At 32.9% G+C, this 69,047-nt stretch overlaps 2 protein-coding genes across 2 annotated transcripts; both read right to left on the bottom strand.

Moving 5' to 3' along the window:
* Positions 1 to 8,946: 8,946 nt before the first annotated feature.
* Positions 8,947 to 54,487, bottom strand: LOC131853168 (cholecystokinin receptor-like). The gene is made up of 10 exons (XM_059203992.1): positions 54,242 to 54,487; positions 51,174 to 51,288; positions 41,949 to 42,149; positions 40,893 to 41,075; positions 37,854 to 37,966; positions 29,014 to 29,139; positions 28,375 to 28,446; positions 27,650 to 27,822; positions 11,270 to 11,373; positions 8,947 to 8,981 (listed from the first exon to the last, which is right to left on the bottom strand). The coding sequence occupies exons 1-10, from the start codon at positions 54,485 to 54,487 to the stop codon at positions 8,947 to 8,949; spliced, it is 1,368 nt and encodes a 455-aa protein (XP_059059975.1).
* A 9,980-nt stretch (positions 54,488 to 64,467) lies between these two features.
* LOC131853339 (uncharacterized) lies at positions 64,468 to 65,394 on the bottom strand. Its single transcript, XM_059204206.1, has one exon. The coding sequence runs from the start codon at positions 65,392 to 65,394 to the stop codon at positions 64,468 to 64,470; it is 927 nt and encodes a 308-aa protein (XP_059060189.1).
* Between the last annotated feature and the right edge of the window lie 3,653 nt (positions 65,395 to 69,047).

Below are 69,047 nucleotides of genomic sequence, written 5' to 3'. Positions count from 1 at the left end.
TTAATAAATATATATAAGTTTTACCCAAAACTAAAAAAAAATCTTGATTGACATAAACTGACTGAAGGAAAAAAATCAAATTGTCATAGAATATTAAATATTAATAACATCCCTGGAGAATTCAAACAGCGCCATCTAGTCTCAAGCTAAGCAGAGCTTGTAATCAGTACTAGAAAACTGATATAAACTCAAGACATATTGATACGACAATTTTCTGATAGTAAAATATAAATAAATAACCCCTGGACAATTAATATGCGACCATCTAGTCCCACAGTAAGCAAAGCTTATGTTATGGGTATTAGACAACTGATATAAATACTTAGTAATTTTTTTGTAAATGCATACGTAATATCACAGATAACATAATAGGTAATATATATAGAAATAGCAAAAGAGCTTAGCAGGACAAAAGAAAATTAAGCATAACGTTTTTATGATAGGCATTATTGAATAGACCGGATGCATAAACGGAATTGAACCTATAAAAGCCACTGACAGAATGTACATAAAATTAATAAAGAACAAATAACCAACTTTTAACATTTAATGGAATATACAATAAAACGTACAACATTTCGTTTTTAAATGGTTGACTTTCGCATTTTTATGAATAAGTAGGCTCGTAGCTTCACTCAATAACATGGCTTTCCTGCGTATCAGCCTGATATTGTGTATTTTCCTGTATGAAATTACGAGGTTAATGCTATAGAAATTGATATTATTATTCGAATCACTTCAATTGATTGGTCATTGAACTGTTCCTAATGTATTTACACCAATTTTACATATTTATTTGGTCGTCTTTTATTTATAATGTACACACATTATACACTTTGTTGCTGAGTCTAAATTTCTCTCATTGTAGTTCTCAATTCCATGAAATATCTGATTATCACGAGCTGAATCCATATTCGGCTCATGGGTATTACCTGTCATGGGAGCGGAATACTGTAACAAAGGTTTTTCTAGAACAGTTTCCCTTCCATTCTCATATATATTATTATATTTATAAGATTTTCACAATGTTCTGTAAATATTAATAGAATGGAATAAATAAATTTTTACTATTATTATTATTATTATATTCTGTAACATATTATCATGTCTATATATTCCATAATTCTCATGTGACAGGTTTAAACTATTTAAAATTAAATTAATAAAAAAAAAAAAAAAAAATTACGTATTATATAAAACATATAGGTAATTAAGCAGAATGTGTTATGTTTTTCACCCATTTATATTGGATAAATTAAAAAAAAACATTAATTATTACACTGATTTAAAAATGGAACAAGAAAAAGAGCGCCTTTTTCATGAACAATGACACATTCGTTCATAAATGGTTATTAGTTTTCCATTTCTGTGTTTAGAATTTTATAAATCAATAATGCAGATTATAAACAGAAATCAAAATCGAAATAACAATAATTTATTCATATAGGACACTGAAGCCACAAATGAACGTCAAGTTTTTGTATTAATATTATTTTCCTATACATCCAATTCAATGTACAGATTTAATTTAGAAGAAGTGTAAATTTCTTTTTTTTGGAAATTGAATGGAATGGAAAATGAAATGGAATTTACATTGTATTTTCACGTTTGTCATTTAGTTAATAATAGTCTTTAATAAATAAGATTTAACAGAGTTTTAAATTAATACCAGTAGGTATGTCCATTGGTATCGTATTTTAAAATTTTATACCATTCCCATAAAAGAACTCATAAAAAAATTCCCATTAACTCATTCTAAATAATACTTAGGATTGTTGAAATTAAATATGTACATATAAATTGATAATAGAGATATAAATATCTCTATTGTCAATTTATTTTAATCATAAACAATATTTCTGTGTTCAATTTCTATCTATTTATATAAAACGCTACAAACCCTTGTGTCTTCTGAATGTTTGCACTGAGATGGTTGCATTTTTGTTTACTCAATATTTACATGTATGTTCACGCCGAATTTGAGCAATTCTTTATGAATGCAATTTAATGTTTGTTTTATGTGTTCATCTGTGGTATCGTAGGTCACAGACTAACGTATTGATCGATTTCAGTTTGGTTCATCTTTTTAATGGTAATTTCTGGGGCACTGCTCAATATTACTGAGGACATTCGACTAGCCATGGATGAGTCTAAGCTTACTGCTATTATTTTACTGGACTTTACTAGTGCCTTCAATTCTGTTGATTTTGACATTATGCTTAGTGCTCTGCGTGCAGTCAATGTGTCTATTCCTGTTATTGAATGGTTTTCTTCTTATCTTCTCGGTCGTCAGCAGTGCGTGAAAGTAAACGATGCCTCGTCAGTTTGGTCTACCCTCACTGCTGGCCTGCCGCAAGGCGGTGTGCTTTCTCCTTTACTCTTCTCGATATTTATTAACAACATATTATTTCGTCTCCCTACCATCTGTATGCTGATGACCTGCAATTATACCGGAACTTTTCACTGTCAGAATTACCACAAGCTATCGGAGCATTAAATAAAGATTTATCTGCCATTCAGTTGTGGGCTAATTCATTTGGCCTCGTTGTTAATCCTGCAAAATCATAAGCTATGATTGTAGGTAGCAGTAGGTTGCGCTCTAGATTAGACTGGACTGAAGTACCACCCATATTCTATAACGGTGGTACTGTGACTTACATCGATAAGTCAACAAATTTAGGTCTCGTAATGGACGGTACACTGTCTTCAGTTTTCAAATTTGTTGACTTATCGATGTAAGTCACAGTAACACCGTTATAGAATATTAATGTGAGGCGACCAAGAGGTCGCCTCACATTAATGAAATTATTAGACGTATGCACTTTTCATTTCATTCGCTCAAACGTCTCCAATACTTTCTCCCATTCAATACCAAAATTATGCTCGTGCAATCTATTCTCCTCCCCATTCTCGACTATGCCGACGTTTGTTTCATTGATGTGACTGAAGAGCTTCTAAACAAACTCGAACGTCTTCAAAACCTAGCCATCAGATTCATCTTTGGTCTGCGAAAATTCGATCATGTTCATGTCCCTGTTCATCTTCGGCGTGATATGCATGTCCTTTCCACTCTGTATAATATACTCTATGATCCCAATTCTCCATCGTATCTCCGTTCCCGGTTTCAATTACTCCCTCATCCCACTCGTCCAAAACGAGCATGTTCAGTCTAGAATGTTGAAGCTTCCTACATGTAGAACCCATTTTATGGGAAATTCATTCTCTTTTAGAGCTGCTTTTTTGTGGAATAATCTGCCAATTCACATTCAGGAAAGTCCTTCCATCACCACATTTAAAAAAAGATTAAAATCTCATTTCTCATCCATCCATTATATGTAATAGTTGCTTATATATGTATGCATTTGTTTAGGTATTTATATATGATTATTTTATTATATTTATAATATAATATTTATTTATTAAATGTATTGTATTAATCTTTTCTATTATTATTAATAGTAATAATAAAAAAAAAGACACACACACTTACTAAATATATAAAATACAATAATAGTATTGTATTTTATATATTTAGTAAGTGTGTGTATGTCTTTTTTTTTAAGTATACATTGGAATATCTATGGTTATGTATTACAAAAACTCAAACACTATCGTTGCCCGGTAACTACCACCTCTGTCACAGCGTTAGGTTGGCTGGAAGAGATCTCTTGCAGAAATAAGCCCGCCCTTGCTCACAATTTTGTATAACTGTCTCTATCTCTTAACGTAATAAGTGCAATAAAAAAAAGTATATATATTATTTATTCATTTAAGCTTTGCATTCCATAATTTTACAGTAAGCAGTTGGTAGGTATATTTCAAAGTAGATCAATTATGAACCCTGATGAGCACAGCATGCGGAGGAGAAGAGACGAGGATGAGTTAAATTTTATATAAGTAATTATAAAACTATATATATAATAAACTAATTCCCGTAATTTTTTATTAATTAAATTGTACAATATTTAATTCCGTATGTCATTTTTATATTCTGAAATAGCATAATAACGTTGTCGATGTGTCTGAAATAATTTATTATTGATAATCTTAATATCATTTTTCATTATATCCTACAGCAATATTAGTTTACTTGTATTTATTGTCTTGTTTTTATTTGAACACTTACAAACAACGAAACATATTATTAGCATAGCATAGCATAAACAAATATAAAAGTATATTTCAATTATTAATAATAAACAATTATTCTACAAACTTCAGAAAGAAATCGGTCGCCTTACAGAAAGTTTTATACAAAAATTACCTTTCTCATCATTATAAGTTTTTCTTCAGAGTACATTTGCATACCAAAATCCATACTAATATTGTGAACGAGAAAGTGTATCCGTCGGTCTGTTTACGTCCTTTACATGACTAAATAATAATATCTCAGGATATTCCACACAGCGCCATCTAGTCCCAAGCTAATCAGTGCTTATGTTATGGGTACTACACAACTGATATGAATACGTAGATACATACATAATATACATAGTAATATACTCATAAATACAAATGTTTGTATCCAGTATTTACAATGTAAATTGTTCCCTGGTAAAACTAAGTAGTAATTAAATAGGAACTTGATATTAGGTACCAGTTTCCTTCTCTTACAATTCACAATGATTGGAATTACAATTTATAAAAACCTATTAATTTAAGCTTATCATTATTTACTTGCAGTATGTGTGTGTGAGTGAAAAAATCGAATTCAAGGAATCGAACCTTGATGGTCATCAACGGAAGTAAGGGGATGTGCTAAAACATTAGACTGCCGAGGTTCAACGGATGTTGATAAGGTTAAATATAAGATAGTTACTACTACAAGATTCTTTTTTGACATGAAACATAACCCATGTCTGTATTATAGGTTATCTTTTATTAAAAAAAAACTGTTATGGGTAAAGTAGGAGATGAAAGTTTGTGTATATATATATGTTTTTTTTGTGTATATATATATAAATATATATATATACACAAAAAAAACTGTTACGGGTAAAGTAGGAGATGAAAGTTTGTGTATATTAAGTTAAATGCAACAATTACTATAAGTATATAGAAAATAACCCAGAACATAATTTATACATACTAGCTATTACCTCTGTGTTCCTACGACAACTTACACTGAAAAATACATTAACATGAAAGTGATGTAATCACGAGAAGGGAATCACTTTATATAAAAACTTGAATTGCTCTATCTATTGCTAAAAACTGCATTAAAATCCGCGTAGTTCAAATCTAAGCGAACAGACACCGGAATTACTTTCTTCTATACTTTGTTGATAGAGAAAAAAGTTAAGAAACCATTTTATGGTAATCGAATCAGCAGTTCAACAATAAAAGTACCAAAAGAACAAACTCATTTCGTATGTACAATAGTAGGATTATTATTAGAGTTATATTTATAAGTAACTAATTATGTAGGCCTTATCCGATATTTCTATTAGTAAATATTATTGTAACATTTTTTTTATAATAATATAGTAACCCTGGCAAACAACACACAACGCCGTCTAGTCCCAAGCTAAGCAGAGCTTGTATTATGGGTACTAGACAACTGATATAAATACATGGATACATTATTTTTTTTGTAAATAAATACATATTATGCAGACCGATACAAACAATCATACTCATGAATACAAATGTTTGTACCGTGCGAGGAATCAAAACCCACGACCATCGGATAATAAAGCGGTGTGCTAAACCACTAGACCACCGAGGCTGTCAGTATGTCCAGTGAATATAAATAATATATTCTTTTGATCTATATACCGTGGTTTTTTCGGAAAATAGTATAAGACCTAAATGAAAGGGACGAATAAAAAAATATTGCTGAATAAATGTAGTAAAACCTTACTGGTATTGTTTTGTTTGATGTCGTTGAATAATATTTTTACAAATTTACAATGTTTTTCGATTCCTTGAAACTATTAGGTTCTATAATATTCCTTTGTTTTACTATTTTCATTTCATTTGAATTTATTTAAATAGAAAGCGGTAGTGATTGGTTTAAATTTAGAGTGTTATTTATTTAAAATTCGAACGGTTTTAAATTTCCCGCCAAATTGATACTCTGAATAACTGGTGTTAATATTTACGGGACAATAGATACACATACTGAAATAGTATAATATTTTTTTTTATAATATATACCTACCTGCTTTTACCCGCTAGTCCCCGTGAGACATACTAACAACCCGCTCTATTCAGAGTAGCCAGTTATATATGTATGTATACATAAGATAGTTACTACTACAAGATTCTTTTTTTGACATTAAACATAACCCATGTCTGTATTATAGGTTATCTTTTATTAAAAAAAACTGTTATGGGTAAAGTAGGAGATGAAAGTTTGTGTATATATATAATATATGATAATGGAGTGGTACACCTACCTGCATTATGTGTTTACGCTGGCAGGGCAACAGCGGAGCATGAGGTCAGGCCAGTTATGATAGTTTCCAGGGGAAACCACATGGATGTCAACCTGACAGGGTACATTGCTGTATATATACCTATATATACGTGTGTTAAAGTTATATAAATAGATAAATTTAGTTTTTAGTATTGCTATGCTTTTTTTATTTATCTAGACCAATCCTGCGACATCTATCACTTTCTATTTTCTCTCCTATACCCAAACGTTGTCTGGAAGTGATTGTTTATGCGATAAGACTGTCTTTTGTGCCTTTTTACTTATTATGTATTTATGTTTTTGGTGCAATAAAGAGTATATAAATAATAAATAAATCTATATTGGCAACATTGTATTCCCCAAAAACAAAACCGAATCATATAATGTTTGATGAAATTTAGACCATAAACTATGGAAAACAACGGTTGATTTGCTGTGACAATTTAGATGGACCATATTTTTTGACAGCGCGTACGAAATTTAATTAAGTCATATTTTACAATATACAGGCTGATGTTATACAGTCCGGCAGGGCCGCACCGCCCGTGTGTGCGAAGTATGCGGCGCACACAGGGGCCCCGAGGCGATAGAGGCGCCGCGCCGCGCGCCGCCATCCTATTTTTTGTTTTAGTTGAAGTCAACAAAGGTAGCAAAAACTATTTCAGACCATATGCCATCTATTAAAGATATTTATAAAATTATTATTTTCTATTTTTAATTAATTAAACTCAATAGCATAAACTATAGCAAATAGCAACACCAACTTTTAGTATACGTTTCGCACACAGGCGATGTATCGGGTCGGCGCGCCCCTGCAGTCAGGTGATATTCGTTCAGTAATAATACATTAATTTAAAGGCTGGCCGTTTTATAAAACGGCCAGCCGTTAAATTACTGTTTCAAATTTCATGTATCCCTCGTAATACTAACAGGTTCATATTTAGCGTTCCGAATTCAGAAAAGTAAGTATTTGTGGCATTTTATATATCATCTAGGTGAAGGCACAGATCAACGAGGAATATATTTTTTTATACAAACGAATCTTATTACTCTGTGTACTTAGTACTCTTACAGAACAGTAACGATGATGATTGATGATGCTTGATTGATTGATTGATGCGACTTTATCTATGTGCCCGTTCATCTGTCACAGCTTTACGTATCGGAACTATTTGAAATATTTTTCATATTCTATCATAATAAAAATATAAACACATTAATTATTTTTAAACTGATAATTTCTATAAATGATATTATAATAAAATTTTAACAGATTTTATGTAAAACAGGCAGTAAAAATTATCATTATTAAATTATGCATATATTAGGTTCTTTACCTAATATATGCATAATTTAATAATGATAATTTCTTTGAAGGTGAGAATAATTTTATTGCTTGTAGGAACTGGTCTGCTCTAATCATTTTGACTGATTCACTCTTATATAATTCTCAACCAGTCGGTTGTATATTTAATATTTTCTCTATTTGAGTATTTAATCTAATTGAGTAGTAGTTGGTAGTTTGTATTCACACACTTCAACTTAAAAATGTAACAACAAAATGATTTAAAAGAGCAACACACAAGTTTCTTGCTCATTCTTCGTGTGATGAGATAAAATTTTCCGCATGAGCGGTAGATAAAAAAAAATGTGATGACTATTCAAAAGTGCTTCAATGTAAATTTGTTTGATGAATGATTTTCTATTCTATTCTTTCTCTTGTAATAAATTCGTTCAGTTTTTCCTTAAAATAGGCAGTAGAATAAGAACCTAATTTTTATAATGTTACATTTATCTTAGTAGTAAAAAAAGGTGTTAAGGTTTACAGCTTCGAATATAAGAGATTGGTATGCCTTTTCGGTATTTACGATTTTAGTAAATAAGGTCTTATTTTCATAGGAATCAATGTAAAGAACAGGATATTGGTATGAACGCTGTTAATTAATTTTCGGGTATGAAACCTCAAATAGGTACTGTATTTTTTCAGTCTTCTTCCTTTTGCTCCAATCATTACTGTTCAAATATTATGTAATTTTGACAAATAAAACTCTATAAATATAAGATTTTTTTCACTGATTTAAAACATTTTTGCGGATATAATACAAAATATAAATAACTTTCGAAATAAAATATAATGTCAAATATATAAAAATAAAACGATTACAGAACGGCATGTAAAAATGCAAAGCACAAAATGAATTATTCTAAATACAATAGTCAATCATACAAACACACACACAGTAGATAATAAACACAATAATAAAAACAGTTAATTTAAGTTTTTTTTTATATAACTTTTGTGAGTTACTTTGGTATAAGTAATTGTACATTTGGATCACCAAACCGTCACACATAAATAAATAAATTTGTATAAAAATAACAATTCATTTATCATCCTAAATTATAAAAAAAGGAGATTACAACAACACAATAATAGACTGACCTGCGTGACAGGCCGTACAACGACAGGGGCGGGTAGCGCTGGGTGAACGCCGCTTCCGAGAGCGGTGCTTTGAGAGCCGCTGCTAAACACAATCCTCTCCCTCCAGGCCATCTAGCTCTAACAACAAAGTACCTTTCTTTAATCTCGGTAGTATATGGGTTAAAATAACGCCTCGGTTCCAATGATAGCAGGTTCAAATTCGCACGATAAAATATTTGTATTCATAAGTTTGATTGTTTGTATCGGTCTGGATGTTTATTATGTAGATTAGGTGTGTATTTATAAAAAAAAATCCTAAATATCTATATCACTATATCTGCTTAGCTTGTAAGTAGATGGCAGTATGTGAATTAACCAGGGGTTAATTCGCACACTTCTTATTGTTCTTGTTATTCTACTGTCGCTTGTCTAGTACCCATAACATAAGTTGTTCTTAGCTTGTGACTAGATAGCGCTATGTGCTGTGTAAACAATATAATTGTAAATGGACGGTAATTGTAAACAAAATAAGTTCACGTGAAAATAACAGATTCTTAGTCCCCTGGAATGATGAGGCATGAGTGATATCGCAGATGTTTTATAATATCTTGATATCCGAAGCTGTTTATGTATAAAGATGATGGTTACCTAAAAATAATATTCAACACGCATTTATACATAAAGTTCAATCATCTTATTAGAGATTCTAACTGGCTAAAGCATCTGAGATGCAGAAGGTGGGTAAAATAGTAAAAAAAACTATAAACACATGTGTGAGTGTTGCGATTTCAAGACGATAATTTGGGAGAAAGTAAATGTTGTTGTTTTGTTGTGAAAAGTACATAAAACAAATGAACAGAAAAGAACGTTTTATTTTTTGTAAATGCTCTCTCGCCGAAGCGAGAGAGCATTTACAAAAAAGGTTGTGTGGAAGAGATTGCATTAGTGATAAGACTGCCTTTTGTACGAAATTTTATTTTCAACCTTTTAATTTTGTTCGTGTCTATACACAGTGTTTACTTTAAATTTGTAATATTTATAATTATGTATATATGTAGTAAATAAGGGTATATTAAGGTTTCTTAAGGGTCGGCAACGCGCACGTGACACCCCTGATGTTTCAGACGTCCATAGGCTACGGTAACCATCTACCATCATATGGGCCGTATGCCTATTTGCCACCATAGTAGTATAAAAAAAATAAAAAAAACCACGTATTTTTAACATTTGTATGTTAAAATATAACCCTGAAGACTAAGCCTTCGTTCCCAGCAGGATATACGGCCTTAAACGAATATTGGTTCCGACTTGATTTAGATCATAAAGCGAGGCATGCATGACACGTATTTTGCTTATAAGCTATACATAGTCAGGGATATCATTCAAAGGATTGCCGCAGTATGTGCGTTCACTTAATAATAGTCTTAAATTAATCAGAAGGAAGGTTTATACAGCCTTCACAAGACGTTATGAGACTTCCCTACCAGTTAATTTGGGTTTACGCATGTACTATAGGAATATACAAAAGTGTATTTAAAAAAAAAGAGCTTATTAATGTTTTGTAATTATGTTGTATAGCCGGTACTTCAATATCTTATTGTTGTAATTCTACCTACGTTTATAATAAATAAATAGTCTCGCATTACATTGTACTTTATTAAAACCTGCTCCCGTTGTATTTATATATAAGCTAATTAATAAACGATCTTTTTTATTTTAAGGCATTAGCAAGTCATTTAACGGCCCGCCTGTTAGGTGCAGGTAGGTGGCAACCTTCGTTTATACTGTTTACCAACACGTTAAGAAATAATAACATTGGACAATTAATACAGCGCCATCTAGTCCCAAGCTATGCGGAACTTATGTTATAGGTACTAGACAACTTACAGAAATATATGTAGGTATATAACTGTGTATTTTGTAGTAAATACAACTAGATCAATACAAAAAATCATGAATACAAATGTTTGCATTGTGTCGGATTGCCGGCGAACCCTCGACTATTCGAAGCTAAGCCAAGCCAGGTTTAAAACCAAGTATATCAAACATTGGTAATCATGTTATACTCATTTTCATAAGTTGCCGTTCCTGAGAATAAGGTGTCATGTCTTCATATCCTGTAATTTAACTACTATATTTCATCTTTCAATCGAAACTCCGATTACAAAGGAAGCATCTTGATAGCCGAAATGGATATGCAGACAACTACATACAAAATTTATGGTAAAACTATGGTATTAAGGAACAAGGCTCACTTGATGGTAAGTGATTACCGTCGTCAATGAGCATCCGCAATACCTGGGGAATTGTATGTCCACTGCCAGCGTCTTAAGAAGGACCTAACCTCTTTTCTTAAAGGTTTCAATATCGCATCGGTTCGGATCCAATCAAAGATCAGATCAAAATATTGTCAACGCTAGACTAACCTGTGCGTCCGGTCTGACTGCCTCTCACAATACAAGCTGTAACCTCCTGACTTGAAGGCGGCGGAGTGGCCGGCTTATCGTTGGACTTCTCATTGAAACAACCCCTGAAATATTGTATATATTTATTACATTTTATTGATACTTAGTTCTCCGAAATAACAGTGCATGAAGATAACATTCGATATATATATACATATAACATTCGATACATATTGTTAATTTGTTTTTTAGTAAGAAAGAGTGTGATATAAATCAAACTTGTGACCTGTTCCCATGAAGCGTTTATTGCACCATTGTATTTTAAAATTACATAGGAGTACATACATCCACCCTTTTGTTTGGTGATAAAATTTGTCGCGTGATGACCGGCGCTTCTTAGTGGTCGATAGTGCGATGTTGTCTACGCAATGTTTGGTCAACCAGTGGTTGTTGAGGATGGCGCCTATGGTATAGAGCTTTATATTACTCACAGCAGATTTGCTACTATTGTTTTAATTATATTTTCAAATATATATACATTTATAGGGTATGTATATATTTATAGGGTAGTCAGAGCAATTTGAATGGTGAATACAACAAGAGCGTGAGAGCGTTGTGGTATGAAACCCGTCTTAGATGCCAACGTCCGAAATTAAAATTAACATACTATAGTCTTTAGAATAATTTTGTTAGTATTTTGTTTATAATGTATCTTTTAATATAACAAAAGAGTTGTGTATAAATAAAGTAGTACAGCAAACATGGAAATTAATATCCGGGGCTATCCGAAATAAAAAAAATACTCTTATCAAACCTAAATAATACAGACAGATGGCGGTAGGTCAACAATTTCTATTTTTGTACTCTTAACAATTTATCGTTGACATTTTGTCAGTTATTTCTTATTAAAAAAGACAAATCTGTCTATATCTTCTAAGATATAAAAGTATCCTGAAAAGGAAATACCCGTCGTAAAATATTCAAATCTTGAATGAATTTACAAAATAATTCTACCTTAGTCGAACCTTGTCAAGACATTTATTTATAGATGGCAATTTATTTTACAGATTTTCTGTACTCAGGAGGTTTTTAGGTGTAAATAAATTTATATTGTTCCGTATTCCGAACCTCCTTAGTCTAAGCAGGTTGTATCACCGGCTTGCTTACTGAAGCAAAGGGCGCTCGGTAATACTGGCCACATATAAAAACATGTGGCCACTTAAATTTCGAAAAAAAGAATAATAAAACAATTGAAAATAAGAACTGGAACAAAAAGGACGCTCCGTATTTTTATCTATATAAAACAAGATAATTAAGGAATTATTTAACACAATATAATTGTTTTTGATGAAAATATACACTGTAGAGTGCGTGGCCACTAAACAGTACTACACATCGGGACGTTCCTGAGCAAAGGTGAGTAAGTTTGGTGTTACATTGCTTACTTTGGGGTGTTCGGAGTGTGGAAGACGTTCTTCTAGGTCGAAATCGTATTTTTACTTCCTTTTCCATTAATTATTTTCTTTTCAATAAATACAGTCCACTCTCTCTTTTATATATTAATTTATAAGGATTCGTAATCCAACATATATTAAGTTGAAAGAATAAATATTATCTCTTTAATGTATAGGTAACTATTACCATTTGACCCGTTAAACTACGTACAATACATTTTGTAACAATTTTTGACCAGTGAATAGCGAAGATATTGTATTTATCATCCAAGTAAAGCTTTGAATACAATTAATTTCAAATAACTCCGCATGCATGAACGACTGTATTATGGGGGCAAGGAGATTGGTAGTAATGTGGACTGTTGATCCTATTGTTACCAATGTGCTATATCAGGTTGACCTCCACGCGGTTCCCCTTGGAAACCATCATGATAAAATACTGGTAAATTTGTTACGATGGGCTAACTGACCTGCTTTTCATGCTCATCTTCATCATCCTCCACTGGTGCCCCACCAGCATGAACCGTTAGTGCTGGCGGATGCACAATTTCATTATCATCCATTAAATAAAACGGCTGTATCCTATACGGTTCTATTTAGTTAAGTTAATTAATCTTGTAATAGCTAAATGGGTTTTACTAGCTATTACCAGAAATGAAAACGTATTTTATATTCGTAATACTTTATTGGTACGTCTTAACAGAACTGTGGCCAAGACTAGAATGAATAATTTTCTCTAAATATCGTTTACAGATCAGTTTTGTACCCTCAATATTTTAATAAAAAATATGAAACTAACTCGGTCGATATCAATAGCATTACTTCTATTTGTAATTAAACAACTCATTATTAATCAGCACATAGGATCATGTTAATATTCCATTACTATAAATATATCTACTATACAACTCTGCATAGTTATTATCGAAACTATTATAATCTAACACTTGATCTCCATTTCGTACATAACATAACACATTTTTTTTTATCAAAGTATATTAAACCGAAGTAAAGTTTATCTACTATGTTATTAAATAATATTAGAGGTATTTAAATTGTGAGCGTCGAAATCTAATAAGTTTGCCACACAAACTTATTGACACTAATTTTTATTTGCTTGAAATTTTGTCCTACTCGTAATTTATTTTTTAACCAATATTCACTTTAATGTAAATAATATAAATGGAGCAAGAGTCTCGACACCGAATGGGACAAAATCATATTGTTCCCCTGTATTGGAACAACAGAGCTGGTGCGGCTTGCAAAGCGGCTGAAAAAGCTAAAGCATGCAAATAATATAAATAAACTAATTTAATAATATTGATTGTTACATATCACACAGTGCTATCTAGTCGCAAAATAACCTGTACTTGCATCACCAATTCAAACTAGTAAATTTTTTTGTATTAGAAGTGTATTGTTTCTCTGTAATGTTAATAAATGTACACGAGAAAAAGGTCCACCGTTTATTTTAATAGCTTTTGGCTATGGAAAATAAAAGGAAAACGTGTAAGGAGTATTCCGAACACACGAAGTACATGCAATTTAGATAATACTAGCTACCCTACCCGGCTTCCCACGGATGTAAAAGTATTATATATATAAACCTTCCTCTTGAATCACTCTATGTATTACTAAAAACTGCATTAAAATTCGTTACGTAATTTAAAAGATTTAAGCGAAAAGAGTGGATACGACATCATTTTATACCATGTAAAGATTATTTCCTAAATGTTTATTATTACATTTTTTTAATGTAATTGCAATGGCAAATAGGATTTTGACTCGCTGATGGTAACTGGCAACTGCCGCCTATATACATGAACAGCCATATGGGTCATATTATCATGTGCTTCTCCTGATACCGCTCATGCTTTATCAGTCTGGAGGACTAAAATGTTAAGATTATTATACTGTAATTTCACTGCCTTTTCTACAATCAGAAACCAGCGTACAAAACAATCTATGTGTGCTGAAATATGTGAAACTGATGTACCCACGCATATCAAACTAAATTAATTTAAAAGACGAGAGTATGTTCACTCTGCGCCACATTCAAACAACTTCAGTTAAATGCGAGCATGTCAAGTAATATTGTAGTTGCCTCTGACTCGCTTATATGGAGTTACAGTCTGGGAGTATAGTTTTGTATATATTATTTATACCTGTTCAAATGTTCAGCAATTTATTTTTTATAATAAGAGATTGCATTTTATACGAAAAATCTCTTTACAAAGTTTGGCTAAGGTTAGAATAATACAAATATTTCGCCGTTTCCAAATATTAATGTATAAATTTATATATATCAGAATTCAACGTTTAAATTTATTAGATGCGTATATAAATTCAGGAAAATATTTTCGTGTATACTATTTTTTTGAGGTATTTACATTTATTTCTGTACGGCATACTGCCACCCACCTTTTTTCTTTGTAGGTAACAACATCCAACAGTCTGTTTGTGAGATTGTTTTTATCATAAATACCTTTTGTAAAGCACATTCTTATACAATATTCTTCCTAAACTATTTACAGTGCAGAAAAAAGTTTTGTTTTTATCTTTCTGGCAAGCAATGTCTATTTCTGGATACATTAGTTACGATGTTTTATCCTATTATACAAGTTTGAGTCCCTATTATACAAGTTTATATTAGGGTGGAAGGGGATTACCATTGACATTGATAGCAATGTACTAATGCCAGGTTGACCTCCACACAACCCTCAGTTAGAAATCATTATGGTTGATTGTTAGTAATTTCATTACGATGGGCCAATTATCTGACCTCACTCTTAGCTTGTCATGCTCCACTAACCCGCCAGCGTATACCGTTAGCGCAAACGTGTGTACCATTCCATTATTATTCATTACAAAATATAGAAGTATATTAATTGAATAATATTATCAGAATAGACTTTAACAAAAAACCTCAGTTGAGTTTCTTGTCAGTTATTCAGAAATGAAACTAACCTGCGTTGGACAGTTAGGAATAAATAAAACTCAAGTCTGATTGAAGTACAGAAAACGAATAAATAAATTTTTAAATTTATTTATTATTTATTGCCCTTTAGGGCATTGGTCAAAATCTGACCCAGTTAACAAAAGTACATGAAATTGTTAAGTATTAACCAACTATTAATTGTATGTAGTATTTTTTTTTTTAACCATGAGAATAAAAATTAAAGGATGAATAATAAATCGGTATTTAGTGAGCATTTGTATATATAAAATGTTTAGATAGAACAATTTCAATGAGGCATTCTATTAAATAATCAGAACAAACGATTGCAGGGTAAGAATGCATGATAGAGTCGCATTACAAACTAAAAATCCAGTTTGTAATGCGACTCTATCATGTCTCTGAACCATACCACTTAGTTACACAGTAGTTAAATTTGGTTGAAAGAAATAGAAATAGAAGTAGAAATAATCTTTATTCAAATAAACTTAATATAAGCATTTTTATTAGTCAAGTTTTTTGATTCTACCGCTCATTCCGAATGCAGATTCATCACAAGAAGAATGAGCAAGAAACTTGTGTGTTGCTCTTTTGAATAAATATTGTTTTAATTTTATTTACATTAACAAGGATTAACAATGATCTATGTTGAATGTCGCATGCCTAATGCGACAATCAACATAGAAACCATTACACACTTAATCTCTGTTTAATCAGATAATATTGCCAGCGCTATGAATTTTAAGTTAGTTATTTTCTACAAAAACATTAGTATCATTTATAAATTCTATAATAAGCTTACTCAAACTAGAATATTACGGTATTTAAAATGAAGCTCTAAAGATGATGAAATCCTTTTTAACTAATAGAATGCAAAGTGTTGAAATAAATGGTGTTCCTGGTAAAGTTTAATGATGGTACTGGTAAAGTTTAAACCTAATGTATATTGTAAGGTTCCTTATGAGTAGTAAATAAAGATTATTATTATATTATATATATAAATTACATGTCATGTTGTTTATCCGCGATGGACTTTTAAACTACGAACAGACTGCAAATTTAATTTGCACATTGTGTGCAATTTGATCCAACTTGAAAGATAAGATAGCTTACATCTCAAATTAAGGTTGTAATATTATTTTTGTTAAGAATCTTAGCCACAGCAATGCGTGGCCGGATCTGCTAGTAAATAAATAAATATATATTATATATCTCCTTTTTTACGGGGATAATACGTTCAAGCACGCCTTAGTGAAGCGTGGCTAAGGCCTATTATTGTATTATAACATAATGTATATTATAAGGTTCCTTGTGAGTAGTAAATAAAGATTATTATTATTATTATAATCAGCTAATTTGCCATGCCACTGACATTAAAAACCTCAAAAATTATAATTTAAATGGAACTGCCGTTCTCCATTTCACTGCACCTTTCTACAATCGTATATCGACACATGGAGTAATATTGAATAGGTAGAATACTATTCAATATCATTTCATTTTATCGAACCTTGTAGCCAAGAAATCGTACTCATTTCCGGCGAATGTATTTCCAGACTCGTACGACATGGGTGGATTCAATCTGTATGTTTATTACTATTTATTTATCCTTTACTGCACTATCTATACTAATATTATAAAGGTGAAGAGTTTGTTTGTTTGAAAGCGCTAATCTCGGGAACTACTGGTTCGAATTGAAAAATTCATATAGTTCTTTTGTCGAGGAAGCTTGAAGCTATATAACATTACGCTACTAGTAGAAGTAGCGTAACGTTATGTAGCTAATAAAAGCTAATAAGTAATGTTATATATATATATATATATATAATTTATATACATGTATAGGAAAGAACAATTAATATAATCTATATATGCAACATACAAAGAAATTACTGATAAATGTTGTATATGACAACACCAAGCAGTTAACACTCATTTTATTACTTCAGAATATAATCATAAAGTCTTACATGTTGTTAGTACTTGTTTCAATGTTTTTATACGCGGCTATTAGCCGCGATATCCAATCATCAATCCAATACATCAAATCAAAATAAATAAATTTTCTAAAATTGAAGTAGCCTAAGATACTCCTTATAACATTATTTATGTGCGAGTGAAAGTCCCGCAATATCGGTCCAGCTGTTTCAGAGATTAGCAATAACAAACAGACAAACTGAGTTTTTTTTTAAACTGATTCTTTTGTTTTATATGGATTTAGTGATATGTATTTATACATATAGAAAGTTTACATTTTGAATATAAATAATGACTGTCACTATTTTTTCGAACTACTCTAATGCTGTTGGCCGCAACTGGCCTTTACTGATTAATCGAATGATAGGGGCCAAGTACAGGTAGCATTCCTAACCCGCGGCAGGACTTATAGAGTGGCTGAAGGCCAACTACTGCCTGACGTATACTTACTTAGTACGTATAATACTTCAGACTGAGGGTACTGCTACGGGTTCAAACCTCTGTTCATGTCATCGTAATTTCGATTCTCGTTTGAATTGAATGGGGAATCGATCGAAAGGGGTCTCTATTTGGATGACAATGTATGTTCGTGTATAGCAATTTAAGAGACGAATACATGAGATTAGAGAGGGTGGGTGTGGTTCGGGAGATGATGATTTTTTTATATGAAATTTTTTATTCCTGAAACTTGTTTTAATATTAAATGTCAGATTTTTTTACCGTGCATATATTACGTATGGCTTCCTTATTAGTTTATGCTTGTCCAATATTCTTAACCAAAATTTTATATACACGAACTGTGTATATAAAATTTTCCAAAATAGTTCTCAAATTCGTAATGTTAAAAGGATAGAAAAATTTACGTTGTGTATACAAATCGTTTTAATTAAATATTATTTATTCTTTGTCACCACTATTGATTCTTTATTCTTCTACATAGTTTGGAAGCCTAGTGCTATTCGGGGACCAGAGTACAACGCAAGTAATACTAAGCTTTCAAACTATATCCAAACTCTATGATGCCTCGTCTAGAGGCGAAATACGTGTCGCAATATGGATGTATATCCGATTACTGTCGGACTTTGATTACTAGTGGTAAAGGTCGTAACGTTTCCAGTAGCGGGGGTAAAGTTTTAGCATTGAATATTTGTGGTCTCACACATGCTAATAGTAGCATAATAATACTAATTCATTACATTCTGTCTATCTATTTTCTCTTGTGCAAGTGCCAAGCAGATATTTGATCAGCGCAGATAATTCAATTAAATCTTATCGGTAACAAAATGGAAATCAGACTTATTAGAATCGAATAAAATGGAAAGTACCTACAAATATTATTACATAAAGTTTTTGCTATACTTTTACAAAAATTGCGCTGAAGTAGAAGTGTGAAATTTTGCGTACTTATAGTTTACATAGAGAAGGAATGCAGAATGCGTATATTTCTTTTTAAATATCTGCAAAAATGCATTAAATTAATAAAAAAACATTGCACACACTTATGTCTTTGACACACATAGTGGCATATACACAATTGTATATTAATGAAAAAAAGGAAATGTATAATTAACAGAAGACTCACAATATTAAAAATATCGAACATTATGCAATACAAAAAAAAATACCTATACAATATTGAAATATTTCCTCAATTCGTAGCATTAGAAATCGAGACTCGACGATCAATTAGGACACGTACTTTTGTGTATTAAAAATGAATTATTGCGTATAATGTATTTATCTTGTCTAAATTATTATCAAAGGCACGAGATCAAAGACGGAATGTTAATAGCTGGTTCGTGCGAATACGGAAGAATTGGTATATTTAATCAAAGGAGTTTGAAACGACTTGAATTGTTTGTCACATATAGAATTTATACTCATATTTTGTTATTATTATACTTTAACTAGCTGTGCCCGCAGTTTCACCCGCGTTAAATTTTAATATATAAATATGATTATAAAATACAGCCTATGTGTTATTCTGATAATCTATATTATTGTAAGTTTCTTCGAATTCCGTTCAGTAGTTTTTGCGTGAAAGAGTAACAAACATTAAACTTACAAACTTTCGCGTTTATGATATTATTAAGGTTTCTTTCATAACGTTCGTGGACATGACAAGAAAATGTGTATAATATTAAAAATTGAGAATAGCTGCGATTGATGAATCTACAATAAATAAATTGACTGTGATTGATTTAATGAAATTATTCATTAAAATATTTATTCGATTAATAATCTTCACTAGTTGTGTAATACTACAAGTGAAGATTATTAATCGAATAAATATTGTTAACGCTTCGTATTGATGTTCACACAAATACATCCAGCGTGCCTACTGCACCCAACTACGGCAGTGCGTTTGAAATCGTCACACCGTCCAGTCATTATTTTTGTATATTTTTTATTAACTCAATAGCGAAATCATTTTAAGACATATAGCATTTTTATTTAAAATACAAGCAAAAGTAGCATCTAACTGCCCATTTTTGGACCTTCATCGACGGATATCATCATTAAATATCATTAATCACCGAGATCGTGCATCTGCGCATCTACGCATCAAGCATTGACCGCGTGGCGAGGCGACATTCGGAACCAGTCAAGCAGAACAAAAGAATGCATACTTTGCTTGGATTGCATAACATTAAGAAGAGGACGGTCTAGCACTCATGCGCATTCAGCAAATAAGCACAGGGATCATCATCAAAGGGATCAATATATACGTAAGAAGTGTAACAGAGTGATCAGTGAGTTCGTTCCAATATTCATAATACCCACCCGTATCCATTTTATTCTTAGTTTTTGAGAAAATTGCTTTAAATTGTTACATATCCATTAAGTTAATAATTTAAACATTTAATTAAAACATCTCAGTATATAAATAACGTAATTATTTAACCATTTTACATAAATATCATTTCGTTTCACTATAATCGTATCATTTTGCACGTAGGTGTAAATGAAAATAGTAAAATCATCATTAGTCAAACATAATTTGTAGTAATATTATTATTAAATCATTACTGGCCTAGAATTTGTCTTTAGTTACAGATTTTAGATATCATTTATCATATTTATATACATTTCTACAGAGTCATTAAAGTTTAAAGTACTTAATAGGATGCTTGTTTGTTACATAGATACCTATTAATGTTTAACTATTTTTTACTCATTGCAGTGTTGCGTCGTCGACCCGCTTATCAGTTACCTGGCGGCATTAGCCGTGACTCACGCGTCACCGCTAACTACCCTTTGGTTTTATAAATTTAAGTATTGCATTATTTTTACGTACTAACCTGTATCTTTCAACTTTCACATTCTAATCAATTACATATTGTGTCTTTATTTTTATTAACTTTAAATTACTTTATCAATAGTAAATACACCTCTAAATAGTATCCAATGGATTTAAAATCTTTAATAAAAAAGCGTGGCAGCTATAAAGCTAGACTCACGCAATTTTCCTCATACTTAAATGTCATTCAATCATGTGATTCTCTTTCTAATTTACAAATTAATGAGCTTAATTTGAGATTATCCAAAATTGAAGAACTTTATTCCGACTTTGATTGCACGCAAAATGAAATAGAAAACTTATCTGAAATTCCAGATGACCAGTACAAAGACCGCGAGACATTTGAAACACAATACTTCGGCGTGATTGCTACCGCTCGAGACCTACTCACACGTTCTGCGCCTGCGATTGCTGAGACGGGTACAGGTTCGGTTGCTGGTTCGGTATCTAGGGGTTGTTCAATGCTGAAGCTTCCCGTTATTAATATACCTACCTACACAGGACGCTACCAGGACTGGTTGGAATTCCATGACACATACACCACACTCATACATACAGACAATTCAATTCCTAAAATAAATAAGTTTCATTATTTGCGTGCTGCCTTAAAAGATAGTGCTGCATTAATCATTAGTTCACTTGATTTCTCATCTGAAAATTACGACGTTGCATGGCAACTGCTGTGTGAACGCTATAACAATAAAAGATTACTAATTAATAATCACATACAGGCTATTTTCACTATTGAATGTATACAAAAGGAGTCAGCAAAAGCATTACGTAATATTATAGATACTGTCAATAAAAATCTCAGAGCTCTTAAGACACTTAAATTACCTACTGATCATTGGGACATTTTGATCATATACATAGTCTCGAGTAAACTAGATTTTATTGCAACCCGCGAATGGGAAACGCATCGTAATAGTCTGAAGGATATTCCCTCAATTCAGGATTTCCACACATTTTTAAAAAATCGCGCCGATTTACTTGAGAGTATGGAGGAATCACAACCAAAACGTAGACATAGTGATACTACATATACACGTCAAAAATCTTTCATAGCGAACTCACACTCACCTCCCACTCATTCATATGTATGTCCATTATGCAAACAGAGCCATGCTATATATCAATGTACAAAGTTTAAATCATTATCAGTCGAGATGAGAATACAAAAGGTAAAATCATTAAAATTATGCATTAATTGTTTGCGTCACGGACATAACGAAAACATATGTAGGCTAGGTCCTTGCAGAATTTGTTCTAAACCACATAACACATTACTACATCTCAATCAATCATCACACATGCATCAGTCATCAAACATTCCGTCTACAACAAATAGCAGTGTCGTCTTGGCTACTTCACACCAAGAGGCACAAGCAGTTGACACACAGTCAGAATCTTTATGCACACAGAACAACAACATTGTTCTTTCTTCTGTGAACAACACTCAAAATATTGTTCTATTATCCACAGTCGTAATTGAAGTTGTAGATAGAAACGGTCACAAATATAAAGTACGTGCCTTACTAGATAACGGTAGCACGTCAAGCTTTATAACACAAAACTTAATCTCTAAACTCGCGTTATCAACCTATTCGACATCAACATTAGTTGAAGGGTTGAATTTACAATCATCTTATATTCTTAAACGTTGTAACGTCTTTATATTATCACGCATAAATACATATACAAGTAACATTAATTGTTTTGTTGTGCCACGCATTACACAACACTTACCACTTACACAAATTGATTACACATCATTACACATACCATCAGACATTACATTAGCTGATCCCACCTTTTACACCCCCTCTCAGATAGACATGCTGCTGGGAGCGGATGTTTTCTGGAACGTCTTATGTTCTAGAAGCATTACATTAGGCAGAAACAAACCAACACTCAGAGAAACTAAACTGGGTTGGTTAGTATCTGGCACTATACATTCATCTAATCAACAATCGCAGAATACAGTCCACTGTCATTTTAATAACACTATCGATGATGAACACTTACAACAAAAACTTACCAAGTTCTTTGAACTTGAAACTATACAGACTCACACTTCATTGTCTAAGGAAGAGCAATTGTGTGAACAAATCTTTATGGAAACGACTTCACGTCAAAAGGACGGTCGTTTTATTGTAAACATTCCATTAAAAGCAACACAAAATTCATTAGGTAATTCATACAATCTCGCTTTATCACGATTTCTGTCTTTAGAACGCAGATTTCAACGAGATTCAATATTCAAATCTTTATATACAGAATTCATGAAGGAATACATTGAATTAGGACACATGACCGAAAATACACATTCACACAAAGATACAAACGCGTACATATTACCACATCATGGGGTAATGCGCGACACAAGCCTTACTACTAAGTTACGTGTAGTTTTCAACGCGTCTGCAGTGACGACCTCTGGCTTATCCTTTAATGACATTCAGTTAGTTGGCCCAACGGTACAAGATGATCTCATAAGCATATTAATTAGATTTCGCCAACATAAATACGTTGTCACTGCGGATGTCGAGAAGATGTACCGTATGATTAATGTCACTGAAAGTCAACGTACATTGCAACAAATACTGTGGCGTTTTGAGCCAACAGATGAGTTAAAACAATATAAACTCAATACGGTAACATACGGTACAGCTTCTGCACCTTACCTGGCTACGAGATGCATTAAACAATTAGCGAACGAATGTTCAGACAAGTCTGTAGCTGGTGTCATTAATCACGACTTTTATGTCGATGACATGATCACAGGTGCAGACTCGGAAACACAACTCGTAACCAACTGTAAGGGTGTAAAACAACAGTTAGAAAAAAGTCAGTTTCACCTACGAAAATGGAATTCCAATAATCCATTAATCATTAATCAAATCGTCGGTGAAACCGGCAATGACTCATTACTTAATATAACTAAAAATGAATCCTCTAAAACTTTAGGATTACTTTGGGGTTGCAAGGATGATGTGCTTATGTTTTCATTCAATATAACACAACCTAAACAGATTACAAAACGTACTGTTCTGTCCCTAATTTCACAAATCTTCGACCCATTAGGTTTAATAAATCCTTGTGTGTTAGAAGCTAAAATAATTTTACAGAAATTATGGGCATCAAAATTATCATGGGATGAAGATATACCTGATAAAATCAAATCAAATTGGCTAGTAATCATAAATACCTTGTTCCATATAAGCAATATTAAAATTCCTAGACACGTTATCTGCCATAATCCAAAAACAATAGAAATACATGCATTCAGTGACGCATCTTTACATGCCTATAGCGCATGTATTTATGTCAGATCCATAACTCAAAATAAAGTAATTTCTGTTCATTTGTTGACAGCAAAAAGCAGAGTTTCACCCTTAAAACCGATGACTACACCCCGCTTAGAGTTGTGCGGTGCGCTTCTCTCTGCAAGGCTTGCAGAGAAGGTTAAATTATCTCTTCGGTTACATATATCTAGTTGTATATATTGGTGTGATTCTACAATTGTTTTGAGCTGGTTAAAATCCGATAAAAATCAATTGTTTAAACCATTCGTTAATAACCGAGTAAGCGAAATAACAGAAATTTCAAACCCGTGCAATTGGCATTACATCCCCACAAATTTAAACCCAGCTGACATAGGGTCACGTGGTTTAGATGCTGTACAACTGCAACGTTGCGATCTGTGGTGGTCCGGGCCCTCATTCTTACGTAATGACGAGTCCACATGGCCAACACAGCCTACACAAATACATGAACACGACTTACCTGAAACTAAGATTCAATGTCATGTCAATACATCATTATCACAGTTTTCTTCCTTTATACAACGATTTTCTGATTTCTGTAAATTACAACGTGTTACAGCATACATTTTAAGATTCATTCATAATTGCAAACATACTCATACAAAACAAATAGGTTATTTACAAATACATGAACTTAGAAACGCTCATAATGTGTTGTGTAAAATTGCACAATATGAGTCATTTAAATTTGAATACGATATCTTAAACAAAAATAAACCATTACCAAGTAAAAATAAATTATTACATTTAAATCCTTTTTTACACACAGATGGTTTGATTCGCGTGGGAGGCAGACTATTAAACTCATACTATAGTTATGACACCAAACATCCTATCATGCTACATGCATCACATCACATCACTCACCTAATATTCCGTCACTATCATAAAACCTTAATTCATGCCGGTCCACAGTTACTCACAGCAAGCACACGTCATAAATATTGGACGATAGGCGCACGTAATCTATCTAGAAAAATAGTACACAATTGTATTACATGTTGTAGGTTTTCAGGTCGTAGCATACAACCTATAATGGGGAATTTGCCTGAACAACGCTTACATGCAGACTATCCATTCATTAACACAATAGTTGACTATGCCGGTCCAGTCCTGATAGTGAATCGAAAGGGTAGAGGATGTAAATTAGTTAAATCATACATATGTATATTTGTATGCTTGGCAGTCAAAGCGGTGCACAGAGTACTAGTAACCGATCTATCTAAAGATGCATTTATTGCTGCACTGAACCGTTTCATCGGTCGCAGGGGCAAACCCGTCAATATATTTTCAGATAACGGAACGTGTTTCGTAGGTGCATGTAATGAACTAAATAAATTTCTAAAACATAATTCTAATTATATTAGTTCTCACTTTGCAAATTCTATGATAAATTTCAAATTTTCCCCAGCATACAGTCCCCACTTCAATGGGTTAGTTGAAAGTACAGTTAAGGCCGTAAAATACCATTTAAAGAGAATAGTTTCCTTTGCACATTTGTCATATGAAGAAATTAATACATTATTAATACAGATTGAAGCTATCTTAAACTCTAGGCCTCTCACTCCTATCTCCTCAGATCCCTCCGATCTCGAAGCCATCACTCCTTCTCACTTTCTTATCGGACGTACACTCACTCTGTTGCCTTCTCCACAGGTCTCGATAACTGACCCTGCTAAGATATGCACACTTTCACGTTATGTGAGAATACAAGAGCTGAAGGCTCATTTTTGGAATAGATTTTATAAAGAATATATTTCAGAACTGCAGACCAGACACAAGTGGAAGCGTGCTAACGGACGACTGAGTATAGGCGAAATGGTACTAATCAAAGATGACCGTTTGCCACCAAGTCGCTGGTTACTCGGACGAGTGACCACTCTTTATCCTGGCTCAGATGGCGTCACCCGTGTTGCTGTTGTACGTACTGCTACAGGAACTCTTCGACGAGCATTCAACAGACTGTGTCCGCTACCAATACTACCACACCCAGTGCCAACGGGCAGAACCCAAGATGTTTCTTCTTCTTTGTGTACTGATGAGCAAGAACCCTAACGTTCCTGGGGCGGAAACATGTTAACGCTTCGTATTGATGTTCACACAAATACATCCAGCGTGCCTACTGCACCCAACTACGGCAGTGCGTTTGAAATCGTCACACCGTCCAGTCATTATTTTTGTATATTTTTTATTAACTCAATAGCGAAATCATTTTAAGACATATAGCATTTTTATTTAAAATACAAGCAAAGGTAGCATCTAACTGCCCAATATTTTAATGAATAATTTCAAAATTAAATATATTTTTCTCATGATCTAAATATAAATACAAAGTAATCTCCGTTGTAGTTTTCTATCTAAAATATATGAGCAAACAGTTTAATATAAATAATAATAAATGGCAAAAAAGTGAAATGCTTGTGGACGTATAATACACCAGAACGCAGTGACAAAAGTGATGTAATAAAACAATATATAAAAAGAATACTCATGTTTTAAATATGGATAATAACGAACGATTGTTGACGAAGTGTTCACGAAGTGATTCTTATTGTAGGTCTAAAATATACCTATGAGGAATGTTAATGACATATTAAAATATAATATTATATGAATAAAGTATATCTATGTAAAAATGTATTAATACATAAAAAAATGTATACATGGCGGATTTTATACCTGATAGCATTCTCTATCAGTCAACCGTCACGTTGAAAAGAGCTCAAGTAAATTGTTAACAGATAATCTTCTTAGTATTATAAATGGGAAAGTTTGAAACTATGGATGGATAGATGAATGGATGGATGTTTGTTACTCTTTCACGCAAACACTGTCGAACGGAGCTTGATGAAACTTTACAGTAATGTAGCTTATATAGCAGAATAACTCTGTCTGTCTTTCTGTCTCGCTTTCAAGTTTTACTTAACGGATTTAAATTTAATTTGGTATACAGATAGTCTAGACTCTGAGAAAGGATATAGGCTACTTTTTATTGCGAACAAAAGGTTTGTAAGGTGTTGAAAAGGGAGATGAAGCGTTGTATGGAAGTATCGACATTATTAAATCTAGAGCCTTGAAACTTATTTTCAAGGCTGTTGATTAAATATAAGTAAACATGACATTCAAAGTTCGTAAAAATGTTACTTTAAGGGAGTAGTATAAACTAGGGGATGAAAGTTTGTTTGGAAAGTCGTAATTTTTGAATTTAGATGAAACTTTTTTCTTTGGATTTTTTGGGTTAAATTATTGAATATTTTTTTTTATTTGGTCAAGATCATCGACGAAGTCTCGGGCTCAGCTAGTAGGCTTAAAGTTTCATGCGGGTGAAACCGCAGGCAGAGCTAGTTAATATATAATAGCTAATGGTATATTGTTAAAGTAACTTACCTGAACAACCTGCAATTCTTGATTAAAGTTATAAAGGCCTGTCGGAACTTTCTATTCATGAAGCAATAAGTTATGGGATTGCAACATGATGCGCAGTACGCCAATAGTTGGAGGCACACCACCCCTTTGGACCCAATGTATTGGTACAATTCGTCTGGGTAGAACAGGTAAATCTGGTCAGGAAAAAGTAAATTTTAGTATTGAATGGAATGTCTATTATTTTATTTTAGAAATTTTATTTTTTGTCCTTCATATATGAAATATCTAAAATCTTATTTTAATATTATAAACGCGAAAGTTTGTGAGTATGGATAGATGTTTGTTACTCTTTCACACAAAAACTACTGAACGGATTTTGATGAAACTTTACAATAATATAGCTTATACATCAGACTAACACATAGACTATAAATTTCACGCGGATGAAATCGCGGGCACAGCTAGTAATATTTCATATATAAATGACAGTGTTTAAAAAATTAGAGATTATAATATATACTACTACAACACTTATAAATGTAAGAAATAAATAATATAAACAAAATTTTACAGACGTAACACGAAAATTTTATAAATATAATTATTTATTATATATAGTCGAATTGAATTCAATTTCAGCAAATCAATTGTATAATAGAATATACAAAATAAATCAAACAATATATTTAATTTAATATAATTCAGTATTTATATAAGTAAATTAAGTTTTAATTTGATTAACTTACAGTATTTATAACATGGAGTGGTGTCCAACAGACGAAAAACTCCATTATTATAACGAACAGCATTCGTATTACCTGAAAATTATGCTTTAATAATTAAAAAGGTTCAGAGTAAAGTGCAAAATTAACAAGAATATCTATCAACATATTTGTGAAGCCTGTAAAGTGCGAGTTTTTTTAATGGATCATAATGGAATGCTGAACACACTTGCACTAATTGTGTACGCTGACACGGGCACCAGTGAAGGATGATAATATGAGTCAGAGATCAGTCATAGTGACATAATACGGATTAACCATTATGGTTTACAGACGAAACCGCGTGGAGGTCGATCTGACACGGTAAAATATCAGCGGTCATTAGTTGGGGACTACTACTACTAATTTTACTACTACTACTAATTACAAAACAAACAATCCTTTCGTTTAGAGTTCTTATGGATAATAATGAAATGCTGCACCCGTCTGCGCTTACGGTTTCCGCTGGTGGGGCACTAGTAGAGGGTGATAGAATGAGCATGAGGTCAGTTAGCCCACCGTGGTAAATTCACCATGAATTTGTCACGATGTTTTCCAGGGGGAGCCACGTAGAGGTCAACCGGATATGGTACATTCTATTCAATCGAGGATACATTCACTTACTTTTCTTTTAGCTTCTATACTTTTATCAATATGTGTTGACCTAACAACGTGTCTGAATTCCATATCCACAGTATGCATACAATAGGATTGTGTAGATTTTGATTCCTCCGAGACACCTTCGTTTTCCTGTAAGCAAAAATCAGTATCAATATTCGATTTTCAATTTCTAATGCTAGAATTGTAATTAATGAATGTTCCAGCCTTACCGAGAAGATATAATAACTAAGAATAAGATAAATAGAATAACATCTAAGAATAATTTCACATTTTTAATTGCTCATTTAGTATTTACTCTTAAAGGCTAATTAAAACTATGAATGACGACCTCGGTGGTCTAACACACCGCTTTACGTCCGATGGTCGCGGGTTCGATTTCTCGCACGGCACAAACCTTTGTATTCATGAGTATGATTGTTTGTATCGGTCAATTAAAAAATTATCTATGTTTAATAATAGTCAATAATCAGTTATCTAGTACCCATAAGATAGCTTTAGCTAGCTTAACCTGGGTCTAGATGGCGCTGTGTGAATTATTCTGGGATAATTATTATTATTATGAAGTGTAGACAAATTCTTTATTTAAAATCTAAGAAAAATCCCGTGTATAATTTTTTAAGAAACATGGAGCTCAATGGCCTCCGTATATATACAAATATTTTTCATATCTTATAAAAAATTTGATCAAATTTCAAGCAATAAATATTGTTAACCTTTGTAAACCTCAAAAAACTCTAGATCGCTAACTAGGCAATAAATAAAAGTACCTGCAATATTATATTATTATTGTATTTTATAGAATTATTTTAAAAATAATTGCACAGTTACAGGCACTGTAGATAAAATACTCTTCCATTAACCGTTAAAAAAATAGTAATTAAATATCATTCGAAAGATTAAAACAAATTGAAAGTTAATTGATAATATCGTAACGCGATTTGAAAAGTAATATAAAACTTAGAAGTTATAAAAAAAATATTCCAGTTACAAGTAAAAACTTAACTCTAAGAGATAATATGTACCTGTTTCAACGGATGTACTTCAATAATTTTATTAACTTCATGAACGCTTCAGCTTCAAACAAAATTACTATTAGAAAAAGTGCTCAAATAACCATAGATACAATGCCCATCGTCGACAGAGAATTTAGCCTAACACTCTTGAAAACCATGTCAAGTCACGGACAACGGCTTTGGCGAAATGTTTTTCCACGCAGATTTAATTTGTGGAATGAACTGCCTGCCAAGGTTTTTTTCTAGAGACTACACCATGGGGTTTTTCAAGAACGGTATTGCTTGGTAATGTTAAAGTTTCTCAAGAGTCAGCAACGCGCACGTAACGCTGATCAACTGAGCACGTAATCAAATGGGGAATATGTTGGACTTCCAACAACTATATATACATGTACAATCGAAATTAAGCAAACAATGTATTGTTACTTATATATGTAGAAAGCATTTCTTATACTTGTAATATTTAAAACATAAACAGTTTTGCTTCAAAACGAATATTTAAAAAGTCAATTTAGAGAGCAAAAGTAATCAGGGAAGGACTTTTAATTTGATTTAATAACCTAATAAAACGTTGAATATTCCTGTATTTCACAAAATATCCAATCGAGAACTGTAAGCAAAATTTGGAGCAATGTTTTTAGTTATGCGCAAGTGTATCTACAAAGATTTTATTGAATGATCAAACAAATCCTTCTTCTTTACTTCTTTAATACTGATTATATAAAAGTAGAAAATAAATTTATTTAACTACATTTTTAAACTACTACAAACAGTTACAGTAAATGTGAATGTGAGTAATCACATTTTAAAGTGAATTTCTAACTTATGTAGCAAATTAGTAACTCTGTTGATTGTGTTAAAGCTGCTTTCTGTTTGCTTTGGGAGAAGTGGAAATTTTGTATTTAAATTTAAATGAAACGACGTTGTGTCTTCATGGTTGTATTTTGGCGACTGATTGTAATGTACACAAACGGTGGCCGGCCGGCAGAAACACACATAACTATAACTGCGGTCCGATATAGACCAACCATACCGCCCACCAAAAGGACTGTAAGTCCTTTTTACAAATGTAACTTAAAACTACACTGTACAATGTTTGATCATGACTTATTTCTGCATTTTTTTAACTTTCCGCCCACCCTGGGAATATCATGCTTGTCTAGGTATGGGTTTAGTGATTTTAATCTACTCTTCCTTTTCACTTCTTCTGTATTCTTTAGTAGTAGTCTACTTCTTCGGTTAATTTCTCAATATTTATCAAATGTATTTGTTTAGTGCAGTTTTAATTTCTTTTATCTTCTAATTTGTTTGTATGACTTCTTTTCTACAGTTTTTATATTTTACGCTTTGCTTTTTTTCTCTACAGGATACTCCGATTGTCTTCATATGCTTTGGTAAATAAGAACATCCTGTACATTTTTTAATATTAATCTCATTTTGAGGTGCTTGTTCCATAAATATTGTACATTTCTCTTTGAATTTTGGATTTTTGTTAAGTTCTCTTACTGTATTTTCTGTGTTTCCATTCCGAATTTTTATGTTTTCTTTTTTAAATGGTAATTTTTCTTCTATAGTGTAATTTCTTTCCGGCTCTAAATCTATATCCCTAAATGTTTTTAATGTTTTTTCTACATCTACTTGAGCATGCATTACAACGAGCGGTTCATTGCTCGATGCTGTATTTATTTCTCCAAATAGGATCCAGCCCAGGGATGTTTTTTGTGCAGTTGGAGTCCCTGATGGCCCTTTGATTAATTGATTTTCTATTATTCTTGAATAAACCTTGACACCCAGAAGCAAATCAATTACCCCAGGTTTGTAGTATGTTGGATCGGCTAAGATAAGTCCTTGTACATGTTGCCACTTATGTCCAGTGACAATCCTCTGTGGTATTTTGGTGGTCAGTTGTTTTGACATCACATATGCTGATATATGATGACTGCTATTGTTGTCCCATTTAGATGAAACCTGAACCTGCACCACTTGCTTTAATTGTGACTTCATAGATCCCATTCCAACCACAGTTGCCTTAATTGGTGTTCTCTCTAATTGTAATAATTGAGCCGCCTTTTCACTTATAAAACTCTGTTCAGACCCTTGATCAATTAATGCCCTTAATACAACAGCGTGTCCTTTTTTATTCTTCACTGTCACCATTGCGGTTGCTAAAAAGGCTGTCTCCTTCTCGCAATTACTGCTATAATTCAACGCAATCACTGTATTGTAATCTCGCTCCTCTAGTCTAAAATGCGCTGACACGTTAGGTTGTAATGACTTCTCCAGGTGACCCGACGTGTTAGCGTTGTTATTCTTATCTTCATGCAGTAGAGAATGATGGCGCCTATGACATATGCGATATGTCATGGCTATTCGATATTTAAATACTGTATGTCCGGGCAATAAACAATTATAACATAAATTATTGGTTTTCACGTAGTGACTTCTTTGTTGAGGGTCCATTTTTGAAAATTCTTTACAATGACACAGTGTATGATTCTCACGATGAAACACGTTTTTTCAGTAGTTGTAGCATGAAAAGTTCGTTCCTTAGTAGCTACTGGCCTTTCTTTTATTGATGACGATGTATAGGGATTAACAAGCTCCAATGTACGAAATTTAGATTCCAGAAACTTCTTCAGCTCCGTCCACGAAGGTAAATCTTCTGAGTTTTCTTTGTATGCATACTCTTCCCACTCCTTATGTGACTCCAAGTCCAATTTTTGTACCACCAAATATATAATTACTGGATCCCAAGAGTCCGTAGGTATAGATAAATTATGTAAATTATTAATACATTCTGAAGTGGTATCTAGTAATGGTCTTATATTGTAGGCTGACTGTGTAGATATCTTTTTCTGGCCAAACAATCGCTTTAAAATGGAGGCAAGTATCATACGCCTGTTTCCATACCTGTTTTTGAGAATATCCCATGCTTGATTGTAATTGTTATCTGTAACTTGTATGTGTTTCAACAGGTAAGTTGCTTCCCCAGCAGTACTGGTCTTCAGATAATGTAACTTTTGCACGTTACTAAGTGATGTGTTATTATGCACCAATGATGTGAACAAATCATGATATGTAGCCCAGTCCTCATATTTCCCTTGGAATACGGGGATTTCAATTCTGGGTAATTTCACTTGTGAAGTCCTTTCTTCAACGTCTACATTGCTATATGAAGTCGATTGTTGCTCTTTGCTTCGAGTCTGCATACCACGTAACATATCTTTCAGGTCCGCTTCTAAACACAAATACAGGTCTTCTATAATAAAATAATCTTCATTGACAAAGTAAGGTAAGTCGGCACGTTTATCTTGAGGTGTAGATTTGCATAGATTTTGATTAGTTTCTTTGAAAGTATTCCAATATTCTTCTATGCATTTTAATCTAGTTTCTATGTAACCTTGTGTAAATCGTTGCTTTGGACACTTCTTTAAATTGATTTGTGCTCTTTGTAATAAGCTTGCTGTGTCTTCTATTACTGTCATGTATTGTTCAACAACGGACATCTTGTTTAAAACGACATTTCGTAAACACTTGAAGTGTCTTCTAAAATCCACTTTGTATTGCTGCTCACTCCCAACAGCAATAAACAGCTTGAATATGCTTATAATGTTCAAGTTTTAAAACGTTGAAATTCTATTATTCATTATAACTCACAAAAATTAGATGTTTCTCGAACTTTTTTTGTCTTGAGACCCGAGTTACAGTGGGTCTTTTGTTCTCAACGCAGGTAAACAATGCAATTGCAATCCGGCTCGTTTTCGACCATATGTTGATTGTGTTAAAGCTGCTTTCTGTTTGCTTTGAGAGAAGTGGAAATTTTGTACTTAAATTTAAATGAAACGACGTTGTGTCTTCACGGTTGTATTTTGGCGACTGATTGTAATGTACACAAACGGTGGCCGGCCGGCAGAAACACACATAACTATAACTGCGGTCCGATATAGATCAACCAAACTCCGTAAAGTTAATATTTTTAAAGCTGATTGGTTTCCGCTGTATGGTTCTCTGACAGAATCTTAACAGAATATTTTATAGATGTTTCTGTAATCCTATCCATCAATGTTACTAAATTCTTCTCCAGATAACCTTTCAATTAATATAACTTTCAACCGAGTAAAACTCATAGTACATATATATATCATGTATATAGTACTATCTATACTCGACTCAATTCTCAACTAGACTAAAAAATAACAGCTAGATATTTAAAATGTATCAAATTACTTCACACGTAAAAGAGTAAATATGTATATAGTTATATAAAGGTACGAGAACAAGGCCTATTGGTATACACCTCCACTAATTCTCAAAAATAGAATTGTATATAAATTTATATTTTTGACCGACTCTTCGGTGAAGAAAACACCCATAATAAGCTAACAAAATAATCAGAAATGCAGCTGCTCGACCCTGCTACTGAATTCAAACATGCCTTGTGAAATGTAGCCATATCAAGTATTGCTTTTGTCATGACGTCGACAATTAAGAATAGCTCTGACTACCTACTGATATATCAGTGGTAGTCAGAGCTATTCTTCGGTCTATATGATAAATTACTAGCTGATTAACATAAATAGATATACATAATAAATTACTACCATGCAAACGTTGTTTTGGCATATAAATTAAAATCGCTATTAAAAAATAGAGGTTGGTGATAGAAGGGTGAAAATTTAAGGTTGTATGTATTTTTTAATGCCATAAAAGATAAAAATAAATAATATGGTCCAAAAAAAATGTTAGGGTTGGACAACCCTTATCATTCTGGTTTATGAAAAATAGATAGTAGCCGATTCTCAGACCTACTGAATATGCATATAAAATTTCATGAAAATAGGTCAAGCTGTTTCGGAGGAGTAAGTTAACTAACATTGTGACAAGAAAATTTTATATAGAGAAGTCTGTATATAGAAGTCTGAAAATTCACGATTTTTTAAACACACAAATGAAGCAGCGGTATTGTCAATATTCACGTCTCTCGTTAAAAGTATTCGATATCGATTTTATCGAATAAAATACTCGAAACATGTGTGAAACGTTGAAACGAACGTGTTCAAATGTCTGTACTAGAAAGTGTGAAGTCAATCGGAAATCCTGAAAATGATTGGTCTATCTTTTATATTCTACCAAAGGTGATGGCAGGATGACACGCCATGGTATCTAAAACTTAATGTAACCGCTGGTTTTCTATCCACTATCTACCTACTACTACACTTACAAGTTTTTTTTATTTATCTCTTTATTTGCATGAATTTAAGACTAGGGGCATTTAATTCGAGAGCTTTCACTTTTCTGAAATCTGTCAAATATGTAAAAAATATATATGTAATTATTGTGCTTAAAACAGAAAATATCACTTAAGGGATCTAATATGAAGATGGAGATATAATAGCATATACCTTTAAAAAACATAGTATTATATACTTGGATAAGTGTTAGGTATATATAACAATTTAAAAAACTAGTTATAAAATAAACTGACATGAAGATGGTAAGATAAGAGAAAATGTATTCTCCATAAACTAGTTATAAAGTAAACTGGCATGAAGATGGTAACATAATGGAAAATACATTTTCCCTTGCACATTCAAACAAAATGTAACAATTGTTTTAACGACATGGTATCATAAATGTTAGGTCGATATAAACATTTAAAAAAGAGCCTAGAAGAAAGGAACAAAATAGTATATATACCCATATATATGAATATACATATAAAAAAGATATCTATTTGTATATTTACTACTTACTGTAACCTTATTATAGACATAATCATATGCATCTGTGTTACCTATTATTGTACTTATTTTTGCAAATATAAGACAATTTGAGGGATACTTTTGTAGAAATCCATTTCAGCCACTAGGCATTTTTCTAAGATTTGTTTCCGTTTATAGGTTAAGATAAAGCAGCGAAATTCGGCAGATAGGGAGGCATGATAGTCCTTCAAAACGACCACGCAGTGATACTACAAGATTCATATGATAACATTGCCGAGAAGTTGTTCATGTATAAACGTGATGGTTACCATTTACCATGTGAGCCATCAACTTGTTTGAAATCCCAGTCACTTACGGCCTGGGAGGTTTAGCGGTTTAGTCCGCACTTTACTTTCGATGGTCGCGGGTTCAATCCCTCGTACGGTACAAACATATTTTGCATTCATGAGTATGATTGTTTGTATTCGTTTGGGTATTTTCTATGTACGAGTATATTATTTATATATTTACAAAAAAAATAATGTAGCAGTTGTCTAGTATCCATAGCTCTACTCAGTTTTGGATTATATGGCGCTGTGTATGAATATATCATTACTCTATACTAAAAAAATATATACTTAATATTCACTCCATATAACTTTGTTAACTATTAATATTGGTTGTACTTTACAATAGTTAATGAATTGATATTATTTTGTTTAATTCCGCTACAATTAGTATGTGTGAGATCACTAATATTGCAATATCGGTGTTGACTCGATTACGGTCGGAATTTGATCATCATTATATAACGGTCGTAACGGTAGTTAGTTTCGGAAACTAAGTACAGTTTCCGTACTGAATATTTGTGATCTCACACATGCTAATTGTATTAAACAAAATAATGTAAATCCGTAAGTAGTCAAATGGACTTCCACAAAATAACACCTAATACGATAAAATGTATTTTACAATACTAAAAAGGATTTAGAGATCCCTACAATATTGCAACCGTACGAAACAGGAGCGTCGATTACTTTATGAATGTAAATAACTATTTTAGTTTATTCGGAACTATTAATTAGAAACTACATGTTATAGTATATTCATATATCGATTTCATATAAATACGAATCGAATATGATTCCCTTAGTCCAGATCTGGAAACAGGAATGTTTATGAAATTTTAACATAAATACAGTCGGTGCGGTTGAAATCTTATTCTTAGAAATCTAGCAGAGCAGTATAACCATAATCCAGTTTACTATGACCAGATTCGTGCAATATATGTATAATATTACTATTTATTATTCTACGTGAATAAAAAAATTTGAAATTTCGCACACAGTTTGTACAGATTGCTAATATATTTTTACAATAATTCATGCATAAAAAATACATTTAATTAATAAAAAAAAACATTGTGTGTAATGGTTTTTTTACCATGTATGTAACACATATATTTATTTCCTGTGCAACTGTCAGTACCAGTTATTATGTAGACTTTCACAATAGATCCATAATATTTTGAGTCTATATATCATTACTTAATGGATTTATATTATTTTGTTTAATTCCGCTACCGTTATCGTGTGTGAGATCAAAAATATTCAGTTATCAGATCACCAATTGAGAAGGTCGTAACCCTTCCAGTAGCGGTGATCAGGCTTCCGTGCCGAATATTTGTGATCTCGTCCGCCTGCCCCTGGACTCGCCGTCCCCAAAGCTTATGGTGTATATAACAATAACTACTCTATCTTAACTGATATTGTAAATAGAAAAGATTGAGAGTACTGTAGCTCAATGATTTCCCATCCTAAATCCAAGAGGTCTCGATTTCAAATTTAATCGACTTATAAAAAGCTTTGTATAAATTTATATTTACTGACTCTTCGCCAATAGAAATCACACCAAAAGATAATCCCAGAAATAGGCTCGCCCCCAGTCACGTTGAATTCCAGTATGTTCAGCGAAATGTTATTTTTATCGTATTAGTTATAATTTTATCGATTTTATAAACCTATACAAAGAATGCAGCTTTTCATAGATTTATATTAGCCAGTACATGGTCTATATTTCGGGATATAGCTAGTGGAAGATACAGTTATAGTATACATGTTGCTCTTACCTTTTTCAAATTCCAATTTTTACAGCATACATCGGAATTGTTTTGTATAACAGGTGTTGTAGGTATTAAGTGATTATTTCCATCTTGTCTTTTTTGACTATTTTGTCTCGTTACTGCAATGAAACAATGATTTTACAAATCGATTAATGTTAATTACCTCAGTGCTCTACCGGTTTTGTGCCTCTAATTGAAAAACGTACATGGCAATAGTTGTTTATGCACGGGATTTCTAATTTTTCGGATTCGTAATTGGACGACAGAGAAAAAAAATATTACTACGAAAAACTTGACATTCATATACGGCTAAAATTTTAGCCGCTAACATGACTAAATGATTTTATGATTTAATTTGATTTGAACGATATTTTACGAGTATAATTTTTCTGTTAGTGTGGGTATTTTTTTTATGTAATCGCACTACCTAAGTAACTTACAATAAATTTTCAAATATATATTGAATGCACTAATAACTGATCTTTTTACAAGTTAAGTATGTAAGTTTAACCTAACTACGTTAATTGCGTGTAATTATGAATTTAGAATTAGAAAATTATTTATACATATCTAGTTTAAATCGCAGTTTATATAATATTATTTTGTAAAAGTCATACTGTCTCGTACTGTTAACATTTTAATGACAGTAATTAACTGTCGACGATAATCAAAACTGATGTGTTGCCGTTCTTCGAAATACGAATTCACTAGAATTGGTTAATATTGAATACAGATGCTAGAGTTGATGTAATTAAATATATATAAAACGAGGCGCTACACTATAAAGCAGAAAAAGCTGCTTTATAGAATAGTGATAAGCTAGATCTTCTTTGTGATATATTCTATAATATTCAATGGATGTTCCAATACGAAATAGGGGTTTTACAAGAAGAGTAGATATATTAAAGTTTCATAAGGGTCGGCAACGCGCACGTGACACCCCTGGTGTTTTGGGCGTCCATAGGTTATGGTATATATATATGGTAACTATTTAGCATCAGATGGGCCGTATGCTAGGTTGCCACCATCGTAGTATAAAAATTGAATCGTCCATTTCGTACTGAAAAGGTAACAAACATAGATTTGATTTCGCATTTGTAATCTTTATATATAAAAATTATGTGTCACGTTATTTGTCTGCGATGGACTCATAAACTACTGAACCGATTGCAAATTTGATTTGCACATTGTGTGCAATTTGATCCAACTTGAAAGATAGGATAGCTTACATCTCAATTTATAGTCGTAATATTATTTTATTGTAAATTATTTTTATATATAAAGAAACTGTTAGCCACAGCAACGCGTGGTGCTAGTATTATTGTAGATTTGTACTAATTACATTGAAAACTCGACTAGTGAATTCATCACTACAACAAATTAATATAATACAAAAATAGAATTTGATTATTAGTTCGTAAGGGACCAAAAAATAATAAATAATAAAAGTAAAGAAATAAATAACTCTGGATAGTGCCACCTAGTCCTACGGCCGCTCCCTAACAGCACTTGTATTAAGGGTACTAGACAACTGGTATAAATACACAGATTGTTTTTTGTAATACATACATAATAAACATAGAAAACACCTAGAGCGATATAAACAATCATACTCATGAATACAAATGTTCAATACATTGCGAGGAATCGAACCTGCGATAATCGGAAGTAAAACGGTGTGCTAAAACGCTAGACCATCGAGGCAGTCATACTTACCCAAAACCTTACAAAGCATCAATATCCTCCTTTGTGTAATATTTATGTGTATTTAGGTCCTTAAAAATTATTGTTAGCTGTATGTAGTTTAAAATTAATCTAACAGACACTAATTGAATTATTTGCTAATCAAATCCTATTATAGCGAGCTTAACTCCCACATGGACAGTACAGAAATGTTAACTTTTTGTATATTCTGATACCTTTACTTTACTTCCGATGGTAGCGGGTTCGATTCCTCGCATGATGCAAACATTTATGAGTGATTATTTTTATAGGTGTTTTCTATGTATATTATACAACAGTATCTATTTACAAAGTAAAATAGTAAAGTATTTATATTAGTACCCCTAATAAGGTCTTCTTAGCTTGGGACTGGATAGCGTTGTGGAAACTTTTCGGATGCTGGGTTATTATGATTATGAATATCATCTGTTTGACAATTCTGTTTGTTTGCTTACGACTAGACGTTAGGACATATAATTATATATTTTTTTAAATCCTGTCACTGCGTTCTTCTTCAATAAAATTTATAAAAAGCATCTGTCTTCTTTTATTAATCATTACTTAATTAATAATGATTCTTTTTGATACCCGAAAAAAGAGAGGTGTTGTAAGTTCGTTATAATACATAGACACCCTAATATCGCTGATGAAAAGCGACCTAGATTCTACATGGACTTCGGTGTTAACCAAACGCAATGCTCCAACGGTGATGCAGCGGAACGTGAACATGAACGTGGAAGCTGAACGTGCACCAGCGCCGGCAACGTGACTTCGCGGTTGCGCAAATGTGCAACCGAACCGGGCTTCCGCTCGCCACTTCTATTCTTGCCTCGATAGTGTCACCTCTCTTTTTTAATTATAATTAGTAATAAGTAATTTTAATATACTGTAATTTTAAAATAAATTGATATTTAAATAATTTTAATTTCGGTATTTTTTTGACTCCTACGGCTGCGACTCATGTAATTAGTTTAACAACTATCTGTGTATCTGTATGTATATCTATGTCATTATCTGCGTTACTTATAATTATCATATAAATTATAGTCTAAAAGGCATGACATCTTAGTCCTTTAGAATGGCAACGCATGTATACTATGTCATCGTCTTTGCCATGTGATCATCCAATCATCGAATCCAATGCTGATTATCCAATCTCTTCGCTCAATCCGTAAGAGACAGTTACCACTTACCATGAGGTGGTACCATCTTCAGCTTGTTAGCCAATAACATATGAAATCTTTTATATGTATAATATTATATAATGAAAATATATTACAATTAATAAAATATACTTTTTAATTATTTAAACTATATACTCACAATTTTTTTGCCAATTAAAGTTGTGTTCTATTTCATGCCTCATTCCTCTCCATAGTTTGGTGACTATAAGGGAATATGCAAAGGACATAATGAAAAAAGGTATCAGCAGTAGTGCAGCATCCAGACCGATGTTGAAAGCTCTTTCCAGTTCTAAGCTCGTCCATACTTCTCGACACTTGAACGCTGTTAAAAGGAAAAAAAATAGGATACAATTAATATAAAAACTTAATTTACAAATAAAATAACATTTATTCGGTAAACATTCTAAAGTGTTATATTTTTTTTTATTATTACTCTTTATTACACTTTAAAAAAAACAATATACATAGTATGTAGGTATAAAAGGCAGTCTTATCGCTTAACCGATATCATCCTTTGGGTAGAGGGGAAAAGACAGGTGATGGATGGCGCATGATGGAATTAATAAACATAAATAATAATTATTTAAAGTGAAATTAAATTTTATTATTAAATGTCATTAATCATTATAATTAAATTTCATTCATTATATTCATTTTCTCATATTATTCTACGGTGTTTCCTTTGAGCATTGAACTAAAACCAACCTATTTGAGGTTGGTTAGACCGTTAGTTAATTTATCTTCTACAAACTTATAGTTTACTTGCTGGCTTCAGATTTCTATAATCTATCGGTCACCTATTGGCTGATTATTCCGGTTGAGATACGCATTGGAGTTCTAAAATATATAACTGGCCGCTAACTAAGCGATTCAATGCTTGACATGAAATTGAAGTAAGTATAGACAAAATGTATAATAACAGATATATAAATCTGATAAATATTATGAACGTGATTGTTTGTGAGTATGAATGGGTGTTTGTTTGTCTTTAACGCAAAAACTACTAAACGGATATTGATAAAACTTTACAGTAATGTAGCTTATACATCTGAATAACATCTAGACTATAAATTTCATGTGGGTGAAATCGCGTGCATAACTTAAAGATAGATATATAGATTTTGATTAAAAAATATATTACTGATTAGTCAGTACAATCAAGTCATGGTTATAATTATATAATAAAAATATTTACCATTCCCTCTCATTGGTTGTAAAGTCGAAACTATCAATATGGGTGAGTTGACCGTCACTGACAAGATCCATACAGTTGCGATCATCTTGTATGCATGGCACTGTGTCTGCCATTTCCTTGACTTGAGCGGACGGCAGATAGCGAAGTACCTTTCCAGGGATATGGCCACCAAAGTCCATACATCGACTGATACGGATACGGCTAAAACATAAAAAAAAGAATTATATTCAATTACTAGATGACCTGGCAAATGTTGTGCCATATAAAGTATTTATTTATATAACTTTAATGCATATAATAATAGGCACATATGGCAGATTTAACATCTTACATCAATTGTTTCTAGATAGTTCCACCATTATCTCCTAAGGGTAAAAAAAAGTCAACGGTTATCGAGGTTGCACCAAATACACACCGAAAATATCATACATACATATCGCTGAAACCTTCATTATATTCATAGCAATTCGATAGCAAAGTGTGTGCGATACGAGATTTTTCTATACATTAGTTGTATTGTATTACTGAAAAAAATCAATCCAATATAATAAATGTCCGTTGAATTTACGGCTTCGTATTTTTGGTATTCTGCTAATGAGTCGAGTAACATGACAAATTGAATTTCTAAAGTGTCTTTGTTTGGTATACCCGTATGATTCATCGAGTTGACTTGAAATTGGTAGATGAGCAGTTTTATTTTATAAATGAGGCTGATTTGTATATACAATGTACCTAGTATTACCACACAAATGTTCTCTATAATGTCACTGTGATAAAGTACTAAATATATCATGGATCCTTTTGTTATACCCAATGCTGCCGCCAATGAGGTCGCTTTGTAAACTATGTTTTGGTTCGAGGATGAGATATCAAATCAAATCAAAAATAAAAAATGTATATAATCATGTAGGGTATTTTGGCAGTTTTAGCAGTATTAGCAGTATTTTGGCAGTTTTTCGTAATAATATTTTTTGCCTACCATCCAGTTCAGTATACAGATTCAATTGAGAAGAACTGGCAATAATCTCAACTGAATTATTTTAAAAGCCAGTTTGTTTATATTATACACTTATATAGGTGTCTACTTCGAACATTAAATGAAATTCTCGAGCATGAACAATTATTGTCATGCATGACAGATAAATTATAGGGTACGGTATCGGTACGCTACATCTTATATTAGAATAAGCAGAACATACCATAGGCATGTCACATGATGATGAGATATCCGTGGTCCTGTTTATATGTTTAACGATGATTTACACTCATCATCAGAGAGTCAAACTTGTTTGACATTTCAATGACACAAAACATTTTTAGTGAGCCTTTAAATTAACACTTTCTTAGCGAGTTAAAAAATAAGTGCTAAAATCCAAATAGTATAGGTTGACATTTATTTTATTAGATAATACGAGAATCTTTATGTGTGATCAAAATATTGCGAACGATAGTAACCCATTAAACACATTTATATGTCATTCAGCAAGGCAACGATAATGACTCTGACATAAAGAGTATACAACAGTGTACTTGATATACTCTTGTTAATATATATTCACAAGGATATGTTACTAAAATACTAATGTAACTAAACTACATATTAAAGTCATTATAACAAACATTAACATGGACCGTAGAGCATGGGCAACTCTAAACTCTACTCTCTAAGACGATGAATACTATACATACAATCTTAATCTAAACTAATATTATAAAGAGGAAAGGTTTATTTGTGTGTGTTGAATAGGCTCCGAAACTACTGGACTGATTCGAAAAATTCTTTCACCATTAGGAAGCTACCCTATCTCTAGGTGACATAGCCTATATTATTTTTCCAAAAAAATAGGGATCCATACTCATACTCCAATAATGTAACCCAAGGTGTAAAATAATTAGATAAAAATACCTAAAACCGCATGCGCTGCGAAAACTATTGATGATCGAACAAAATGATGTACTATGATTTTGCAGAACACATCATTATCTACAAAAAGTGTCCCGACGGCATGTGTCTAACTATTAGCTATGTCACAAGAAGTGTAAAGAACACTAATTTATAAATTTAATTGAAATGCCGCCGCTAATAAAGCCTCTTTATTTGTATCTTGGTTTAATTCTTAACAAAATAAATTATTTCATAGAATCAAGAGGCAATTTGATAGTGAAGATCTGACGTGTATATTTTTACCCCATGACATATATCATGAACCAATAATATTTAATTGAAAAAAATATATATTTAAAAACAAATTTAATACATAGTAGTCTAGTAGGCATAGCAATGCATGTGTTAGGTACATCCCGCTTTTCCATATTCAGTACCATATATATATATATATATATATATGTATATGTTTTTAAGAAGAGAATTTGTAAAATATTTATATCGAAATTAAAGTCAATGTCTTTCAGGCAAGTTATATATTTCTTATTTTCTACAATAACACCAGTGTTGTAACAAAAGTATAAAAATGAACGTAACTTACAGAGTAATAAGGTATATTACAGAGCAATAAGCCATTTATTGCTCAAATAAGCTTTTCCAAACAATGAAGAAGAATTTTTAGTTCGCTATATACGTACGCTGTTTAAGTAATAATGCTGAAATGTTGTAAATTTAGATCGAAGTAAACGAATTCGCCTACTTGGGAACCTCTGTCTCAGCTATTTTAGTCGCTTAGTAGTTTGTAGTTAGTTTTGGGTTAAAGGTTGAGATATGGCAGCGTACAGAGGCATGATTTTTTAGTCTTCCAGAATATCAAGGCATGAGACCACGACTGTCATATGATAACGAGATGTTCTAATAATAATAATCTCAGTACAATTCAAACAGCACCATCTAGTCCCAAGTTAAGCTAGCTAAGGCTTGTGTTACGGATACTAGATAACTGATACAAGTACATAGATATTTTTTTTTCGTAAATACATACATATTATACATAGTAGTTGTTCGTGGTGGGTATAGTCATATCTTATATGAAATTCTAATGTCAAAATCTTAGTTATCATATATGTTAGTTTATATGTACATTCTGTCTGAGAATTGGCTACTATCTATTTTTCAAACCCATAATTGATAAGGGTTGCCACCAACATTTTTTATTTTTTTTATAATGTGGAAAAAATACATGCAAGCCTAAATTTTCATCCTTCTATCACTCCTATATTTTAATAGCGATATTAGTACTTAAATTTATATACAACATTTGCCGAGACATGCCATATAAATTTAAGTACTACTCCTACCATCAAATAAGCTGTTCTTGTCTGCTATTACAGTTACATATAAATTAAACAACTTTTGGAAATTAGTGCTAATGTGAATTTTACTACCAGTGTAATAATAAAGTTGATTCATGAGTTAATCTCATTAGTCTCATTACGCAAGTACGCGTAAATATGTTTACTTAGCTAACTAATGCGAGTAAATAATGGAATGTGATTAAATTAGACGGTAGAGTTTTTTATCACCACGCATTTCCATGGGTTTAATATGAATCTAAGTTTTTTCTGTGATAAATAATAATAAATCCCACCATACCACTTGTTTCCTGATTAGCATTGATCGTTACCGTCATAGGCGTATTTCATAAAAAAGCATTGTGTCTTAAACAAACGAACTTCTTAGTAATTATTATACACAATTATATAACATTTTTTTTTGCACGGCATGGCTTTTGCATGCATTACAAATATTTGAATTTCTCGGCTTGTTCTATACTATTCTATACACGCATGTATTACACATATAAACCTTTCTCTTGAATCACTCTCTATTGCTGATAACTGCAGTAAAATCCGTTGCGTAATTTAAAAATTTAATCAATTTAAAAATTTAATCAATTATTAAATTTAAATTAATCAAAAATATTTAATGAAGTTAATAAAATTTCGTACAGCAATTATCTTTGCGCTTTGTTAATAGACAGTAATATTCCAATTATTGCTCTTTGAGGAAATCCTTACTAATATTATAAATGCGAAAGTAACTATGTCTGTCTGTCTGTTTGTCTCGCTTTCACGCCAAAACTACTGAACCGATTTAAATGAAATTTGGTACACAGATAGTCCTGATAGACCCTGAGAAAGGACATTGGTTACCTTTTAATGCGAAAAAAGGGTTGTAAGGGGTTGAAATTGGAGATGAAAGATTGTATGGAAGAATCGTTATTTTTGAAGCTAGAAGCTTGAAACTTATTTTTGAGGCTGCTAATTAAATATAAATAAATATGACATACAAAGTTTTTAAAAATTTTACCCTTAAGGGGGTTAAATACATTAGGGGATATTTTTTATGTAAATTCGTCATTGTTGAAGTTAGAAGCTTGAAACTTATTTTTGAAGCTGTCGATTAAATATAAATAAACATGACATTCTAAGTTTGTAAAAAATTTACCCTTAGGGGGTAAAATAAAATAGGGGATGAAAGTTTTTATGTAAATTCGTTATTTTTGAAGCTAGAAACTGATTTTTGAGGCTGTTGATTAAATATAAGTAAATAGGTCATCTAAGATTGTAAAAAAATTACCCTTAAGGGGGTAAAATAAAATAGGGGATGAATTTTTTTATATAAATTCGTCATTTTTAAAGCTAGAAGCTTGAAACTTATTTTTGAGGCTGTTGATTAAATATAAATAAATAGGCCATTAATTTTTTTTAAAAATGTTACCCTTAAGAGGGTAAAATAAAATAGGGGATGAAAGTTTATATGTAAATTCGTCATTTTTGAAATTAAAAGCTTGAAACTTATTTTTGAGGCTGTCGATTAAATATAAATAAATGGGCCATCTAAGATTGTAAAAAAATTACCCTTAAGGGGGGGGGTATAATAAAATAGGAGATGAAAGTTTATATGTAAATTCGTTATTTTTGAAATTAGAAGCTTGAAACTTATTTTTGAGGCTGTTGATTAAATATAAATAAATGGGCCATCTAAGATTGTAAAAAAAAATACCCTTAAGGGGGTAAAATAAAATAGGGGATGAAATTTTTTATGAAAATTCGTCATTTTTAAAGCTAGAAGCTTGAAACTTATTTTTGAAGCTGTTGATTAAATATAAATAAATAGGCCATCAAAGTTTGTAAAAATATTACCCTTAAGAAGGTAAAATAAAATAGGGGATGAAAGTTTATATGTAAATTCGTCATTTTTGAAATTAGAAGCTTGAAACTTATTTTTGAGGCTGTTGATTAAATATAAATAAATGGGCCATCAAAGTTTGTAAAAAAGCTACCCTTAAGGTGGTAAAATAAAATAGGGGATGAAAGTATTTAGGTAAAATCGTCATTTTTGAAGCCAGATCTATGAAACTTTTTCCATTGGCTTTTTTGGGTTAGTTTATAAAATACCCCACTAATATTATAACTGTGAAAGTAACTTTATCTGTCTGTCTGTCAGTCTCACTAACACACCAAAACTACTGAACTGATTTAAATTAAATTTGCTACACAGTTAGTCTAGACCCTGAGAAAGGACATAGGCTACTTTTGAATGCCATAAAAGGGTTGTAAGGGTTGAAAGGGTACGTAAGAATCGTAATTTTTAAAGCTATAAGCTTGAAACTTATATTTTAGTTTGGCAATTAAATATTAATAAATATGACATTCAAATTTTGTAATAATTTTACCCTCAAAATAAAATAGGGGATCAAAGTTTTAATGTAAACTCATGATTTTTTAAGCTAGAATGATGAAACTTTTTCATTGGCTTTTTTGGGTATATTTATTAAATACCTCACTATTCACATACACGCCTATACTACTGAACCGATTTTAATGAAATTTGAAACTCATAATCTAGACTGAGAATGGATATAGCGTACTTTTTAATTTGGAAAATGGTTGTAAGGGGATTGAAAGGGTAGGTGCAAGATTGTATGGATATATCGCCATTTTCAGTCTGAAACTGATTTTAGGCTGTTGATTAAATATAAATAAAGAAAAATGGGTTGTAAGGAATTTAAAGGAGAGTTAAATGTTTATATGGAAATATTGCCATTTTTAAAGCTAGAAGCTTGAAGTTTAATTTTTAGCCTATTTATTATATATATATATATATATATATATATATATATTAAGAAAAACAGTTATAAGGGGTAGAAAGAGTTATGAAAGATTGTATGGAAGTGTCGTCATTTTTGAAGCTAAAACGATGAAACTTTTTCATTTGGCTTTTATTGGGTTAGGTCATTAAATATTTTTTTCATTATTTGGTCAACATACAGCTAGTATATTATATTTCACGTACCTCCTTGAATATAAGCCTGAAAACTAATTTCGGGCCGTTGAAATACTTCTTATACAGACGCACAAAACAAAGGATGTTTGGCCTTGCCGCTGTCATTACGGCGTCTTAACGAAATGCTCAATAGGATGCTGTAAGTGGATTTATTCTATTGTAATTATAATGGATTTTGCAAGATGACAACCAGATTTGTTGTTGTTAATAATTCTATTAATTTAAATGAGCATTTCTTGTATAACATTCCGGAAATAGCTTTCCTTGCAAATATAAATGAATTTCATAATGAGATTTTGAAAATTTCATCTGTATCTTTGTCTGGTTTAATTCTGTCGATAGGACCTTGCTTATAAATCTTTAGTTTAATAATAATTTAATTTATTACATAATAATAAAAATACACAGAACGATTCACACAGCGCCATATAATCGATCATCTTAAGGTTTAGCACACCGACTTAATTCCGATGATCACGGATTCGTTTCCTCGCTCAAACAAACATTTGTTTTCATTTATGTATTATATATATGTATTACCCATCGTCTAGTCCCATAATACGAGTTCTGCTTTCCTAAGGACTAGATTACGATGTGTGAATTGTCCTGAAATATTTTTATTGATTTAATAAAAAATCAATGAAATTAAATTACTTTAACTCCATAAGATTAGCAAACAGTTAAACTAACTTACCCCGTTAATTATTACAAAGGGCACGATTTATTTACAATACTCTGATGTACGGGACCATTGTTCGAAATATCTACACCTACCACATCCTCATTTATATTCAGCTAAAAGCGGGATATTGGGAATATTAAGTAGAATTCAAATATCTCACACATCGGTAGACAACAAGGGTGTATTAATTTGATTATGTTCAATAGTTATATAATACGTACTTTACAGAATATAGAGACTCTCTGATACATAATGTAGAGTATATAGAGAGACGAACGTGCATGGCAATATTAGTTAATGCACGGGATTTTCATTTAATGTTAGACATATACCTATATAAATATACATAAATTACCTATATAATATACATTGTAAATAAACTGGCTTTTAAAAATAAATAAATAAAATATTCAATTGAGTTTTTTACCAGTTCTTCTCAATTCAATCTATATACTGAACTGGACGGTAGGAAAAAAAATATAATATAAAAAATTTGACGTTCAGGGGCTAAAATGTCCGACATAAATAAAATTATTTTTAAATTTGAATTTGAATTTATTAAGTTAAAGTTACACAATAGTTAAATCAAAGTTAAGTACTAAAATAGATAGATAGATAATTCATTTATTGCGAACATAATACAACAAATTACGAAGAATACACAAAATAAAAAATAGCACACAAAGTTGGTAATAGGAGCTGCCTCAGTTGTTGCTGATATAAGTACAACCTCAATGAGGTGCAGTATTCAGGCAGCCCCCATTACTCATTAAAAATCTAACATGAGGGTTTATGTAATTAACAGTCACCATATACCATACAAACATATAAATATGTGATATTTAAGACAACAAACAATTATTAAATAAGACCTGGGATATATACACAGATATATAAACTAATAATAAATAACAATTAATAAAAACTCAGGATAATACACACACTGTCATTTAGTCCTAAAATCAAAGCTTGTACTAAAGATACAAAACAACAAGTAGAAATATACATAAAAAACACCCAAACCGATGCATTATACAAGGAATCGAACCTGCAACTATACGTCAGGAGAACATTTTGCTAGTAGCTATATATAGTAAACAAGCCGACAGCTTATCTCTGTGCGTTAGCTGTGTGTTAAAACTGACGACTATATATGTATATGAAACTACTGTTCTATATATATCATACTGTATCACAGGTGACGTGATATCCGTGATACTCCACGGATATGACGTTATAATATACCGCTTGTGGTACTCCACGTGCGTTACTATTACGAAACATGCCTCTGTACCCAGGTGCTATATCTCAACTGAACTATTAAACCAAATGACAGGTTATAAGTCCACCAAGGATCAGTACATTGTCGAGTTGGTCCGCATAGACCAGGAGTAACCTGAAATTCAGGGTGACGCAGCTAGAGTCGAGTCACAACCCGAGTTTTAAGGCGTTTGTGGCCCGGATCCCTACCAACATGCTGTCCACCTTCATGAAGGAGGACTGGCCGAAGGAGTTGTGTAGCAGCGCTACCGTTGCAGGTTGCTTGCATCATTGCCGTGACCACACAGGCAATTTATATTTATATCTTATATTAATTTCAATATCATTCATTCATATAAGGTATTTATAATATAGGTCATTAGTGGCTTGAATTAAATAAATAAAAAATAGGAAATATATATATTTCCTATTTATTATTCATTTATATGTATATGTGTACAAGAATATAACGATTGGCAATTTTTTTTTTATTTCCTTCTATCTTTCATCAATTAATCATCTCCTGTGTATTGCTGTTACGAAACCTGCTCTGTACCCTGTAATTTATCTGCCATATCTCAAGTGAACCTTTAAAACAAAACACAGCATATAAAGCAAACGGCTTAACAGACAGAAAATAGTCTACCCATGCTATATTCAAACACTTTACTACTTTATTACAGGAACATTACTGAGAACAAATTAGCAAATAATAAATTACTTTATTTATAATATTTTATTGCACTAACATTCTAAGAACATGAAGAAAATTATAACACTGAAAATAATACTAAGTAGAAAAGTAAATTCGGTCTTATAGTTAAAGCAATTTCTTCCGTCTTCCTTCCTTAGGAAAGAGAATAAATGTAAAGTATAAGTATTTATTATTTACTACTACTACTACTAGTATTGTATTAATTTACAACCAATAAGATTATTATCTATTTATTCGGTAGTTATACAGGGAATAATTAAAAATCTAAAAGAAAACACTCCTGCTTACATACTGGTTTATAATATTTAAGTAAATAAGGAAAATATTTACCTTGCAAGAAAGGTATCAGCTTGCACATAAATGCTCCAAACAAGAACCTCCTGTAGATTTGACCGACCAACGTGAACGGAAGACAGAATACTCCAAGTAGAAAATCAGATATTGCCTGAAAGAAAACATTACAGTAAGTACTGAAAATGATTATAAAATTTAAAAAATATTGTAACGTTTGTTAAAATATAATTAATAAATTGTAGCTAAGAACAATCTCGATAACGTTAACTTTCATACAAAATCAACCGTATCATAATTGGTCCATCCGTTTAAGGATAGATTGACGGCCTCAGTGGTCTAGTCGTTTACCCCACTGCCTTACTTCCGATGATTGCGGGTTCGATTCCACCAACATTTGTATTTATGAGTATAATTGTTTGTATTATCTGGGTGTTTTCTATACATGTTATGTATGTATTTTAAAAAAATCTATGATTTTGTATCAGTTGTCTAGTACCCATAACACAAGTTCTACTTAGCTTGGGACTAGATGGCTCTGTGTGAGTTGTTAAAAAAAGGTATGTCAAACATATAACGCCCTTCTTTTTGCGTTGGAAATAAAAAAGTAATAGCGTAGCATTATATATTAGTCCTACAGAATATAGGACATATATTCTGTAGGACTAATATATAGATACACATAAGTACTAACGCAAGACAATCATATGATTAAGTAATGCTTTTCATTATATAGTTGACTGTTTCCACTTATCATCAGGTAAAACGACAGCAATTTTTTTCTAAAAAAATTAACTTAGCAATTAAAAACATCACAAAAAAAACAAAAAGTTTGTATATAAATAAATGATTGTTTATAAACAATATTATAAACGTTAAAGTTTGTGAGTATGGATAGATGCACGAACTACTAAACGGACTTTGATGAAACTTTACAGCATTAATATAACACATAGATAATAAATTTCATGGGGGTGAAATCGCGGGCACAATTACTTGTAAATTATATTTAATTAAGTTTGATTCATTGAGTGTTATTATAAATAAAAAAAATATATTATACCTATACTAAATCCTATATCAAAATCATATATAATAAAAAACTGAAGCCATTTCTATTTTTTATGAGAGTATAGAAAACAATATTTTCAAATTTTCAAGTTTTCAAATTACAATATTGTTATTTAAAAATTGAATATATTTTCTGTCTTCGCCTTTCTTATTTATTGTATAATTGCATGTCTGCAATATCAAAATTAAATATGTAAATATATGAAGATATTAAAAAAGAAAACAATAAAATATATTCTTGATTACTTGTGACATTAAAATATCTAATGATATCTGTTCGTGTCAAGATCCTTACTAATATTATGAATGCGAAGGTAACTCTGTCTATCTGTCTCGCTTTCACGCCAAAACTATTGAACCGATTTAAATGAAATTTGGTACACATATAGTCTAAACCCTTTTCTTTGGACTTTTTGTTTCGATTATTAGATATTTTTTCTTTATTTTGTCAAGGTATTCGCGGACGAAGTCGTGAGTACAACTAGTTAATAATTAAATAGTAATCACTTTGTTCTACTTATTATACAGAGCACAGATTAGATAATGTTACATTTGCTCTGTATGAGCTTTGTGGCCCAGTGTTATCCTGACTGACAATGAAGAGTCGTAACTTTGAATCTGACACGTTATATATGGGGCAGACAAGCAAATACAGAGACGGTCTGTTACGCACTGATTTATTAACGACTTAGTTAGATGGACGCAGCCATCTCTATATCTACTTATATAAAATGAAACTGTGCATTATAATATGCGTTAAATTTCAGTACACAAATTTTAATTAAAATTTAATTACTGTAAAATTTAATTACTGTAAATTTCATCAAAATCTGTTCAATATTGCAATTTTCATGCAATATTCGTTATCATATTAACATGGATAAATAAATACTTATTCTAAATGTACTTACATTATAACATTTAATATAAAGTCGGTGTTTTCGAAGGAATAATACATATATTTGATACTTTTTATAGGAATTAATTAAGTTCCGAGCCTTAATTTATAGTCCATCGTGACCTAGGTTTACTACCCTGAATTATACAAGAGCTCATAAATTCAAATCTGACGAAACAAGTTTTTTTTTTTAATATATTGCGAGGAGGTATTAACAGACACTTATGTATATCTAAAGACGGCATAGCCCCACTAGATGGTCTGACCAAATTCGCTCATCGTTGGACACCATGTTCCATGTTCAATTGAGTTCTTCTCAATTGGATCTATATTCTGAACTGGAGGGTAGGGAAAAAGTTAAAAATATAATGTAAAACATTTGACGTTCATAAGCGGCTAAATGTCCTATATGAATAAATGATTTTTGAATTTGAATTTGCTCTCCATTATGCAAAAGACCGACACCATCTGTGTAAGGGTTGTAATCAGAAAGAAAGTAATTCTGCGGGGCTGTCACGACCTTCAGGTATGAGAAAAACGACTTGAGGAGGAGAATGTACACAAATTGTTTGATGGAGGAATATTGCTGTGTTTGTAATATAAAAAATAAAAAAAATAGAATCGTTTTGTACACTAGATATATGTATTGGTGCCGCGAAATATTCGAGAAGTGTGTATAAATTCATAATTAGAAACAAAACAATATCGATATTCTATGCGTGACGTTCTATTTTCAAATTGTATAATTTTATTTTTAATTTTTTATACGATATAAGTGCGTTAGGATGGTTATAATACATAAGGCGAAACGCATGTATATCGTAAGTTGTTTTTCAATACACCTAATTTTTAATAAACTCAACCATAAAACTGTGATTTAAATAGTTGCTTTGCCGCTATTTTACTTTTTAAATCAGCGCGATGCCCGCTGACTGGCGCCGTGCGGCGGTCAGTTCGAATTTTGAATAAATGTCACTATTTGCTTTTATAACGCAAGCGTATTTTATGAGATGCTTTATATATCGAAACTGGTGAAATTAGATGCACTTTCCGAGCAAGTTAGTTGGAAAATACATAAAAAATCTATTTCCGATCGTAAACATACTATATCTATAAAAATCTATAAGCAGATACTTACTAAATTTAGCAAATAAACATTTGTCACTGTTCGCATCCTTCTGTTGCTGGTAAGGGTGGCAATGACCATACAGTTGCCAGATATGGAGAGCATGAATATTAAAAAATACGGTGGCAATATAAACCGCCACTCGTATGCATTGGTGACTGTGGCATTTCGTACCACAACCGCTGCCGAGGTCGTGGTCACTTCACGGATACGCAACGATGAAATGTTCAGTATGCTTGTTAGGTTTGATTCATCCATATTTATGGAGATCTGTAACAATTAAAAATATGTATTTATTTATTAACCCTTTATTGCAATAGAAGTGAATTTTAAAGAACTTATATCTATACATCTATACATATAAATAAAATTAGAGTATCTGTTTGTAATATTGAAATAACCGTTTTTTACTACATGCGTATGAATATAAATATGGTACATATACCAAAATAACAGTTTTTACAATTTTTGTCTGTCTGCCTGTCGGTCTGTTTGTTCCGGCTAATCTCTGAAATGGCAGGACCGATTTTGACGGGACTCTTTTTGGCGGGTATCTGATGAATAAGGAGTAACTTAGGCTACTTTTATTTTAGAAAAATAAAGTTAAATTCCACGCGAACGAAGTCGCGGGAACAACTAGTTAGAGTAATAAGTTACAAAGGTTTTATTATATAAGCTATCTCCTCTAGAATAAGCTAGATTGAAATGAATAAATATTATTGTACGTTTGAAAGCAGTATAAGTACAAGAAGAATAATCAGGAAACTTACTTGTAGGTCTTTTAAATAGATATCATAATCTAATTAAAAAATAGTTGAAACAAAGCTTTTTCTTTTTGAACAATTGGATAATTTACTAAGAAATAGATTAAAACAAATCATTTGAATGACTCTTTATACGTTTATATTTTAACCCCAAAGATTAAAACTTATATTTTTGATTAACTCTTCCGTGGCACCGACAAAAATGTAATTTAATTTACCATGTAGCTGTAGATTACAGAGAGAACGATATGCTATCATGTCAAGGGTTGCTTTCACCGCGAAGTTAATACCTCTTTCTACCCCATCTGGGCCATTCATGCGATATTAATAGTTTTGAACATTTGTTATTATTTATTAGCCTGGGTGGTTTAGTGGTTTAGCATATCGCTTTACCATCCGATGGTCGCGGGTTCAATTCCTTGCACGGTACAAACATTTATATTCATGAGTATAATCGTTTGTATATGTATTTATTTAAAAAAATATATTATATCAGTTGTCTAGTATCCATAACACAAGCTCTGCTTAGCTTGGGACTAGACGGCGCTGTGTGAACTGTCCTGAGATATTATTATTATTATTATAGATTAAATAAACAATTGGGTAAAACATATTAAAATAGTTGCTACGCAATAAACTATTGTAAGAAAGGTTACCACACTATTTTATTAGTCTACACGGGTCGAATTTATACGTAACTGCACTGAACTAATAACTTTGGCGGCTCAGACGAGATGTTCAAATATGAGCCTGACTAGCATGATATTGTATCCTGTCGGTTCGATCGAATCATAACAGGTATCCAGTTCTCTCAATATTCTAGCGTCTGGTCACCGACATCAAATAACGAGGACAGGCTACGTATCACAGTGAAACAAATAATTAAATAAAGATATTGTTTCAAACTATTATTTACAGTTTTATAATCTGGAAGAATTGCATTATCGATAAAACCGCCTTTTGCACCAAGTTTTATTTTTAATGTTTCATTTTTTTTCACTGTTATTTACAGTTTTGCAATTGTGTAATCTGGAAGAGATTGTCTCTTATTTATCGAAAAGACCGCCTTTTATACTTAGTTTTATTTTTTATGTTTTAATTTTGTTCATGTCCTTTTATGTTGATGCAATAAAGTTTAATAAATAAAGTGTATAAACGGTTTTATTTCTGAGCACCCGACGCTGTCACACACATTATGACCACCGGTCGACTGGAGATGGCTATGGATGTAAACAATTTTAAGCGTATGTTTTATCGATTTAAGTGCTATTTTGCGGAAGTTCTTTTCATAACTTAATGGATTTATATTATACTAGCTAAAACCCACGACTTCGTCCGCGTAAAATGTGACCTTGACCAAATAATGAAAAAGTGAAATAATCTACACCAATAAAAACCAATTAAAAAAGTTTCATCGTTATAGCTTCAAAAATGACGAAATTCCATACAACTCAATCAAGAGCCTAAAAAATAAATTTCAGGCTTCTAACTATAAAAATTATGACACTTTCATACAACCTTTCATCTCCTCTTACAACCCCTTTTTCACGTTAAAAAGGATGTTCGCCCATTTCCTTTCTCAGGGCCTAGATTGTCTGTGTAAATCGGTTCAGTAGTTTTGACGTAAAAGCAAGACAGACTGAGTTACTTTCGCATTAGTAAGGAAGTAAGGATTATTTAATTCCTCTACCATTAGCATGTCTTAAAGATATGTCCGTGGATGGAGCACAGACATAATATTATTAATATATAAGATATATTACAATAATTGTATCATTTCGAGACTAAGACATCAGGTAGACAGATTTATCTGCTCGTAATAATTGTTTACATCGACATCTCCAGTCGAGTAATACCACAGATAATATTATATTACATACTAATACGTTTGTAATAGCTTCAAAATATCGGGAGCTTATAAATAATATTATTATCGTAAATACTGGACATTATATTTATATATTCTAAGTGTGAAGAAATATTTATATATTTATATTTATATCTATAAGGCTAATATAATAAAGGTTACCTATTTTGATTCTATTTCCGTTATATTTTCGGTCGATTGTAATTGCAATAATTGAAAATTCAAATATAGTGTCCTAAAAATAGGACAGGAAAGGAATGGGTTACCAGTTCCCGGTACCTAATATACAGGTTCCTACTTAGTTTTAGAACTAACATCCAAATATAAGAGCTTCTCAATTGGAGGACACTGCTGGTTGGTTTAGTGTATTGATTTGTCTTTTTCTTTGTAGTCTTAGACTTGACACTGATTTTATATTATCTATTTTATTTCTTCCTTAAGCCGAATATTATAAGAGTCGAACTCAGCATCACTCAAGCCCAAAAAGAAATATTGACAACTCGATAAACTTTTATACAAGACATGTACCCCTTTTTACAAAAATTCCGCGGACGGAGGAGTATATCGTACACACTTATATTTTATATAGAAAAGGCGTGCAGAATGTAATATTGTTTTTAGATTATGCATAAAAAATACATTAAAAAAGTACAAAAAAACTTTTTACTGTGTCACTAAGATACGAGTACGCATTAAACATGTTTAAATTGTTATGTTTTTTTTTATATACAATTTTTCTGACAAATAATACCACGCAAAGAAACGACGGATTGAAGCGAATAATAAATTAAATTAAGTCTAGTAATCTATACGGAAGGTAAACATAAGGTAGAACAATGGTATCTAATTTAGTTATTTACAAAGTAGTGGCTGTAAACAATCCTAAATGGGCGAATAAATTAAACTAACTTAGTATAGAGAAAGTATGAATAAATTAATTGCACCAAGTTTTATGATTAATGACTGCCGTTAGCAGAGTAGGTAGATCGTAAACTACATTTACTGATTATAAAATGAGATAAAAAATGTTAGGAAATCAATTCATTCGTGTAGTTAGTTCTGTGCTATTAATCTTGTAGTGCGTAGCGGTTTTTATGTTGATTATCGCATGCCTCTTACTTGTTACTGTGTATTTATTTATTGAAAATAACATTTATTTTATTTTTTCTTCTTGTATTGAGTATGCGTTCCGAATAAGTGCTAGAATAAAAAAAAACTAATGGGCTTATATGAGATTATTTTAATAAAGATTATTTATATTTCTGTATGTTTTCTATAAAAAAATAAAGACAAAATTTGTATGGCAAGCGTAGTTCATATCGCATTTGGATTAGCATGACAAAAATAATTCAGTTAATTTGAATCATGCCTATTATTCGCAGGAGGAATATTGCATGTTGTAATAATTACTAAAGAAATTATAAATAGTGATTCACGTGATACCTATAGGTATGACATGTAACGACGAATGTAATAATGCATGTATATAATGACATTAATGAAAAAAAAAAAAAAAAAGAACAATAACGCCGTTCGCTCTAAGTTCAACATTCCATTTTAAAATTGAGGCATTTTTTTAAGAAATATTTAATGGCTATTTACGATCTCAAACAGTTATGTCACTTTTATAAATAAAGTTTAACGAAATAATAAAGGAACATTCTTATTTACGTAATACATTTTAATAATTTTTATAGTAGTTAAATAAAATAAAGGCAGAATTATAGAAATAGCCTTGGACAATTTATACAACGTCATCTAATCAATTTTGTGGTGGGCTCTAAAGAAGAAAGGTGTGCCAGGGAAGTATGTAGATCTAATACGTGCCATGTACATCCGGTCTAACACATACGTCCGATCGGCGGTAGGTGCCTCCGAAAAGTTCAGTGTGGCGGTAGGCTTACACCAGGGTTCGGCTCTAAGCCCTTACCTCTTTGAAATGGATGCTCTGACATCGGACATTCAGGACAAGGTACCCTGGTGTATGCTGTTGGCCGACGATATTGTGCTTGTTGGTGAGGATGGAATCGAGGTCCAGAGTAGACTAGATACATGGCACGAAAAACTGGAGAGTGTTGGCTTGAAGATCAGCAGAACTAAAACTGAATACCTATTCTGCGATTTCGGCGGTCTTCCAGTTTCAAGCCTATCTGTCTAAACGGTGTAATGCTTCCGGTCTGCTCCGATTTTCGGTACCTCGGTTCAGTTATTCAAAACAATGCCGACATAGACCGCGATGTAAGGCACAGAATTAGTGCGGGATGGATGAAATGGCGACAGGTTTCGGGAACGATATGCGACCCCCGAATGGCCTTGAAACTAAAGGGTAAAGTTTATAAATCTATCATAAGACCTGTCATTTTGTATGCATCTGAATGATGGGCCGTAAAGGGGATGGACGAAAGGCGTGTGCATGTGGCAGAAATGCGAATGTTAAGATGGATGTGTGGGGTTACCAGCAATGACAGAATAAGGAATGTGTATATACGAGGAAGTTTGAAAGTTGCGCCGGTTATAGAAAAGTTGCGAGGTAACAGATTGAGCTGGTATGGGCATGTTATGAACGGAGGAACGAGGACCATGTCTTATGGAAAGTGTATAATATGAACGTAAAGGGAGGGGACGCCCTAAGAAAAGATGGATGGATTGTGTGAAAGATGATATGAATAAAAGAAGAGTATGTTCAGATATGACGACCGGTAGAGAGCAGTGGAAGTGAACGACATACTGCGCCGACCCTAAATAATGGGATAAAGGCAAGGCAATGATGATCTAATCCCAAGTTTTACATAGCTTGTTTTATTGGTATTAGACAAATGATAGAAATTCAATATATGTTTTTTAATCTTTAAAAAACTTTTTGTTAATATACAGTTAACATACATAGAAAACATCGAAACTATACAAGGGATCTTATTCAGGAATATAACAGTTTGTATCGTGCGAAGAATCGAACCTGCGACCAGCGATGCTAAACCGCTAGACTACCGAGGCCGTCAAAATTACTTCATATATATTTTACTGCAGAGTTCGTTCTGTTGAGTACAGAAGTTGAGTTAAAGAGTTCAAACGTTACAAAATTATACAAATACCGGCCCTGTCGTTTGCAAAATGTAATAAAAACCTAACACTTAAGAAAAATATTGAAATTAAGAATTTTCTTTTTGAAGTTGGTACATAAATAGATACCATAAAATACATACAGGCCATCGACCCTCATTTACGCAAATATTCCTTTATACGTAAATGTAGCAGAAGGGAAAGTGTTCTCAATCGATCACGTTACGTATGTTATAAGAAAAGCTAAAAAAATATATTCGGATTTCGATCCTTTATATACAGAAAATCTGCGACTTCGACTGCATTTTTTCTATATAAGTATAGCCTATGTTTGTCTTCGTAATACCATATGTTATCTGTGGTAATACGATCTATCTTTACGTCAAATTTCATTAGATTTTGTTGAGCCATTTGGTCGTGAAAAGGTAATAACTAGACTGATGGACATATCTGTCGCATTTTTATTATTACTAAGCGGGTACTAGCCGCCATTTTGTCAGTTCTTTTTTAAATGCAGGATAGCGCATGTCCTTTCTCATGTCAGAGTTTAACTTGACGTTAGTTTGCATTAATAGTCTTTCAAGAAAGAAGATCTAGTATGGCGTTAGATGACCATCAGCCGCTTTTTCCATTACCCTTATCGCAATTTCGAACCTAGATTCGCCAGAGATGCAAAGATGGACAAAAACCACTGATTATAAACAATCAAAAGTGGCAATTCCGGTAGTAAACCAAAGATTAACAAAAACGTCTAGTCCTAAAAATAATAATTATAAATAGGAAAAACTTAAAATAATAACAGGAACAATAACGGGCCACTATCGTTTGTTAGTGGCCCGTTATTGCCCTTAATACCTGTTTGGGGTTTCTGATTAGTGTAGATATAAAATAAAAGTTCGACTTACGGTTGATAAATATGTATGTATATATTGTCCCAACACGTAAACACAGTTACACTTAGATAGGAAGAAAGTATATACAGTAGAAGGAGAAGAAAGTCACAAGCACAGTAAAGAAATAAGCACAGAATGAATATAAGCACTAATGAATAAGGTGATATAAATGAGAATAAGCAGAGCAATATCAATTACAGTACGGCCGATTTATCAAGCGAGTAGCGAGCGTTCCGCGTCATAGATAGTTCTCGACTGGTTTGGTAAGATCGAATTGAATGTGCGCTCGCGCTGTTGGCCGGTTCCTCGGCGCGCTGACTACCTACATAGCGAACAAAAGAGTTGTGACGTCAACCTCTTATTGAGCGTATCCACTGCACGCTGCAATTGTACTAGACGAACCGGTACGGTTTAATATTGATAAAGTGTAAATAAATATTACGTATATATTTATGTATAAGTATATGTATATTGTATATAATTAAGGTTATTATTATTAAATAATTATATGTAATAAATATTTGTAAATAACTGTAAATAAATTTATGAAGCTGTGTATTTATGTGTGGGAATCGCCTACACCACCCCCCACCAGAGACCGTCAGGGGCGATAAAAATTTGTAAACTTCACACGCCGCCCAGAGCGAGTGATACGGTCTTTGTGAACTTCAGGCTGGGGTTCCTCTTCTTGTTCTCTAAGAATGAAAGCCGGTTTTAATCGGTCTATAGAAACCGTGACTTCCTTATTTTTGTGGAGTATTTTAAAAACTTTATCTCCTCTAGTTAGAACCCTATGTGGGCCGGAGTAAGCGGGTTGGAGTGAACCACGTGATGCGTCCTCACGTAGGAAGACGTGATCACTGGTGGTTAATTCCTTGTGGATGAAACATTTTGTGGTGCAGTGCCGCGAAGCGGGTACCGGACGTATGTTTTCAGCAAATTTTCTAAGGCGAGCGGAAAATTCTGATATATCAGTGGTTCCGGGTACTGTGGCCTCAAAAAATTCGCCAGGTAGTCTTAACGGCTCGCCGTATACTAATTCTGCCGACGAAGCCTGTAACTCGTCCTTAAATGCGGTTCTTACACCGAGCAAGACCCACGGCAAGGATTCTGTCCACTGGTCATTAGCGTGACATACTATTGCCGCCTTGAGTTGCCTGTGGAAGCGCTCCACGAGACCGTTGCATTGTGGATGGTATGCGGTCGTCCGTTTATGCTCAAAACCAGTCATTTTGGACAGACTTTCGAACAGTGCTGATTCAAATTGCCGTCCACGGTCGGTTGTAATGACTAATGGGCAACCGAAACGAGCAATCCACGATGACAATAAGGTTTTCGCCACAGTCTCCGCAGTAATGTCTTGTATCGGTACTGCTTCCGGCCATCGTGTGAAACGATCTACGCCAGTAAGACAATACCGATAGCCTTGCGAGACTGGCAGCGGACCCACCAGATCAATATGAATCTGAGTAAATCGCGCTCGTGGTAATTTAAAGTTGGCAAGGGGGGAATTGACGTGTCGATTAATTTTTGCACGTTGGCACGAAATGCAGACGCGTGCCCAGTCCCTACAATCTTTCCTAACACCTGGCCAAACGAACCGTTCCGCTATTAATTTGGCGGAAGCTTCTTGTCCAGGGTGGCTAAGGAAATGCAGGCTATTAAAGACTTGCTTTCTGAAGGGCTTTGTTACAAAAGGCCTGGATGTCGCTGTACTGACGTCGCAGTACAAGGGTAAGCGATTTCCAGGTATATGTAGTTTTTCGAGGCATAAAGATGATCCTTCCTCGATGAGTTTTGCTAACTCAGCATCGGTGACTTGACTTTGGGCTAAGAGGTCGAGATCTACTGGACTGCTCAATTCATCAATACGCGACAGAGTATCCGCGACGACATTATCCTTGCCGGATATGTGCCGAATGTCGGTGGTGAATTGAGAGATGAAGTCCAGGTGCCTATACTGCCTAGGCGAGCAGTTTGTCTTCCTTTCGTGGAATGCGAAACTGATCGGCTTGTGGTCGGTATAAACAATAAAGTGCCTGGCTTCGAGCATGTGACGGAAATACTTTATAGCTTCATAAATAGCCAGTAACTCACGATCATAGGGGGAATATTTTTCTTGGGAAGTGGTTAACTTGCGGGAGAAGAAAGCTAAAGGTTCCCACAGATCGTTTTTATACTGCTGTAAGACAGCACCCAAAGCTTTATCGGATGCGTCCGTCACCAATGCTAACTTAGCACTGCAGTCTGGGTGGGCTAACAAAGCTGCGTTAGAAAGTCCATCCTTACAGGACTCAAATGCCGATAGGGTGTCACCTGATAAATTGATTGGGTGTGATCCTTTTACAGCCCCAGTCAGCAACGCGTTTAAAGGAGCTTGAGTTTGGGCAGCTTGAGGAATAAATCTCCTATAAAAGTTGAGCATGCCCAAAAATCTCCTTAACTGACGTACGTTGGTGGGGGTAGGAAAGTCCCTTATGGCCTGCACTTTGGAGTCCAGTGGTTTGGTGCCATGCTCAGAGATATTGTAGCCTAGAAAGGTTACCTCTTTAGCCCCGAAGACACACTTGGACGTATTAACCAGCATGCCATAGTCTTTTAGCCTCATGAATACCTTACGGAGGTGATCCTCATGCTGTGCCTCGCTCCTAGAGAAGATTAGAAAGTCGTCGAGATAGCAATATACGAAATCGAGGCCTCGGGTCATCTCATCGACAAATCTTTGAAAGGTTTGCCCCGCATTCCTAAGACCAAAGGTCATGAAGGGAAATTCGAATAACCCGAATGGCGTAGTTATTGCTGTCTTCGATATATCGTCAGGACTGACAGGTATCTGATTGTATGCCTTCACGAGATCCAGCGTACTGAAGACTTTACAGCCTGAAATGCTGTGTGAAAAATCGTGAATATGCTTAATCGGATACCTGTCAGGCACTGTACGAGCGTTAAGCAACCTGTAATCCCCGCATGGACGCCAACCGTTGTCCTTCTTTGGCGCTAGGTGCAGAGGCGATGACCAGGGGCTCTCCGAAGGCCGGGCTGTGCCGCTGGTGATCATCGACTGAAATTCCTGTCGCGCTATTTTAAGTTTATCGGGGGCTAGGCGACGGGGTGAGCTAGATACTGGAGGGCCTGGTGTCGTGCGGATATGATGGACGGTGTTGTGTGGTATTGTGTGATGTGTACCAGCTGGTCTAGTGATATCTGGAAACTCATCAAGAATTTTATGATAACGAGAATCACCAGTCAAGACCTTTACAGAGTGAACATTTTTACAATCTACAGATGTGGCAACAGAAAATATAGATGTAGTATTATCTATCAGCTTTTTATTGCGGCAATCTACTATTAAATTATAAAATTTTAAAAAATCTACTCCTATAATAGGTTTGGTTACATCAGCAACTACGAAGCGCCAACTATAGTCTCTATGCATACCAAAATTTAAAGTTAAATGTACATAACCGTATGTTGATATAGTTGAGCCATTAGCTGCACACAACTCGAAGTTAGTAGGGGCACGACGGTCACGCAGCGCCGACCGGGGGAAGACACAGAGGTCGCTACCAGTGTCGACCAGGAACTGTAACTTCGAAGATCGGTCGGTAACGAAAAGGCGACCAGTAGTAGAGGATGGGCAATCGTCAGCCGCCATTACCGACTGCCCATGGAGTTTCCCGCCATTTTAAAGTCACAGGGGTGGATACAATGGCTGGCCTTATCGCCGAATTTACTGTGGTACCAGCAGATCGGGAATTTGCGGTAATTAGACTGTGACCGCGATTTTGACCGAGATCTACTGCGCGTGGTACGTCGAGATGGTCGTTGCTGGTGCTGTTGCTGAATGCCTCTATTAGTCGTCAGCGACTGCATTTGCCTACGAAGCTCCGCGACTTCCCTTCTAAGGTCACTGAGCTCCGTATTAGAGGAGGCCTGGTTGATAGAAGCTACCCTGGGCGACACTACAGTGAGGTCGTTTACCCGGTCTGCCAAATCTGCCAAGTCATCCACGTGAGTAGTGGCAGGCTGTCCCGCTAACACCGTCTGGACACCATGTGGGAGACGACTGATCCATATGGTCTTTAGGAAGTCGTCCGGAACGTCGATACCAGCCAGTCCCTTTAAATGGCGAAGAAATTGGGAGGGCTTCCGATCTCCTAGCTCCTCATGCATCAACAACTGCTTCAGTTTATTTTCGTTTGATGCCGTCAGCCTCTTGATGAGCTCAGCCTTGAGCTTGTCATATTTCTGCGTCGCGGGAGGACTTATAATAATATCCTTCACCTCTCTAGAATATTTATTGTCCAACTGGCTGATGACATAATTGAATTTTGTAGCGTCGTTGGTAATGCCGGAAATTGAAAATTGTCCCTCCACCTGAGCGAACCATATTTCCGGTTCTTCGGGCCAGAATGGTGGTACACGAACGGATACTTTATAAACCTCCGCTCCGTCGCGACTTGCACGGGAAAATTCTCGTCCGTCAATATTCTCGTCAGCAGTGACAATGGAACTGCGCTCTCCGCGTTCCTCAGCGCCATATTGCGTGCCTTCTTGTGCGTCTTGGAATTCTTTATTCATGTTTAAATACGGGGTCACCAGTTTGGGGTTTCTGATTAGTGTAGATATAAAATAAAAGTTCGACTTACGGTTGATAAATATGTATGTATATATTGTCCCAACACGTAAACACAGTTACACTTAGATAGGAAGAAAGTATATACAGTAGAAGGAGAAGAAAGTCACAAGCACAGTAAAGAAATAAGCACAGAATGAATATAAGCACTAATGAATAAGGTGATATAAATGAGAATAAGCAGAGCAATATCAATTACAGTACGGCCGATTTATCAAGCGAGTAGCGAGCGTTCCGCGTCATAGATAGTTCTCGACTGGTTTGGTAAGATCGAATTGAATGTGCGCTCGCGCTGTTGGCCGGTTCCTCGGCGCGCTGACTACCTACATAGCGAACAAAAGAGTTGTGACGTCAACCTCTTATTGAGCGTTTCCACTGCACGCTGCAATTGTACTAGACGAACCGGTACGGTTTAATATTGATAAAGTGTAAATAAATATTACGTATATATTTATGTATAAGTATATGTATATTGTATATAATTAAGGTTATTATTATTAAATAATTATATGTAATAAATATTTGTAAATAACTGTAAATAAATTTATGAAGCTGTGTATTTATGTGTGGGAATCGCCTACACCTGAATACTTGTATACAATAGGTGCTACAAACAATCCTCTTTTTCGGGATTCTTTGAAGCCAAAGACGACTCATTTAATCCTAGAATGCGTAGTAGTGGCCACATATACAACATTCTACGGGCCGTTGTACGCGTAGAGCCTAAATGAGATGATTAATGACGTATGATAGAGTCCAACTTACATTCCATTACATTACAATAGTCTTTCAGCCCTGAAAAAGCAACAAACCTAGAGAAATATATACTTATACATTTCTAACAGTCGTAATCTTATATAAAAATATAAATAATCTTATTATTGAAAGGAAGTAACTTGTATCTTGAAGTTTCACTACTATCGGCCTTTATTTTTTCAACCAAATAAATACTTGCAAAAAGTTTTTTTACACATACCTCCTCGCGATCTTTCTACGAATCTGTCAGTTTATACAATTACCCTTCTTATCACGTTTCACAAAACAAGGGTTACGCACTCATAAAATATGCATGAGCTATAAATAATGGGAGTTACGGATCTTTTACTAAAAGTATGATCTACTAAGTGGTTCTGAATCGTTTGATTCAACAAAAATATTAAGTAATTTAAATATTAGTCTGATGAAATTACATTTTGCACGTGTATTACATTTTGTATGTGCAGGTTTAGACGTAAAAAAATTATTATTAATCAAATCACATACAATACTCATGAAAATGAAGCTTCACGTTCACCAATAAATTAACAGAAAGGTGAAAATATGTTCTGAAATTTTCATGCTAAATTAATCACCTGCAATATGCGTGTTCTATAAATTTATTTATATATTTATTATTTTGCATATAAAACTGTATATATGGCGGACTTAATGGCTGATGGCATTCTGTACCAGTCAACGTAGTGCTGGATGGTGATAAGTTAGTGCTGTTTAATAATAGCTATAAAGATATAAATACAGATGAATAAAGAAAACAGAGAGATATATATATATATATATACATTAAGTAAAGTGAGTTACCGATCTTTGACTGTAACAATAATAAGCTGACAATAATAAAAAAAACTTTAATTGAGATCCTTTCAGTAGCTCAGTTGTGAAAAGGAAATGTGTTTTCTTTGCCACTATAAAATATCCCTGATTTTTTTCTTCGCTGTAACGGTATATAATCCTAATTAAAACTTGGCCTCTCAACGAAATAAACTTTCGTGCCACTTTTCCTTTCCCTAAGATACGAGTACGTAATTAGTTTGCAAGTGGTTTGCAGCTCAGAAGTTGATGTTTATGTGTAATGAAGATATGTATATATATGCATATAGATTAACTTGTAATTGCAGGATAAAAGGTATGATATCTAAGTCTTTATTCCAAATATCACGCTTCTCAACGCATAGGCGACGGTAGCCGTTTATCATCAATTGAGCTGTCAGTTTACTTATCATTCCAATTATATTAAAAGTTAACGTTAGTATTTAGTATCCAATAGTCAATATATGAAAGCGTTGTAGAGTAGCGGTTACTATTTCAAATTAACGACAGATTGTGGCTTTGATTGATGTTTGAATCTCAACGTGGATTTTGGACAATTTGGTGTTTTATAATTGTTTTCAACATTACGTTGAAAACAATTATAAAACACCAAATTGTAAATATGTATTTGAATAATAATTTCGATGTAATCAGCGGTTTAACAAATATAGAAGAAGAACAGAAAACAAAAGACATTTGTGCTTTTGAGAACACATCGTTCTGTATTTAAAAATTATAAAATAAATTATTAACGAGGTTTTATTAACTAATATTTGTTGGAGTTTCCAATGTTATAATAAAGTCTGCATCCACAATTTTTATCCCCGGAGAGTCAGTCAAAAAATATATATTGACAATTTGTCAGTCAATTGTCAATTTAGATTCTTGACCGGCTATCCGGGGCGGAGATTTTGATGAATTAAATTAATCCGTGAGACTGCGATTGGCTTACCTCCTGCCACAATAGTTAATTTCAATATGCGTAGTGAAATGTAGGCACCCAATATTTCATACATTTAACTCATTGAGTTAATAGTCATGAAGGTATACAAAATATATCAGATAAAGATTACATTAGATAGTTGTTGGCTCTGTTCTTGTATTAATATTTATAATCTAGATTATGACTGCATGTTTTTTACGGTCATTGTATCCTTTAATACAATAAAATTTTAATCTTAGCCTACATTCAATGTACACTCTGACGCGGTTTTAGTGACATATGAAATCAGTGATAAAATATACAAAGAGAATATAGAATGTGTCTATCGTGATACATTCTGTATTCTCTTTGTATATTTTAATCTAATTCTATTTGGTTGTGTTTCTATAATTTGTAAATAAATCGCGTCGGTCGGTCGCGGGATCAATTTCTCGTACGATGCATACATGTATATTATAACTATATTATGTATTTACAAAAAATGTTAGCATTTATAATCAGCTGTTAACAAAAAAGCTCTTATTAGCTTGAAACTAGATGGCCCTGTGTCAATTGTCCGGGTTTACTATCAAAATAATCTAAATATATTGAACTAATATTTTCTATAACTAAAAATATAGAAAAGGTATTTATATTATGTTTTTTACAATATCTACTTCTTGTGTTGTAAAAACTCTATTTTAGGACTTAAAGATTTTATGATATTGTACAAAAGAAAACGAATTAAGTTACATTATCTGCATATTTGTTTGTATGTCCGTAAGTCATATATTTCGCATTTCAATGAAAATGAGCGTCATGGCACAATGCTGAGATAACCATACCTTACACAATTCACAGTGACGCGATAACAATTCGCCAAAGCTATGCATTTTACTTTATTACTAGTTGTACCCGCGACTTCGTCGTGGAATTTAAATTTTTTTTCTAAAATAAACGTAGCCTAAGGTAGTACTCCTTATTACATCAGCTATCTGTTAATAAAAGTCCCGTCAAAATCGGTCCAGCCATTTCAGAGATTAGCCGGCACAAATAGACAGACAAAGATTGTAAAAAATGTTATTTTGT

This window comes from Achroia grisella, unplaced genomic scaffold (assembly GCF_030625045.1).
Source record: "Achroia grisella isolate CSIRO2021 unplaced genomic scaffold, CSIRO_AGI_Agris_v1 utg900, whole genome shotgun sequence".
Taxonomy (NCBI): domain Eukaryota; kingdom Metazoa; phylum Arthropoda; class Insecta; order Lepidoptera; family Pyralidae; genus Achroia; species Achroia grisella.
This window is presented reverse-complemented; position numbering and strand designations above follow the sequence as displayed.

What these genes read in the sequence shown, in the direction of transcription:
- LOC131853168 (XM_059203992.1), bottom strand. Translation starts at nt 54,487, where the DNA reads ATGGATGAATCAAACCTAACAAGCATACTGAACATTTCATCGTTGCGT. An exon ending in GTATAGAAGCTAAAAGAAAA is followed by an intron (nt 28,447 to 29,013) that starts GTAAGTGAATGT and finishes CATAATTTTCAG; the next exon opens with GTAATACGAATGCTGTTCGT. An exon ending in CAGTCAGACCGGACGCACAG is followed by an intron (nt 8,982 to 11,269) that starts GTTAGTCTAGCG and finishes CTTTGTTGTTAG; the next exon opens with AGCTAGATGGCCTGGAGGGA.
- LOC131853339 (XM_059204206.1), bottom strand. Translation starts at nt 65,394, where the DNA reads ATGAATAAAGAATTCCAAGACGCACAAGAAGGCACGCAATATGGCGCT.